At 37.5% G+C, this 72,089-nt stretch overlaps 3 protein-coding genes across 4 annotated transcripts; all 3 read left to right on the top strand.

The window, feature by feature from the left end:
- Positions 1-7,093: 7,093 nt before the first annotated feature.
- LOC149839760 (uncharacterized) lies at positions 7,094-9,773 on the top strand. Its single transcript, XM_090004219.1, has 3 exons — positions 7,094-7,172; positions 7,249-7,378; positions 9,490-9,773. The coding sequence occupies exons 1-3, from the start codon at positions 7,094-7,096 to the stop codon at positions 9,587-9,589; spliced, it is 309 nt and encodes a 102-aa protein (XP_089860345.1). The 3' UTR covers positions 9,590-9,773.
- Positions 9,774-19,108: 9,335 nt separating this feature from the next.
- On the top strand, positions 19,109-19,831 carry LOC149839759 (uncharacterized). The gene has a single exon (XM_090004921.1). The coding sequence runs from the start codon at positions 19,109-19,111 to the stop codon at positions 19,829-19,831; it is 723 nt and encodes a 240-aa protein (XP_089861047.1).
- A 7,017-nt stretch (positions 19,832-26,848) lies between these two features.
- On the top strand, positions 26,849-48,384 carry ABO1 (IKI3 family protein). Of its 2 annotated transcripts, XM_090002811.1 has the most exons (6): positions 26,849-27,017; positions 28,295-28,618; positions 28,960-29,553; positions 29,653-32,090; positions 47,658-47,750; positions 47,852-48,384. In XM_090002811.1, exons 1-6 carry the CDS (start codon positions 26,859-26,861, stop codon positions 48,165-48,167), a joined length of 3,924 nt encoding a protein of 1,307 aa, XP_089858937.1. In that variant the 5' UTR covers positions 26,849-26,858; the 3' UTR covers positions 48,168-48,384. The 2 variants fall into 2 exon arrangements, with proteins under 2 accessions (XP_089858937.1, XP_089858936.1); XM_090002810.1 differs by having other exon boundaries at positions 28,960-32,090.
- The last annotated feature ends 23,705 nt before the right edge of the window (positions 48,385-72,089 follow it).

Raw genomic sequence — 72,089 nt, 5'->3', positions numbered from 1 at the left:
AATGCAGAAAACCAATGGATAACAATTTTTGGTCTCAAGTACAACAAAGATAGCATAAAAAATAAACTGAAGACTTGGAAAGCCAAATACAAGATTATGCATCAGATTATAAGCTTGAGTGGTGTGGTTATAAACCCTAAGACAAAGCAATTGAAGTTACTCTGCAGACTACGAGTATTTTGTTCTTTGTTTTGGTACTTCTTCAGTAATGGGGTCCCAATCTTTTATAGTGTGTGCTCGTAAAGTTTCACCATTGTGCAATATGATGAAAGAGCAAGTGAAACAAGATATTCCTATTAAATTTGACCATGATGACCATGTTTTCTTATCTTCTAGAACAGCAACCCAAGGTTATATACCATTTAATTTTGAGATTCTTGAGAGGAATGCGAGGGTTGAAGGACAAAAGAGAAAAAAGATAATCTGGAGATTTTATTTTAAGTCAACAATGTTGGTGAAGTTGTGTGGGAGTTAGTTAGAGAGCGGTCAACATCAAAGATGCAAAAATACATTAAAATTTTGAAAATTATGAGTCTTGACAATGATTTTTTTTGCAAGGCAGTTAGATTGTTTGAAAATAAAGGGAATGCTCATGCTTTTCTTTTTACGAAGGAAGAACACAAGTTCTTTTGGTTGTTTAACGAGTTAGATGAGTGAACCCATTGTTTGAATGAGTTAGAAGGCAATTCCTTTCATTTTTTACCTAGTCATGAGGATGAAAAAACTTATCTTTCAATTTTCTCTTTTTTTTTATATTAGCTAAGGTGAGGATGAAAAATATTATCATATATTTTGTGTGATGGAAGGCACCTTTCACTACAAGAAAATTGTTAATTAGCGACGGAAATTAGCGACAGATTAGCTAGAGATAGAATCTGTCGCTAATTCGCGATGGATTAGCGAAGAAACAAATTTTATCGCTAATCTGTCGCTACTTAGCGACGGATTAGCGACTAAATTTTTTGTCGCTACTTTTTATTACAAGAACACCATTTTAGCGATGGATTTAGAGAGGGAACTCTGTCGTCGCTAATTAGCGACAGATTAGCGACAGTATATATTTCGTCGCGGTTTTTGTATTTTGATTTAGCGACGGCTTAGCGACGGAATGTTTCTGTCGCTAAGCCGTCGCTAAATATCGCGTAAATCCCTAATCCCATCCCTCTTTCTCTTTTTCCTGTTTCGCTGTATTGCTCCCGCCCGCCGCCCTCTCCCTCCCGCCGCCCGTCGGCCCTCGCCACCGTCCGGCCGCCGCCGCCGCCGCCTCGCCGACGATCCTCGCTGCCGACCTCCCTGCTTGGCTAGCGGCTGCGCCAGGGACTCCGAGCACCGGCGACCCGCCGCCGACCTCTTCCTCCTCCCTGTTGTTCCTCTGTGGCTGCTGCCGGGAGGTGTTGTCTCCCCTTCGCCGGCGACTCGCAACCGGCGTCCTCAGCCGCCGACGACCGACGATCCTCCCTGCAGCCACCTCTTCGCCTCCGCTCTGAGTTCCGGCGACCCAGTGGCCCCCGAGCTTCGCTCCAGGTCTCCCCCTCTCTGCTGTCGACTGCGCCGGCCACCGGCGACCTCGCCAGCCGCCGCTCCCCGTGCTTTCCGGCAGGGGGGTCGACCCCCTGCCGGAAAGGCATGGGTGGTCGACCCCCTGCCGAAAACGCAGGGGGTCGACCCCCCCTGTCGTAAAGGCACGGCAGAGGGTCAACCCCCCATGCCGGAACTGCCTTTCCGGCAGGGGGTTTAACCTCCTTCCCTGCCGGAAAGGCAGGTGGTTTAACTGGCTAGGTTGAGATTTAAAATTCAAAAAAAAATTTAATTATAAAAAAAAATTTAAATCGAAATCAACTGGCTAGGTTGAGATTTAATCAACTGTGGTTAGTTAGAGTATTTCATAAATTTTTATCAATTTGTTAGTTTGTTCTAGTTAGAGTAGTTCATAAATTTTTATCAATTTGTTAGTTTGTTAATGTCTACTGGTAGTTAGTTTTACTTCAATTTGTTTTCTTGAAATCTGGTTAGTTAGAGTATTTCAATCTATTAGTCTTTTATAATTATATTTTTCTTAGATAGATTGGTATTTAATGTTCTAACAATCAGTTAGTTAGATTAGGGCTATTTGAATTCTTTATGATAGTGGTGGTTAAACGGAGTTCACATCTTTTCTAGTAAACTAATTGATTGATTTACTATTCCTTTGCTAAGTAGTTCAGATTAGAAATTGTCTATGACTTTATGTTAGTCGACTGGTTCAACATGTTATAGCTGGTTTGTTAAATTAGCATCTTCTAGTTAGATTTGGCTTAACATATATACTATTTTTCTTTTCTCTTCTTTCAATTAGTTAGAGTTGTTTTAATTTGTTTTAATTTTTTTAGTTAGTGTTTCATCTTGTTTCATGATTAGTTAGTTTGTTACTTAATTTGTTTTGTTTTTGTGCAGATTTTTCAACGGAACCAACTCGTGCTCGGCCACCTGTGGTAAGTAAATGACAAAAACAATGCAAATCGGGTAAATACCTGTGGTGAGTAAGTGATGCAAACGTATCACATGTTATTTAATTTATTGAATGCAACACTTTATTGTTCACACACTCACTTAGTTGTTGATATCTAGGACTGCTTTGTTGGAGTTCGGAGATCATGCTGAGCATGATTTTAATGTAGAAATATGGAAGTGTTCTTATTTTTGGAGTACGGAGTCCATGCTAAGCATGGTAGTAGTTAGTGAGATATTGAAGTGTGTTTGCTGCAGGTACATGTTTGCCATTTATTTGATATGAATGATTATGATGTATTGCAATGTTTGATGTAATTGTATTCATGCTTGCATGTAGTTACTTTCAATTTGATTTTGACTTCCATGTGAAATTTTATAATAAAAGCATGCTTCAAATGATTGTATCATGTCATTAATAGTTTGCACATGAAAATATTAAGTTATCAATGCATGCATCAAAATTCTTGTTATTGTTTGACATAGTATATTGCATGATAAATTTGATATTTTCTTCATCGTCGCATTCTGATTGTTTTTTTCTTAATTCGTTAGGATACTATTCGTAACATCATACGACAGAATGACTGCAAACCGTGAATGGATGTACCGTAGGATAGTGGACAATGAGTTATCGCATGAATATATGGATGGTGTCGATAGTTTTATTGAATTTGCAACGGCGAGTGTCAGTACGGTAGATCCCACAGGTCGGATTAGGTGTCCCTGCAAGATTTGTAAGAATAATCGATTTGTAGAACCTCATGGCGTTAGACATCACCTATACAGGAAGGGTTTTGTGAGTGATTATCAGAACTGGGTGTTTCATGGAGAAGAATTTAGAAACGATTTTGATGCACGGGTGAATGTGGTGCACGATAATCCATATACGAATTTGATATTTGATGCTGCAGGAACAGAACTGGGTTCTGCTATGAGTTCTAGTGATGTAAGAACTGTCGTAGATGAAGAATCACCAAACGATGCAGCTAGTAGATTTTATGATTTACTTAAAGATGCTGATGAGCCACTTTGGAACGGTTGTGAGAGTCACACTATCTTGTCTGCAGTTCTTCAACTAATGAATTTGAAGTCCGAGTATAATTTGAGTCAATCATGTTTTGACCGTTTGTGCATGATTGTGAAGAGTATGTTGCCTAAAGATGAGAAATTGCCACAAAATTTCTATCGTGCGAAAGTTATGGTCAACGCTCTAGGTATGGGTTACAAAAAGATTGATGCTTGTCCAAATCACTGCATGTTGTATTTCAAGGAGCAGGAAAACGACATATCATGCCCGTCATGTGGGCATCCTCGGTTCAAGCCAAAGACAAGAGGCAATGGTAGCACGAGATCAAAGGAAGTTTCATACAAGTCGCTCCGCTACTTTCCTATCACTCCTAGATTGCAGCGATTGTATATGTCTTCAAAGACAGCTAAACACATGAGATGGCATGCAAATAAAGTTCGACACGATGAAAACAAGATCACGCATCCTGTTGACGCTGAAGCTTGGAAGCACTTTGATCGTACTCATCAGAACTTTGCAATGGAAGTGCGAAATGTTAGACTCGGTCTATGTACAGATGGATTTAATCCATTTGGGGGTAGATCAACTCCATACTCATGCTGGCCAGTATTTGTAACTCCATACAACCTTCCACCAAGCTTGTGTATGAAACGTCCAAATCTTTTCTTGTCTCTGTTGATCCCTGGTCCGACCTCACCTGGCCAAAATCTTGATGTATATCTAAGGCCATTGATTGATGAATTAAAAGTACTGTGGGATGACGGTGTTACCACGTATGATGCCCACAAAAAACAAAATTTCAACATGAAGGCCGCTGTTCTATGGACAATCAGTGACTTCCCTGCATATGGTATGTTATCTGGTTGGAGCACACATGAGAGGTTGGCTTGTCCGTACTGCATGGAGGATTCCAAAGCTTTTAGATTGAGGCATGGAAGGAAGCCTTGCTGGTTTGATTGCCATCGTCGATTTCTACCCAGCGATCATCCGTTCCGACGTCAAAAGAATGCATTTACAGCAGGCACAACTGAAATGGAAGGTCCATCCTCAAGATTGTCTGGCATAGAGATTTTAAGAAGATTGCGATACTTTCCAGATGTATTAACAGATGCCCGCAGTCCTACACCTTTCCGTGGATTTGAGAAGGAACACAATTGGATGAAAAAATCTATTTTTTGGGAACTACCGTATTGGCCGACCCTATTGATACGACATAATTTGGATGTGATGCATGTAGAGAAAAATGTGTTTGATAATGTGTTCAATACAGTAATGAATATTAAAGGAAAAACGAAGGATAATCCGAAGGCCCGTATGGATTTAAAATTAATATGTAAAAGACCAGAATTGGAACTCAAAGAGTATAATGGCAAAGTACTGAAACCAAAGGCGAAGTACGTGCTCGGACCTGATCAAATAAAACATGTATGTCAATGGTTGAGACAACTGAGATTTCCAGATGGATATGTCTTTAACATTGCTCGCGCTGTGAAGATTGACGATGGACAGTTATATGGGTTGAAGAGCCATGATTGTCATATCTTTATGCAACGATTGATACCCCTAGCATTCCATGATATGTTAGACAAACCTATATGGGGGGTATTGTCTGAGTTGAGCAGATTTTTCAGAACATTGTGCGCATCGGAGGTCATTGTATCAGATGTAAAGAATCTCGAGGACTCTGTCATCACCACTGTTTGTCTGTTAGAAAAGATATTTACGCCAGCATTTTTCGATGTTATGGAACATTTGATCATACATTTGCCATATGAACTAAGGGTTGGTGGCCCTGTGCAATATCGATGGATGTACCCATTTGAAAGGTATATGTTTTTTTATATTTGTCTCTTTAATGACAGATATTTAAAATTTGAAATGTATATTCTTGTCAGATGCATGTTCGACCTAAAAAAAAAGGTTCGTAATAAAGCAAGAGTAGAAGGCTCTATTTGTGAGGCGTACACTTTAGAAGAGATTTCAAATTTCTCATCTATGTACTTCGAACCTCATATTTCAACACGTTACACATGCCCGCCCCGTAACGATGATGGAGAACAAGTAACTGTAGCTGACAAGCTGTCGATATTTCAACGACTTGGGCATGCATTTGGTAGTTGCCGATCAAGGCTATTGACAGATCGAGAGCAAGATGCAGCACACATCTATATTCTTTTTAATTGTTCAGCGATCGACCCATACATCGAGTAAGTATATGTATATGCAACTCAATTATAAATCCTTTTATGTTCTATATGTGGATACATGGCTCGGTAATATAAGTATTTGTGGTTTGCAGACGATTTGATCTGGAGTTGCAAAGCAAAGTTTCACATCTCACTAATGCAGAAGTACAAAAAGAACGTGAAACTAAGTTTGTGGAGTGGTTGAAACAGTTGGTAAAGAAGCTAACATAAATTTTGTACTTATAAACAACACTAAGTTACTTAATTGATCGTGATCACAATAATTGTTTATGTCTGTGCGTAGGTTCGCCATGGTGATGTTAAAGATCAAGGAATATGTGATTTAGAAAATGGTCCGACCAAAGTTGTGCAATGCTACAACGGGTATATCGTAAATGGTTATCGATTCCATACAAAAGACTACGGTATAAACAAATCAACGATAAATAGTGGCGTGTGTGTCAAGGGTAGCAGCTACGGTGAAAATGAACATGATTACTACGGTGTTATAGAGGAAATAATGGAGTTGACTTACTTAGGCATGAATAACAGGGTTACGGTATTCAAGTGTCATTGGTTTGATCCAACTGCAACAAGACTCGACAAAGCTTCAGGCATTGTGGAGGTGAATCATAAATCCAGGTTTGGAACATATGAACCATTCATATTAGCCTCGCAAGCTCAACAAGTTTATTATACTTCATATCCGAGTATAAAAAAGTCAGATAGAAATGAATGGCGGGCAGTTTGCAAAGTGAAATCCAAACTATACCCCGAGTATGATCAGTTACAAGAAGATGAGTTAGCTGAAGACAGTGATTACTATCAATCAGATGATGTCTGTGACTTCGCTTATGGTCACGATGTTGCGCATGATATGTATGTCATATCTCCATTGGCTGATGAAACATTCATAGAGGAATGTGATCCAAATGATGTACCAAGTGGATGGGCAAACAATGAAGAAGAAGAAGAAGAAGAAGAAGAAGAAGAAGAAGAAGAAGAAAGTCAAACTAGTGACGAGGAAGAATTCTCAAGCTAGTGAGCAAAATCTTATACTACAAACCTCTATTTAAATGCATTGTAATACTTGATGTGAGTTGTATTGCAATACTTGGTGTGAATGATTAAAAATTTTATTTCAATGTATTGTAATACTTGATACGAATGATTCGAATGCATTGTAATACTTGATGTGAATGATTTCAATTATCTGAATGTATTATAATTTATGCAATTAACGAATGATTTGAATTAGTGCAATACTTGATGTCAATGATTTGAATTATTTGAATGCATTGCAATGCTTGATGTGAATGACTTGAATGCATTGTAATACTTGATGTGAATTATTTGAATGTATTATATGACATATGTTATTTGTTAGAATATGGTTCGTGGAGGTTATAGTGGTCGCTCATCCAGTAGTAGCCAGGCTCAACCTTCATCTTCACGGGCTCCTGTGATAGGTATATCATATAACTAATTAGATGCTTGATTAGTTCAAATGCACATTCTGAGAACTTGGTGTGTATTTTTTTACAGATGATGTTGCGCCTGTACACGACCCACCTACACCAGTTGATCGCACAAGTCAACAGCCAACACAGGAAACAGGGTCTTCTCAGGCTGGCACAAGAAGACTCATTCGAATAGTGTATATCGATAATCGACCGTAAGTATTTTGTTTTCAATTATTGCATATCTTTTAAATATTTTATATTGATATTTACTGTGTAACAATTCATGTGCAGCACGAGGTTTGAGCCACAAGAAGTAGTATGGGAGATTAGGAATTCACTTCTTCAACATCTACCAGGACCAGTTGCTCAATGGAAAGAGTACCCAAAGGAGGTATTAGACAGATTGTGGTCCTCATTCATGGTATACAGTTGTTCCTCATAGTTAATGTGTTTCATATTTAATTTATTTAAGCAATGTCTACTAACTTTCTGAAAATATTTGTAGGCTTCGAATCGCTTTGCAACTACGGTGGAAGAAAATGATGCAAGGAAGGTGTGGCAGAAGGTGGCTGCCAATCGATTTGCAGACATGCTGCACACTATGAAGACTGCAGCAAAAAAAGCATCTGGCGTAGTAGATGATCCATTACTGTGGAAGGGCCATGGTCCTATTACTATCAGGAGAGATTACTGGGATGAAATGTGCGATATGTGGGCGGGAGATGCATTTAAAAATCGCTCTGCGAAGGCTTCACAAAATCGATCGAAGATGCCCGAAGCCCATCTACACACAGGTGGATCTAAGACATTTGGGAGCCACCTAAAGAAAATGGTAACTCATCAATATATAATATTAATTTTATAAGTATTGTTGCAAATTTGTGTACTAAATCTTTTGTCATTTAACTTCGCAGGAAGCAGAAAAAGGAGGCAGTGTACCATATAAGGATGTGTTTGTAGAAACACATAAACGGAAGACCACGGGAGTCTTCGTATCAGAGAAGGCGAGAACGACAACGGTATGTATTAATTCTATTAATAATCATTGCAATATATATGCAAGTCATCATAATGTTATCATTAATTATTAATGAATACTTTAAACATTATTTTGTAGGAGGCATATGAGCAACAAATGGTAGAGCGATATGGCGAAGACGCTACTCAGCATCCATCATTTGATCCTACAGCATGGGTGACTGCAGCAGGTGAACCCAAAAAAGGTCGCGTGTTCGAGTTTGGGAGTAATATGAACACTTCACCAGTTATTGGTTCTTCCAGTTACGGCTCACCAACTTCTTGCGCCGACATAAGCTCCAAGCAGCCGACTATTCTTTCCGGTGATGATGTACGCGAGATCATTAATGAATCACTGAATAACTACTTCCAATACACCGTCGCCCCCTTTCTCCGAAATGAGATCAAGGCCGTTGTTCAGGATAGGGGATCTTCGATTCCAGGTCCCTCTCAGGTATAATCACATATATAGTTTTTTTGACTGTCTTAAAGCACATCTGAGCATGGTAGAATCACATATAGAGTTTTTCTAGATGCCTTAGAACACATATGAACATGCTATAATCACATATTCAATTTTTTTACTGCCTTAGCACACATATGAGCATGATAGAATCACACACATATATATATATATATATATATATATATATATATATATTTAACTTTTTGTCTGTCTTAGAGCACATATGAGCATGATAGAATCACATATAAAGTTTTTTTTATTGCATTAGAACACATAAGCATGCTATAATCACATATTCAGTTTTTTTACTGCCTAAGAACACATATGAGCATATTATAATCACATATTCTGTTTTTTGACTGCCTTAGCACACATATGAACATGCTATAATAACATATAGAGTTTTTTAACTGCCTTAGAACACATATGAACATGTTATATATCATTTATGATAGAATCACATATAAAAATTTTGGCTTTGCCTGCCTTAGAGCACATATGAGCATGCTATATTCACATATTCAATTTTTTTACTGCCTTAGCACACATACGAGCATGATCGAATCACATATATAGTTTTTTGCCTGCCTTAAAGCACATCTGAGCATGGTAGAATCACATATAGAGTTTTTTTATATGCCTTAGAACACATATGAACATGCTATAATCACATATTCAATTTTTTGACTGCCTTAGCACACATATGAGCATGATAGAATCACATATAGAGTTTTTTTATTGCCTTAGATCACACATGAGCACATGATAGAATCACATATAGTGTGTAATTTATTTCATTATATTTTGTTTATCAATACTGACTGTTCTTTTCTTGTGTAGGCTGCTAGCGATAATCAGGGTAGTGGAGCTGAAGGGACAGATAAAGACAATGAACAAGAAGACGCACAAAATCTTGGCGATGATTAGAGGACTGTGTTGAAGAAGTTCTATTTTTTTTATTTTTCCTAATTGTAATTGTTGAATTGTAAATAATTAAACTTCTTAGTTTTAAGGTGGAACGATTAATTATTATAGATACTTGTTATATGAATTTTTTTGTGTGGTTTGTTTTTTATTTACAGGAAATATAAATTGTACAGGAAATATAAATTGTACAGTTCTCGGTAATTAATTTTTAAATAATTTTTTTTTTATTTTATTTTGTTTTTGCGACGGATTAGCGACGGATGATTCCGTCGCTATTCATATTAATCTAGCGACGGCTTAGCGACGGAATTAAATCCGTCGCCACGCCGTGGTCGCCGTTTAGTACCGGCGGATTGGCGACGGAATATAGCGCTCGTTATTCCGTCCCAATTAGCGACGGACTTGGCGACGAAATTATTCTGTCGCCAGTTAGCGTCGAAATATTCGCGACGTAAGCATATTGTCGCCGCGTTGTCGCTAATCCGTCGCTAACATGGTTAGCGACGGATTAGCGACGGAATGTGGTCGTCGCTAATCTACTGCTTTGTTGTGGTGTTTCTTTGTTTTGTACTTAGCTTTAAGGATGAAAAGAACATGTGTCTTAAGTTGTTCCTCTTTTTGGTATTTTGGCCTAGGGGTGGAGATGAAAAACATTTATTATATATTTTTTGACATGCTGAAGTTTTTGATGGTTCATATTATATTATGTGTATGCAAGAGTTAATGCAAAGCAATTTATACATGCTTTCTTTGCTATAAAAATGTATGTATATACTCGTTTGGTTGCAATGTTTGGTTTAATTAATACAATAAGCATTGTCATGATAACTTGATTTATTTTATATTTGATGAACAATTATGTTCTCTCTCACAGAAAAATGAGATATGAAGATAAAGACGTTTTACTAGTATCATTATTATGGATTATAATGGTATTTCTCTTTGTGAATTACTACAAAAAATATTGTATGAAAATTATTGTCCATGATTCCATTCATAAGGGAGTGGATGTTGTATGATACTTGATGTATAAAAATCATCAAAATTGCTTTGATTTATTACGCATGGAGCGTGAGACATTTCAAGAATTATGTAATATATATTATGAAAAAAGACTTTGTTACATGATCGACGATATGTAATAGTCGAAGAACAAGTTGTCATTTTCTTGTTAACATTAGGACATAATGAATGCAATTAAATTATTCAATATGTATTTTAGCATTATGGTGAAATTATTAACGAGTATTTCAATAAAAGTATTAGATGTAATTTGTGCACTTGGACCAAAGTATATTCAAATGCTAAGAAATAGACTTCCACAAAAGACAAGTGGCAACCCTCGGTTCTACCCATGTTTCAAAATAAACAAAATTTTTGTGTAATTCATAATAATTATAGGTGTAAAATAATAGTCTTATTTTGCAAGATTGCATTGGTGCTATTGACGAGACTCATATGCTTGTATGTGTAACAATAAAAGAACAAGCCCAATTTTACAATCGAAAGAACCAACTCTTACGAAATGTGATGGCTGAAGTAGGCTTTGATCTAAAGTTTCACTATGTATTGGTCAGATGGGAGGGTTCAACATTTGATTCAAGAATTTTGTATGATGCACTTGATAGAAGAGATTCAAATTTAATAAAGGTCCTTTTTTATGTTTTTGTTGATACATTGACATGCTTATTTATATGTTTTCATATGTATAGGAAAGTACTACCTTGTAGATGCATGTTATCATATTATAATTGGATTTCTAGCACAATTTAGAAAAAAATTGATACAATTTGCAAGAGTACACAAATGATGAAGACCATCCACCAAAAAAGGAGAAAAAAATCAATTAATGACATTTATCGTTAAGGAATGTTGCTGAGTACATATTTGGTTTATTGAAAGCTAGTTTTTCTATGCTTACAACACTTCAATGATACAAGTATGAAACACAAATAAATAATTTGCTTGCAATGTGAGTGCTTCACAATTTTATTTTGGAGCAAAACCCAAATGCTGACCAGTTTGAACTAGATGATGTCACAACAAAAACTTAATTCATCATCCTGATGAAAAAACTAAATTGAAGTTATCTCTCAAAGTATCGAGTGAGGAAGCAACAAAGTTTTTTGTCTACGAATTGCAAACATGATTTGGAGAGATTATCGCTGTCTTAGGAGAGATTATCACCGTCTTATGGTTATTTAATTTATAAGAAACTATGGTTGTAATGCTAAGACTATGAATGTTAAATTTCTATACTTTTGAGTTTGTATAACTATTTTATTTGAACACTATTGATGTTGAATTTCTTTGGTCGTAATGTTTGGACTATGTGTTATGATTGTAATGCTAAGATTATGGATGCTTACAATTATATTGCAAAGAATGGTCTTGTTATAAATATACTGCTTCTAAAAATGATATTGGCAGGCTTGCTAGGTTATGCAGTCCTTTTTTGAATGATAGGCTACAAATGTTCATACTTGTATATAAAATTCAAGTACATATGTTTTTTTCATATCACTTTAGGAATATCTATAACCTATAACCTGTGTGTGTGGTGGACAAACCAATCTTTTCTATTCAGTTCCATTGTGTGTGTAAGGTGGATAGATCAACTTATTAACTCTTAAATGTTGCAACATGTACGTGATGAGTTTGATGGATGTTTGCTAATATATATGTTTTTCAAATATTTACAGGTGAGAAAGTTTCCAACCTTATTTTTATTTTTTATTTTTTGATAGGCAAGACAGGGTTAGGCAGACCCCTACTAGTTATACAACCATACCAATGGGATTTGAACTTGCAATGTCCGAACACAAGGTGGCGTGCACTCACTACTCCTACGACAATCGGCGCAAGCAAAAATTTTCTCAAACTTTTCCAGCTTTTTTTTCTCATGATAGACAACAAGCAAAAAAAATTCTTTTGGAAAACTTATTATAGGCAATTTTTTTTTCCTATGAGATGTTTTCTTGCTTCTAAACATGCCCTAAGTGATATTCTTTAGTTTTATATTTGCCCATTTGTAGGGTTGGAAACTAGGCCTGCCCTCTTGGGGCTCTTTAGTGCCCGATTGGCCCAAACCAAACTTATCCTTGGTCAAGTCGAGTTAAGACCAGGCCATATCTCATTGGGCCAAGCTACAAGTAGGTTGGGTTGGACCCTTTAAGTTGGTAAGGTTGAGCCAAGCTTTGTTGGGTTACCTGTCTATACTTACCTCAACACAAATCAGTTTGCCAGTCGGAATGGGTCAAGCTCCACTCTTATTGAGATGCGACCCAAGTCCAATCCATCTCGATTTGGGTGCCCAACTATGATCTGGTATCAGGCCCAATGTCCACACCTAGTCATTAGCATATCTAACTAGAGAAGGATATCCCTTGCTGGGCTACAAACAAATATGGCTAACCTCAACCTTTAAAACTAAAATAAAATAATGGAGGAACTGACTATATTGCCCCTCAACTTCTTAATAAATTTTCATGCTCTATAAATAGGGTTGGGAAACAAGATGTGCTGCTCATTTCTTAGCTTATGTTTGGCTTGTAAAGAACTCATGCAAACTCATAAAATAAGCTCGACAAAGAATAAGGAGTAATGGGTCGGTACTAAACCCATTTGGTGCTAAACCACATCCTAAATAGTTTTTTTTCATTTTATTTGTAAATTCTGACCGTACAGATGTGATCTATGTACTTGATTTTATAGGGATCAGCTCTTGAAGCTTTTGATTCCAACACATGGGTGGGTTTTTATAAAGTTCAAAAAAATCAACCGTCAAAAATCTTTATAAATTTTTGAAGCTCCAAACATCATTGTTTTCATCAAAAACACATGATCCAGGTGTGGATTCTTATTAAATCGACCATGCCGAACACATTTATAGGGCTGGAAGCGCATAAAAAGCACTGGAGAGGCTGAAAACCCTATTTGCACATGGTTTAGCACCAATTGAGTTTAGCACAGACCCATTAACTAGTTCGAGCTTGTAAGGTAGTAAACAATATATTTTGGGCATAATTATATTATATAGTATATGTAAAATGATTGACCATTTGGTTTGTAAAATAGGTATAGTGGTAAAATCTTATTACTTTAACTCTAAAACAATGTATTTTCTTGTAATCCTATTTCTTTCAGCGCTAAAATGATATATTTTTTTCTATAAATAAACCAACTCAAACTCAGCTTGGCTCACCATAAGAATGAGCCAAGCTCAACACTTCAAGCTTGACTCATTTACCAGCCCTAACTATAAGAGGTGCATTGATTTTAGTTATAGTAGTATATTCAATATATCACAACAACTTTGAATTGGTTAGTACAGTATGCCACAAGAATGCTTCAATTACTACCACATTTTATTCCCTTATATGCTTGGAAGTTACACAAGAATAGTGTACCAAACCATGCCTCATATCATATGTGTCCATTTGACATAATTGATATGTATATAGTCACTAGAATATGAGAACTAAAAATATGGGCATTTCCAACACTTTTTTTTCAAATTCATCCATATGGATGTGCTTTGCATGGTGAATTTGCTAGGAGTCAACTATTGGATTGTGTATTTTCGATAAAAAATTATGATTTTTAAATGTTTGAATATTTATAAAAATTATGAGCCATTGATTTTAAAGCTTCAAAAAATCTCTTTTATGCATCAAAATCGGATTATTCAAGAGCGGATTCTTCTAAAACCAAACATGTAGATCACATCCATATAGCTAAATTCAAGAGAAAAAAACAAAAAATTATAAAAATCGTGGTTCACACATTAGTTTTCACATCTCCAGTTCTCATATTCTAGTGACTCTCTCTCTCTCTCTCTCTCTCTCTCTCTCTCTCTCTCTCTCTGTATATATTTATATATTTGTTTTTTACGAGAAGGAAAAGATTGACTTTTTTGGATGTGATAGAATTTGCATAACTACAATGTGTTTGTTTATTATGTCTTATTCAATATAATATCCTGGTACCCTGCTCCAACCTCCCTGTCACTTCAGCCTTAGAACAATTCCCACACACACTCTAAGGCTCTATTTGGGAGTCGCTGCCGAAAGCGAAGATGGGGATTTTAGAATTTTTTGCTCATCTCCACTGATTAGTTTGGTGTAATTGAAAGGGGAAATCAGAGCAAAGTTGGGACACTCCCTTTGTTCAATTTGGCAAAGTTCAACAACATCCTTCCGAGGATGTTGTGAATCCCAGTCCCATCTCCACCGACCCATCATGGTTCTCATCTCCATTCCTATATCCCTCTCAACTCCAGCTCCCAAACAAAGCCTATGTATCAAATTCTTCACACCCTTTAATTTAAAATCCAAAAGCTGCAAGATTTGGGTACACTATCATTTTTCAATTTTCCAAACTAGTTGGTGAAATTCAATTTTTCTCTATCCCAAACCAAAAGCATATATTTCAATCAAATGAGCTAGCTCAAATCCAACTTAGAACTCATGAGTCATGATGAGCTACTCTGGCTTCAATCAAGCTCAAAACAAGAGAGGCTTAATCTTGAGCACATGTACTATGACAAGGTAAGGGGCCCAAATAATGATGGAGGGTGATCATGTGATTCTAGTGTTGCAAATGGGTCAAATTCGGGATGGGGTTTTTGCAAATTTTGGTTGTTTTGGATTGGATTCGATTGGACTCCCCCAAAGTATTGTGTGGTTTCAAAATCCGAACGGTTTACGTCCTTGGATGATGCAGCAGCACAATTACATTGCTCATGATCCTCCCTCCACAAACACCCAAAAATATAGACCGGTTCTAATTTATACATATTTGGACCAATGTTGTCAAAATCAGCATGGGGTTTGGATCGATCTTTAAAACGATTTAGAGAATCTGTTGATTCAGACTCTGACTGAATCGAGTTGAATCAATCAAGTTGTCACCATTAGATGTAGAGGTGTCAATGGGTCGGGTTTACCCGGATCCAACCCGAACCACCACCTATAGTGTCCAGGTATGGTGATAAATAATAAGACTCAATTAAGTCATGGGTCTAGACCCGAAAGTCCGCTTAATACATGGACACAGGTATAGTTTGTGAAATTTTATACCAAACCCAGACCTAGACCCGACCCAAGTTTCGATTAAGACCCGCACTTTTTCTTATCTTATGTTCGGCTTGTAAAGAACTCGTTCAAACTCATAAAATAAGCTTGACAAACTTAATATGAACAATAAGTACTCAATTCTTGACAACTCATAAAATAAGCTTGTTAGGTAATAAACATTATATTTTGGGCATAATTATATTATATAGTATATGTAAAATGATTAACCATTTTATTACTTCTAACTCTAAAACAATGCATTTTCTTGTAATCCTATTTCTTTCAGCTCTAAAATAATGTATTTTTTCTATAAATAAGCCAACTCGAACTCACCTTGGCTTTCCATAAGAATGAGCCAAGCTTGAACACTTCAAGCTCGTTCACCAACCCTAACTATAAGAGGTGCATCGATTTTAGTTATAATAGTATATTCAATATATCACAATAGTTATAAATTGGTTAGTAAAGTATGCCACAAGAATGCTTCAATTACTACCACATTCTATTCCCTTATATGGTTGGAAGTTACACAAGAATAGTGTACCAAACCATGCCTCATGTCATGTGTGTCCATTTGATATAGTTGATATATATAGTCACTAGAATATGAGAACTAACTATATAGGCATTTTCAACATTTTTTTTGCAAATTCATCCATATGGATGTGCTTGACATGGTGAATTTGCTAGGAATCAATGATTGGATTGTGTATTTTTGATGAAAAAAATGTGAGTTTTGAATGCTTGAATATTTATGAAAATTATAAGCCATTTATTTTAAAGCCTTAAAAAATCTTGTTTATGCATCAAAATTGGATGATTCAAGAGCGGGCTTTTATAAAACCAAACATGTAGATCACATCCATACAACTAGATTCAAGAGAAACAAACAAAAAATCCATAAAAATTGTGATTGACACATTAGTTTTCATATCTCCAGTTCTCATAGTCTCTCTCTCTCTCTCTCTCTCTCTCTCTCTATATATATATATATATATATATATATATATATATATATATATATATATGTTTTTTTATAAGAAGGGAAAGACTGACTTTTTTGGATGTGATAGAATTTGCTTAACTATAATGTGCATGTTTATCGTGTCTTGTTCAATATAAAACCTTGGTACCCCCACTCCGGCCTCCCTATCACTTCAGCCTTAGAACCACTCCCACGCACACTCTAAGGCTCTATTTGGGAGTCATTGTCGAAAGCGGAGATGGAGGTTTCAGGATTTTTTTCTCATCTCTTCTGATTAGTTTGGCGTAATTGGAATATTTGGGTATACTTTCATTTTTTATTTTTCCAAACTAGTTGGTGAAATTCATTTTTTCTCTATCCCTAACCAAAAGCATATATTTCAATCAAATAAGCTAGCTCAAACCCAACTTGGAACTCATGAGTCATGATGAGCTATTGTGGCTTCAATCAAGCTAAAAAACAAAGAAGCTTGATCTTGAGCACATGTGCTAAGAAAAGGTAATAAGGTGATACTAGTGTTGCAAGTGGGTCAAATTCAATATGGGCTTTTTGCAAATTTTGATGTTTTGGATCTGATTCAATTGGCCTCTCCCAATGTATTTTGTGGTCCAAAATTCAAACCATTTACATCCTTGGATAATGCAGCAACACACTAAGAGTGTGCAATAATTTCTCATGATCCTCGTTGTGGCACCTGCGAATTTTGTTTATTTTAACTTTTAAATTCATGCAAAATTCAAGTTAAATTCAGGCAAAATTTAAGAGTTTAAGTTAAACTAAGATCCTAGTTAGGTCTATTACAAACCATAGATTTCGTAGGAGATCAGATTTAGTGATTTTGGTTATGGGTTGGTTCAAAAAATATAATTTTTAAAATTGATCGGCCTCTATTTTGGTTTTTTCAACTTAGATAAGGTTCAAAATTTTGTTGTTTAAAATTGATCGGGCTGCATTTTGGATCTAACACAACTAGATTGGATATAATTAATGACATTTTGATCAAAATAGGGATGGATTGGGTTTGATATAACTCAAGATATTTTTGGATCCAATCTCATAGGATTGGACACAGGGTTGGATGCTCCAAACAACGTCATTATTGTTTCGATAGAAATTTCAGTTAATCTATGGCTTACCTATTAGATCAACATTGACATTTCTCATTTCGAGGGCATCAAAATTGACTATCTACATGCCCAAATTGGTGTTGATTTAAGTGTTTTATCATCGACCGAAGTTAATGCCTAATTGTAGGTCAAAAATCAATATTTTTTGGTGTCAGCTAAATTTTCTTGTTGATTCATGTGCGTATGATTAAATCTAAGACCACCACGATGATCTATGTTTCAAGGGCTATCAAATCAACTACTTAAACATTGAATTCTAATAGATCTTTGGATTTATAGGCCTCCCAAAATGTTACCATGCCACTGAAGTTCAAGCCAGGGTAAAAATACTTCACATTTCTTCTCTACCTTAGTTAATTTCAAAATTTAATAAGTTAGGATATATAATTTATTTATTTATTTTATTAATAAAGAAAATTAATATATATTAACCTTTTATAATAGAGATGAGACTTCTGCCTAAGCCCATTTATAAGTAGAGGCCCTCATAAGAAGGATAAACAAGGTTAGTTCTCCCTCCCTCTCTTATTCTCATTAAAATTTTCTAATATTTCTCTCTATCATCATCTTCTTCTTCTTTAAAGCTTTTCCAGCAGCCATTGAAGTTGCTCCAAGGTGCTAAGATGAAAAATAAAGGTATTGGTAATTATGAAAATACCTTTCAGGTAGGATTCATCCTACTTGTGGCATAGATCGAATGCAAACACATAAACTATGCATCGTGAATCATATATGGAATAAGTTTAAAAAAGGTTTTAAAAGTGTTTTTAATTCAATATCATACTTTGAAACAGATTTACAAAATTGTTTTTGGTAAAGTTATAACCAGAATGATGTGCATGTGGAGGAAAAAACATTGGTATTGTTGCGAGAAGCGCATTTTCAGTAGATCAATTACTGGTCAACCCAGCTTTGCCAAATCTAGTAGGAAAAGTGTGTGAGCTATGCGCTAGCCTTGCACACTTTGTTTCTGAGTGTCCGACAACACCACTCTATCCTGAATTCGTTTAGGAGCAAGTGAATATTGCCCAAGGTTTCGTCAGATCGGCGCACAATCTTTATGCACCCACCTATAACCCGGGATGATGAAAGCATCCCAACTTTGCGTGGAGAAATCCATAAGAGCCACCCCACATATCTCCTCAGACATAGCACAAACAGGGTAACCTTTCACAAGGTTACCCGCGACCCACATTCCCTCAGGCCCCTCCCAACTTAGCTTGCCTTCTCCTCAAGAGCCCACATCGAGCCCATCTTTTCAGAAGAAGCTGCTCGAGGCATTTTCTGACATTAAGGCCAATCTTTGTTCCCACACACAGTCAATAGCAAAGATAGAGACTCAGATGGGACAATTGGGAAAGGCCTTGAGCAGGCGAAGCGAGGAAAGCCTCCCTAGTCAGTCTGTTGTCAACCTGAAGGGGAAGGAACCAATGTATCAAAACCTGTACCTCACAGAGTCCCACCAAGAGCAGGTCAACTCTATTATGACTCTTTGGAGTGGAAAGACATTTCACCCTACTCAGGAGTCGACTGGCGAGCCCAATGCCACACCTATTGACCAGTCAATCTCCTCCACTAGGACCAAGCAACGCCCATGGCTTGTGCCTTCTTCGTATATCCCTCGAGCCCCTTTTCCGCAGGACTTAGAAAAATTGATTGCTTTTGGCAAGCAAGGGGTGTGCATGCATGAGATGCTTGACATGTTCAAGCAGGTTCACATAAACATCCACTTGCTTGACGTCATCCAACAAGTGCCTTCTTATGCAAAGTTCCTCAAAGAACTTTGTACGCAGAAGAAAAAATTGAGGTCGTTGCCTAAGATGATCTTCTTGACTGAGCATGTGAGTTTCGTGTTTAGGCACCAAGCCTCACCCAAGTTCAAGGATCCTGGGGCACCGATCATCTCGTGTGTTGTAGAGAACATGACTATCGAGCGTGCATTGCTCAATCTTGGAGGAAGTGTGAATATTTTGCCGGGTTCCCTGTATGACACTTTTGAGATTGGAGATCTGAAGCCCACGACGACTGCCTTGCAGTTGGCTGACAGGTCTACCAAGCGTTTGTGAGAATTCTTGAAAAATGTGTTAGTTAAAGTCGAGGGCTTCTACTTCGCTGTCAATTTTCTTGTTCTGGACATCGAGGGCACTAATGTCACTCACCAGATCTCCATTATTCTGGGTAGACCATTCTTGGTTGCTGCCCACGCTCGTATCGATTGTCATAATAGAGAGATGGAGGTTTCTTTCGGCAACAAGCGTGTGCAATTATATATCTTTGATGTTGCCATGAGTGACAGGAAATGACGAATGCTTCCACATGATAGATATCACAGGAAAGCAATCCAATCCGCAGTTGGATGTGTGTTGTTCGGTTTATGACTCTCTATCTTTTGAGAATAGCCTCCATATGGAGACTAATCTTGTTCTTTCTGTTAGTTTAGAGAGTCATCATAGGATCCAGAGGGGTAGAGTTGGAAGAAACATAGTACGCAGTGTCACAAATGACACTCTTTTCTTGAGAGCCCCTGATTGAGCATAACTTCACGTTCATTGATCTCCTGGACGATGAAGGGTCACCAGAGATCCGTCTGGCTGAAGATGTAAAACCTAGCTCTTTACGGGAGACAAACCATATTTGTGATTTACCAGTAGTAGCTTTAATAGTTTTTCTGTTTTTAGGTAGTTTTTCTTCATGAGCGTGAATGTCAGATTATGTATGCATTGCATTTTTGGTATATTTTTATGAGTTGTATAATATTGAGATAGGTAGAATCTATGCAGATTCATTCATATGCTGTATCAGGTAAGGTTTCATAGTGCAGATTAGGTGACTTCTACTACTTTTCTCCTAGTTATTTTTGTTCTCATATGCATTCACTCAGTTTCATGCAAGCATGGGAGAGTGCCACTGAGGACAGTGGCATTCAAGCATGGGGGAAGGTATAGTTGCACACCCAATTTTTTTTTGTCTTTGTACTTGCACTTTTGATGACAACTTATAAAAATTAAGCTTTTAAGGAATGAGTTTGACCTTATATGAATGCTTTATAAAATATAATGTTTTTAGAGAATTTTTAAGCCCCACAAAAAAATTTCTGACATTGTTCTAGAAAACCATGGTTATTTATGTGGATTTCAAAGAAATAATTATAGATGCATGTTAGAGTTTATTTTGGATCATAAGTATGAATATGCACAGTTTTATTTTAAAAAAACTAAGAAAATAAACAATATTGCATTCATGAGCTCAAAAAGTGAAGAGCGCATACGTTTAGTTGTTTGGTATCTTCGTATTCCCTAATAGCTGTGCTTAGACACAAGTTAAAGTGTTTGATTTCCATGTTGAAAATGATAATGAAGGAAATTACTTCTTTGTCTAAGTTGATATCTGTGACCTATTTTGTTCGAGCAAGTAGTGCTTGAGGGGTGTTTACACCTGGTGCCCTAAAGTCATCTGGCTCGAGAGTCACTGGCCTGAAAGCCCGTTATATACACTTTATAGAGAGCCTAATAAATGTTGACATTGCACATGATAGAGAAGCAGACTATACGTAAAACTATAAAAATTGAAGGTCTAGTGACTTGAGCGATTAAGTCTGAGGGGTACTTAGTATTTGGTGCCCTAAGGTCGTCTCGCATGGGAGTCACTGACCCAAAGCTCGTTACACGAGTCACGAAAACTGAAAATTTGATATATTGCTCAATAAAAGAAAAAAAATGTGAAAAAAATTAAAAATCAAGAAAAAAAAAGAAAAGAACCTAAAAGAGAAAAGTTCACTGCTTAGAATCAAATAGTGAGAAAACCTGTGCAGAAAACATACGAGGAGGATAAGTAAATAATGACATGTATATATTTGATTTTCTGAGAATAAAGCATATATGATTATGATATTTAGAAAAGTGAAAAAAATAGTTTCTCTATGGTGGTCTGTAAAAGATTCTAATCATGTTTTGATAATGTAATGGTACGAAATATTGGTGAAAGCGAAATCCTTAGCTGCCTAATGGTTTTTGAAGTTTATTATTTTATGCATACATGACAGAGATGTTTGTGGGTAGCATCACTGCAAACCCTCACGAGACCTTACTCATCCACTGGGATAACCCAGGGGTTTAAAGGACTTGTTGCATATGCTAAATGCAATCATGATTCCTAGGAAAGTGAGTTAGGTTTTTGTCATGATTAGTTTGTTATTTTTGCTTTTTGCTTCAGTTTGCTCAAGGACTAGCAAACGATAAGCATGAAAAATTTTCATCATGCATAATATTTACATTTTATTCATACTATTTTATGCATGATCTAGAGAAAAATTATATTAAAAACTTATTTTTATCGTTAGTTTTGAGAAACCACATCGAAATAAAAAATACAAGAAAATCGTCAATTTCAAAGCTTGCCCTGCATTTTTTAGTGTTTGATCTAATTTAGGAATTTTTAATTTGTAGTTTAATTAGATTAGGAGAGTAGTTACTAATTTTAATTAGTTTAAAAAAACCACTTTTGAAAAACACAATTTTGAGAAAGACTTGTTTTAAAATTTCTGATTTTTTTTGGACTTCCATAGAAAATATGTTTTAACCTAATTTTTATTATAAATAGAACTTTTTCAGCCACGGAAGTTGTTTTTACCTCTTGAAAAAAATGCAGCCTCTTCTCCCCTCTCTCTTCTCTTCTCTTCTTCCTCCTCCTCAATCCCAATCGGTTCTCCCCCGTTCTCTTCTTTTCTCTTTCGAATTCATCTTACTTGTAATGTATCTCTGTCGCAGGTTCTTCTTGCCTTACTCGATGGAGGCACGTGCTGATCGAAGGTAAAAACCATCTTCTTCTCAACCTCTCTATCGGATGCGGATCATATGGTTTGTATCTTCTCCCCCATCTTCGTAGATTTTTAGGTTCATCGCATGCATATTTTTTACATTCTGCGTGAGCATTGCATAAAACATATTTTTTCTTTGCTGTCATTGCATCCAAGTAGATTATTTCTTTTCAGCCTTTGCATCGTAGTTAGATATGTTCAATTTCATGATGTTTGTTTTCCGAATAGTTTTAATTTTGATATCATAGTCGTTTAATATTTTTTTTGTTAAGTACGCATGACGTCAAACTGCAATGTCGTTTTAATTTTTTAGTCGGTTTAGATCACTGGACATTTAATTTTTTGACTCAATCATTTTTAAGCTCTGCATTTTATTCTTTATTCATCCACTGCAAATCACGGTTCAAGTTATTATAAAAATCACTGCGTACATCACAACGACAGTATTGAATGTTGAGAAAAAAATTTGTGAAGCCACACGGTCAAATCACGCAGTGCGTGTGTATTTATGCAATTTGCATCCCTACACAAAATTTATTTAGCGTATGACGTTAGTTAAGCCGTTTGAGCCTTATTTGTCTCTTTCTGTTATCATTTAGCATCATGTTTTATTGATTTTGTTTGTTGTTTGATGTTATGTTCATTTAGTTTGTTTTATTTACTTATTAGTCTTTGTATTGCTGATTAGGTTAACGTCCTTTCTTTAGATCTTTTCCATCAATTAGCATTATTACGTATTAGTTAGCAATTGCGTGTTTTAATTGTGTTTGATTTAGTTATTTTTGTTTCATCATGATTATTAGTATGTTGCTTATTATATTAACTGTTTTGAACGCAGGAGTTAGTTTATGTGTTCAGATATTTATTTCATTAGACGTTGAGTACATAGTTTGCTTCTATTATTTCATTTGAGTACTGAATAACGTAGGTTAATTATTATGTTAGTTTCAATTTTAGTTATTGATTCTGAAAAAATGGTACAACACAGTCTCTGTTAGATTAATTTAGTTGTTTTCCTTTTAGTTGTTACATTAATTAGATTCTTAAATGTTAGTTTTGCTATTTTGTCATTTAGTGTTAGTTTGCTATTAGTTAGTTCATAGTTAGTTACATGATACAAGTTTATTCTATGTTAGTTTAATTCTTATTTTTGTGATTTTTCATTGAAACTAACATTGAATTTCTGTGAGTTTTTGTGTTTCATTTTGTGTTTTGTGATTTTTGCAGGGAAGCATCGTACTTGCGGTGAGCTACATTCTGAGCCCCTGAAGTGCCCTCCGAGGTCCCTTCAGGCCGTCAAAGAGCCCTCAGAAAGCCATTTATCAAATCGTACAAAAGTGAACAAAGAGGCAAAGAAGGGACACAAAAGATAAAGAGACTCGAAGCACTGAAGACCTTTTCTCTTCTTTTTAGATTAGGGTTTATTTTATTTTATTCATTTAATTGGGTTTCTAATAAGACCATTATTTTATTGTTTAAAGTCCTCCGCAAAGGGCTGCACTCTCTCCTTATTTACTCAATTAATTAATTTATTTTTTTTGCAATAAAGCGTAGTTTAATTGTGTACTTGAATACAAAGTATTTCTCATTCCCTGAGATTGACCCAGACTCCACCACTCGTGCAAGCCAGTTTTTATTATTTGATGCACGGTTTATATAAATATTTTTATTAAAAAATTATTTTAAAATGCTTTATTGAAAAAGTTGCTTCAGAGCATAGTTGTTCTGACCTGTCAGTACGACTGTTCTAACCAAATGTTTGGAAAGCTCTAAAACCCTAATCAAGACTAATCAAAATAAATTATAAAAAATCTGGGTGAAAGATAACATGTATAACAAGATTCTATAAAAAGGATTTTGTCAAAATATTTTTCTATAAGTCTTAAAAAAATTCTCAAATCAGAATAAATTTTTGTAGTTTACAGGATCTGTCAGATATTTTTCCTGAATAGGGTTTAGTTCCAGAATTTTCTTGATTTTATTATAATGAATTTTGCAGTTTTGTTTCTTGGACTGTGTTATTAAAATAATGGGGCAATTCCACTAAAATGTAGAGAGTTAAATTCAGTTCATGTGTTTTTAGCAGATTTTTCAAAATCGAGTTAACAGGGATCCGAACTGCATAATATGACAAGTGTTGATGCTAGGTTGTATTTTATTTTATTATGGCATGTTTATTGATGCTTAAATGAGATATTAGACTGATATGCATGTTAACTGGATGCATTTCATTATTGATTGTATTGGACATGCCTAAATTTCAATGATTAGCCTACTTTGATTATGTAAATATATATTGATTATATTATTATATTTATTTTATGGTAGAGACTAATCAAAAGTATGCATTGAGTGCCATAAATATTGTTGCATATGAACCTTGAATGTGGTTGCATGTTTGCATTGGTACTATTAACAAGAGAGTTAATTAAGAAATCAAAATAAAATTAATTCTCTTGTAGCTTATTAAGAGAGTAAACTTGGTCATGATGGTTCTGTGGAATATTGGCTTAGCATGGAAGGTTGCTTTTGTTCTTCATCCACAGGACCCGTAACCGAGAGAACTACCATGATTTGTCTGTAGTGTGGTAGGTAAGATTCATGAGAAAAATCTGATATATCGGGTTGCAGGATTTGAAAACTCTCTTTATAAAATTATATTCCCTCTCTGGAGTAGTCACAGTTTGGGCGTAATGCAGGTTAATAAGATACAATTGCTTGGAAACACAAACTTGGGTCGTACCTCCATATGGGAGAATTTATGTTGTACCCACAAACAAATAATAGCAAGTGAAACAAGATTGTGAATTGCATATATATAGAACATGACATGCATCATTTAGTCAATAAAACAATAAGTGAAGATAAGAAGTTATTCGTGTATGAAAGACTCATAACACTAGAATAGTAAGTTCATGCATATTGTATATTTTCATGCATTTGGTAAATGTTCATGCATGTGCATAATTTACTATATTGATGCAAAACTTAGCATAAATGTATGTGCATATAACTGACCTGTTATTTTAATTGTTAGCATGATTTTTATTTTATGGATTGCTAAGATGTGTGTTACATGATTAATATATGAGGTCTTGTTTGAATGTATTATGATATCATGCATTTGTTGCAAGTATGTTATATCCAACCAGACTTTCACGAGTTTGAGTTATTTTTCCAGGAATAGTTTTGAAAATAATAATTATTGTTATCAAAATACTCTGATATGTATTTTAAATTATTGAAACTGAATTAATGTTCACATTTTAATTCAATTATAATGATTGATTGTACTGTAACTCAACCAGAAAGTTTAACAAAAAAAAAGGTTTTTTCGATGTTTTAAAAAAAAAAATTCTCTAAATTTTTTAGGGTTAAAATTTTGGGGTGTTACACTCCCTTCACAAACACACCCAAAAAGATAAATTGGTTCTAATTTATACATATTTAGACCAATGTTGTCAGAATCAACATGGGGTTTGGATCGATCTTCAAAACAATTTAGAGAATCTACTGATTCAGACTCTGATTGAATCGAGCTGAATCAATCAAGTTTTTGCCATCAGATGTAGGGGTGTCAATGGGTCAAGGGTGTAAATGGGTCGGGTTTACCCGAACTACCCTCTATAGGGTCCGGGTATGGTGATAAATAATAAGACCCAATTAAGACTCGGGTCTGGACCCGAAGGTCTGCTTAATACATGTACTCAAGTATAGTTTGTGAAATTTTATACCAGACCTCGACCCGACCTGAGTTCTATCCGCAAATTTTTAATATAAAAATGATAAAGAATATGGTTTTATCAGGTATGGTTAGGTCTGGTTCATGTAGTTCTTATCGGGTCCGGGTATGGTCATTCTTATAGTGGACTCGATTAGTCATGGGTCTGAACCTGATATCATACCCAAAAATTGGGTCCAAGTTTGGTATTACCTGGGTCTGAACCAAACCCAACCCGTTGACACAACTAATCCGATGACATGTGTCATTGCAACAATAATAATAAAAATATTAAAAAATCTTAAAAAAATTAAAAATAAGTAATCCAAATCGGCCCACTTTAGAATCAATTTTGGGTCGATTAGATCCGATATGTTTATGCCAACATTGATGTGGACCCTTTATCCATACCCGAAAATCAATATTGGATCACCGATACTGTTCGGACCCTCCGACCCCCACATGACCGGTCTTTCAGATACGCCCTTTCGAGCGCGTCGTCCTCTCTCTCTCTCTCTCTCCCTCTCTTTGCCCCCGGGCGCCCTCCCGCCCAGAGATGAAGAACCTGAAGCTCTACGCCGAGTACGGTGCGAAGATCGAGCTGCCGTCCGATGGAGAACGCCTCACTCTCTCGGCCGTCGATTCGGAGCTCAACCGACTGTTCTTCGCTACCTCCGCGAACTCCATCTACGTCCTCAATTTCTCTCCCTCTCAGGTAAGAATCTTCTCCAACACGCCATCCGTTCTTCCCTTTCCCTTTTTACCTTCTTCGCTTCCGTCGTCTGGCCGTGCCGTATCCGTTGCGGGAACTCCCTGCTTGGAATCAATCGTGTTGATCCTCCACGTTTTTTAGGTACTGCAAAGTGTGCAATTTTTATGGTTTTATTTTCCAGCACATAGTTCTGGATTCATGAGTTCCTCATTCGTTGTTCTTTCCGTTCGGCATTGTGATGCGCTTTCCGATAATGTTCGTAAATTCAAATAAATTTCACGGATAATTTGCATCTATCAATTCGCGGTATGCGCTAGTTTTATTTTTAGGGTTCTCGCGTAATTATTTGAAGTACAAGGCGTGAGGATGATGTTAGAAGCACGCTATGCAATTGCTGTTGTTATTATTATCATTAATTTGAAATTAGAGGAGTTACTTGCTCATGATTTAGGTCAGTCATAGGCGCAAGTCGATCTTTCGAGTAACCTGAGTTTGGAAGAATCGATTCATTGTCTGTCACCGTGGGAAAATTCTCATATGTACCGCTTACGTGATTCTAGAAATACTGGATTGTTTGAATGAGCTTCCGTTCTGAACGCAATGTCCATGATTTGATTCATTTGGTGGTTTGGCTCGATAATGAGCTTTGAGCTTGTATTGAACCAAAACTGGCCGAGCTTCGGCAAGGTAAGCTCGGCTTGCTTGGCTCGTTTGCTAGACTTTGAAAGTTCAAGCTGGCCTGCATAGTAGAAAAAGATCCATGGTGGATTGTCTATCTTGAAAGATCTAAGTAACATGAGTACTTCAAAATGCTCAACATACCCGTATCGAAGCTGGTACTTCTGGGTGCTGGTGCTGGGTGTTTTCACACCTAGACAATGTAATATTACAAAATACATTGTATGTTTCGGTACGTTTTCTTTATATTTTAGTGGAACTTTCTATTTCTAGTGTATATATTATATGTGCGTATGTGAGAAACATACACAATTTAGCCGCACTCTTGTGACCCTCTTCTTGGAAAAACTGTGATGTACCAAGCTGCTCCCGTGTCATACCATGTACCAACACCCACACCTATGTGACAGTGAAAGGTCTATTTAGATGTTTCTAGCAATTGCCTAGATTTATGGAGTCCAAAGGCAGTCATGCAAGTTTATCTACTTTTTTCTTTATTGTGTATTTAGTATTTCATGGTTTATATGTAGGAAAGCTATCTCATGTTGTACATGAATTATTTTCATTTCCTTTTATTAATGCACTGACGTTCATATTAGCAGGAAAGTTCGTGGAACCAATTTTGGGTGGCTGATGTGCCCCTCACTCCAATCTTGGAGCCAGATGACTGCATTACGGCTTTGGATTATCTCATGGAGAAGGAAGCACTGATAATGGGAACTTTGGATGGTTTTATATTACTACACCCCGTGGATGGCGATGCAACTGAAGTTGTGGGCAGAGTGGAGGGGGGTGTCAAGAGCATTTCTGCGAGTCCAGATGGTGGCCTTCTTGCTGTGGCAACACGTCTAGGACAATTAATAATTATGAGTCAAGATTGGGATGTTTTATACGAAATCATGCTCGAACCTCCTGCATCAGAACATGTTAGATACTTCCTCATTACATATTTTGTAATACGGATTCCACCAGTTATGCTGTGATTTACTTGTGAACTCTCTTATGAATTTTCTATTGGTTGTGCCTTCTTTTTGTCGCATTGTTCTAAAGGATCACAATTAGGGAGGCCACACATAGGATCTAGAAGTAGCACCTTCAATACACATGCTGCCACGTGTGCAAAGTCAATGGTATTTTGATAAAAAGGTGAAGCAGATTTTGTAAAAACTGCAGTCACACCTTTGGAAGTGGCAGCATATTGTTGGGAGCTTGATTTTTAAATTGAATCTGTTTCCACGTATAATGCTTTGTGTGTCTTTGTGTGCAGGGAATGGATGTAAAGTGTAAATATTCCCATGTAACTGAAGTTCAAGTTTCCTGGCGAGGTGATGGCAAATATTTTGCTACATTAGTTTCTGCAGGGGATTCTTTGTCCTTGAGCCGAATCAGAATTTGGGATCGGGAAACTGGGGCATCACTTTCTTCTTCTGAGTACAAGATCTTTATGGAAGGATCTCTGGATTGGATGCCCAGTGGTGCAAAATTGGTGGCTGCATATAATAGATCAGCTGATCTGAAGTGCCCTTTGATTGTCTGTTTTGAGAGGAATGGGTTGGAGCGAAGCTCATTTAGCACTGATGATGGAGTCAGAACAACAGTTGATATGCTGAAGTGGAGCTGTAGCTCAGAACTTCTTGCTACTTTATCTAGATGTGAAGGACTTGACAGTATAAAAATATGGTCTTTCAGTAATAACCACTGGTACTTAAAACATGAAATGAGACATTCAAAGACAGACCATGTAAAGTTCTGCTGGGACCCGGTGAAGCCTTTACACTTGATTTCCTGGACGCAGGGTGGTAAGTTCAGGAGTATGAATTTTGTGTGGGTGACAGCTGTGACTGAGAACTCAACAGCATTGGTGATTGATAATTTCAATATATTTGTGTCTCCACTTTCTTTGTCACTTCTCCCCCCTCCTCTTTCTCTCTTTAATCTGAAGTTTCAAAGTGCTGTTCAGGATATTGCTGTTTTGTCTAAGAACTCAATGAACCGCCTGGCAGCAGCTTCATCAGATGGCCATTTAAGTATTGTAGAACTTCCAGTATTGGATAGTTGGGAAAATCTAGAAGGTAAAGAATTCACCATTGAGTCTTGTCTTTCTGATACCAGCTTTGGTTCCATTGGACATCTTACATGGCTTGACCGTCATGTTTGTCTTGCAATTGGGCTTTGTGAATCTGGTGAGGGCCATGCTTTTCTTGAACGATCTCCCAGAAATAATGAGGTTTTTTATGAAGAGGACATGAGAAAAGCTTATTGTTATTTTTTGGTGGAAATTGAGTTTATTTGCTCAGAGGATTGTGTGACAGATACAGTGACTTCTTCAGGTTGGCATGCTAAGGTTTCCAAGAGGATACACTTACAAAGGCCAGTCCTTAGTATAGTTCAAAATCCTGTTGAAGAAGGGTCTGCCTTCATTCAATTTGCTGGAGGATCTGTGGTAGAATATACTTTGAAGTCTGGCATGAGAATGTCATCTCCAGATATGAGACAGAAGAACCTAAATTTCTGTGCTGGTTTTCCTACATCATGCCCTTGGATGAATGCTGTTCCTATTTATGATAATGGCATGCTGAAGCCTTTGCTTTTTGGGATGGATGAAAATGGTAGGTTGCATACTTGTAATAGGGTAATCTGTAATGATTGCAGTAGTTTCTCATTTTATTCTAGCAGCACTGGTTTGACACAGCAAGTTTTTACGCATATCATTCTTACTACTAAGCAGGATTTTCTGCATATTATTAGTTTTGAGGATGTACTACATAGAAAGCATGAAGTTGATATTGAAAAATATGCTGGAGATGGTGGAAAAATCAGCAGCAGGGAAAGTAGAGATGCTTTGAAGGTTTGGGAAAGAGGTGCAAGATTGATCGGTGTAATTCATGGAGACGAAGCAGCTGTAATTCTACAGACGCTACGTGGTAGCCTAGAGTGTATTTATCCACGAAAATTGGTTCTCATGTCAATTGTCAATGCATTGGTTCAAGGCCGTTTCAAAGATGCTATGCTTATGGTTAGACGGAACAGGATAGACTACAATATTATTGTTGACTACTGTGGTTGGCCAGCTTTTGTCCAAGTTGCTCCCGAGTTTGTTAAGCAAATAAAAAATCTTAGCCATATCACAGATTTTGTGTGTTCCATAAAAAATGAAAATGTCATGGAGACAATGTACAAGAACTTTGTCAGTCTACCTTCGATTGGGAAGGAAGGCACTAGCATGCATGTGGGGAGATTCAAATGTTCTGAAATAAAAAACAAGGTTTCTTCTGTCTTGCTCTTAATCCGGACGGCCCTTGAAGAACATGTTCCTGAAAGCCCTGCAAGAGAGCTCTGTATATTGACTACACTAGCTCGTAGTGAGCCTCCTGCTTTGGAAGAGGCATTGGAAAGGATAAAAAGGATCCGAGAATCGGAACTATCAGGAACCATCAACAGGAAGGACCCTATGCAGGGCAAATTGTGTCCTTCTGCAGAAGAAGCTCTGAAGCATCTTTTGTGGCTATCAGATTCTGAGGCTGTTTATGAAAGTGCATTGGGATTGTATGATCTCAATCTTGCGGCCATTGTTGCCCTGAACTCTCAGAAGGACCCAAAAGAGTTTCTTCCCTTTCTACAGAAACTAGAGCTGATGCCGCCTGCTGTTATGCGGTACACAATAGATCTTAGGCTGCAGAGGTTTGAAAGTGCTCTTATAAGTATGGTAGCAGTAGGTGAAGATTGTTTTGAGGATTCTTTGTGCCTCATGAAGAAAAATCCTCAACTTTTTCCTTTGGGTCTTCAATTGTTTAGTGATTCTGTCAAGAGGAACCAAGTATTTGAAGCCTGGGGTGATCATCTTGTTGGAGAAGAGTGCTTTGGTGATGCAGCTTCTGCGTACCTGTGCTGTTCTTTGGAGAAAGCTTTGAAGGCCTATCGTTCGTGCAACGATTGGAAAGGTGTGCTTACAGTTGCTGGACTTCTGAACTTTAGCAAAGAGAAGGTTCTGCAATTGGCACATGAGCTCTGTGAGGAACTCCAAGCTCTTGGTAAGCCTGCAGAAGCAGCTAGAATTGCTCTCGAGTATTGCCATGATGTTCATGGTGGGATCACGCATTTCATAACTGCACGCGAATGGGAAGAGGCTCTAAGAATTGGGGTTTTACATGGAAGAGAGGATTTCATATCTGAGGTTAAGAATGCAGCTGCAGAATGTGCAAGCACATTAATATCTGAATATGAAGAAGGAGTGGAGAAAGTGGGGAAGTACTTGGCTCGCTACTTGGCTGTTCGCCAGAGGAGACTGGTTCTTGCTGCCAAACTACAATCAGAGGAAAGATTGGCAAATGATGATGATGATGACAATGCTTCGGAGACCAGCAGTACCTTCAGCGGAATGAGTGCTTACTCTATGGGGTATGACTTTCATATCATGGTTCATTTAGTCTATCTTGCATTCCTTGGTCATTATAGTAATTTATGCTTAACATATCTAGTTGTACAATTTTGAAGCCTTGACTGCTTAGTTGTCGAAAGCGGCGCCGACCCACCACCTGGGCTTATGGGTTTGGGAAGTGGGGCTCTTTTTTCCTGACTAGGCGCCGCCTAGGTTGAGGGCACACATATTTCATTTTTTTTAATTTTGTTGGGCTGAAAAGGGATCAGATATTCGATCCAGATTTGAATCCATGTTTTTAACAGATTCGAATTCAGATTCGACTCACGTCCGACCCGTTTTCACCCCTATTAGGGAAAATATAAAGGTGGATCTCTCTCTCTCTCTCTCGCGTGCGTGCGGGCGGGGGGGGGTCATGGCTGCGAGAAGAACTCTTCCCCCTTTTTGCTCTCTCTCTCTCTGGTCGTGGCTATGAAAAGAAGTCCAGGTATGCTTTTTCTTTTCTTCCTTTTTTTTCTCTTCTTCGTTTCTTCAGTTCTTCCTCCTGCTATTCTTTTCTTTTTACTCTTCTTTTCTTCTTATTCTTCTTTTCCTCATTTTTCCACCATCTTCTTCTTCCTCTTCTTTTCTTTTTCCTTTCCTTTTTTTTTCTTGGTTTTGTTTTCTCCTTTTCTTTTTCTTCCTCCACTAACCTCACGCCCTCTACCCTCTTCCTTTTCATTTTCTTTCATTTTCCCTTCTTCCCTTTTTTTTCTTGTTTTTTCTTCTCTTCTTTTTCTTCCTCCTCTGACCTCACACCCTCCACCCTCTTCTTTTCCTTCCTTTCTCCTCGTTCCTTTTTTCCATTTTTTCCTTCTTTCCTTTTCTTTTTTTCTTTGTTCTTCTCATTTTCTTCGTCTTCTTCTTCCTCTCACCCCTCCACTCGGTTTATATATATATATATAGTCTGTGTTTTCACAGACATATATTATATAATATATAATCTGTGTTTTTCACAAATATATATTATATAATTTATATACAATCTGTTTTTCAGTTATATATATATATATTCAAATTGTTTCAGTTTATGTTCAATGTTATGCAATTATGTTATGCTGAAGTACACACTTATACTTCATTCATAGTCACACTCATATGTGTGTTACTTAAATTTGACAATTTATTGTGATATTTCTACTTTTTTCAACATTTTTTTCTTTTGGTCTCGCCTAGGCTGACTAATCTCGCCTAGGCCCCGACTAGGTCTTTTAGGGGTCTTTCGCCTAGGCTCTGCCTACCACTTTTGACAACTAAGCTTGACTGGCTCTATAAGTGTAAATAGCCCTTCTTTGTGAAGAATCCTTGCAAACAATCAAGTTTTCAAATAACTTGATACTTCAAATACTCAATACACAAAATAAATGCACAGTGTTTATAAGCTTTACACCACAAAAGAAGTGCAATAAATGCACAGTGTTTATAAGCTTTACACCAAAGTGCAATAAATTCACAGTGTTTACAAGCTTAAGGAGACAACTCCTTACTCTAATAATTCATACAATGGGCTCACGTAACCTTATTTATAAGCAAACTTAAGAGACGTTGGGCTATTCCCAACAGCTCTTATTAGAGACGTTGGGAATCAACCCAACGTCTATATTTTTAAAACTGATGGCTGACTGTGTACAAAAACATTATATAAAAAAACAAAAATAAGAAATGAAAAAAACTACAAAAATAAAAAAATAAAAAGAAGGAATTACAATCATATTCAAAAACATGAATATGCGTAAAATGTAGAAATGACTAAAATACCCCTACAGCCAATACAATAAAGAAATATATATTTTATATATACAAGTAGATGAATACATATACATATATGAAATATATATATGTATATGTATCTTCTTATATATATATATAATATATATAGAAAATACATTGTCTTATAAATTATAATTTAACACCCCCCCTCAAACTTAGGGCAAGATGACCGAAAGTTTGCCAAGGAGGAAATTCAACCGCGGAGCACACAAAGCTTTGGTGAAGAAATCTGCCAACTGATATTCTGAAGTTACATATGGAAGATCTATAACTCCTTTCAGATACGCTTCCCGAACATAGTGACAGTCCATCTCAATGTGTTTAGTCCGCTCATGAAAAGTATGATTTTTGGCAATGTATATTGCACTCTTGTTATCACAGCATAGCTTGGTGGGCCCTGCTATTGAGATCCCCATGTCTTCTAATAGCTGATGAATCCATACAATTTCCATGGTAATAGTCGCCATGACACGATATTCAACTTCTGCTGAGGATAGAGACACTTTTTGCTGCTTCTTACATCTCCATGAAATCAGCGAGTCTCCTAAAAACACACAAAAACCAGTGGTGGAGTGACGGTTATTTGGGTCACCTCTCCAGTCAGAGTCAGTATAAGCAATTAATTTTAATTCAGAAGAAGAGGATAAGAATACTCCCTTATTTAGTGTGCCTTTTATGTATCTTACGACTTGCAAGATGGCACTCATGTGAACTGATGTAGGCGTATGCTGAAACTGACTTGCAGTATGGACTGCATGAGATATATCTGGTCTGGTAATACTCAGATACATCAATGATCCTACAAGCTGTCTGTACGGTGTAGGATCCGAAAGGGGAACCCCATCATCAATTTTCATTTTTGCCCCTACTACTGCAGGAGTTTCACAAAGCTTCTCATCTGTAATACCTGACCTGTCAATGATCTCAGAAGCAAACTTAGTTTGAGATAAGAAATATCCTCTAAGGGAGTATGCTACTTCAATCCCCAAAAAATAAGTTAGAAAACCCAAATCAGACATTTCAAATTTATCTTTCAAGATAGATTTTATACTCTTAACCCCGTTAGAATCACTCCCGGTGATGAGCATGTCATCAACATATAATAATAAAATCATAATCCCTGCATTGAATTTTCTAACAAATAGAGCAGTGTCAGTAAAGCAAGAGAAAAATCCATTTTCAATCATTACAGAGTTAAACCTATCATACCAAGCCTTGGGAGTTTGTTTTAGACTATAAAGTGCTTTTTGAAGACGAAACACTTTTCCCTTAGGAGTCTCCATTCCAGGTAGAACATCCATATAAACTTCTTCGTTTAAATCGTCATTTAAAAAAGCATTTTTAACATCCATTTGATAGATGTTTCACTTGTTGATAGAAGCAACATTTATAAGACATCAGACAGTGACCATACGAGCTACAGGAACAAAAGTTTTTTCGTAGTCAATACCATACTCTTGACTATATCCTTTTGCAACCAAACGAGCTTTATATCTTTCAAGGGATCCATCACTTTTAGTCTTTACTTTGAAAACCCATCTGCACCTTATTGTTTTCTTACCTTTAGGAAGATTTTGAAACTCCCAAGTTTTGGCTTTTCTCAGAGCCTCAAGTTCATTGTCCATTGCACTAATCCATTCAGGGCACTTTCGTGCTTCTTCAAAATTTCTAGGTTCTATATAAGAGTGAATGGCACTAAGGTAGACCCTATATTTAGGTGAAAAAAAGTCATAGGAAATGAACCTAGAAGGAGTCTTTCTACTTCTTTCGGTTCTACGAGGGATCACTTCGCTCTAAGAAGTACTTGGACTAGCATCATCATATCTTTCAAGATCACTTCTAAAGTTGTTTCGATCTCTATGAGTATAGGTGATAGGGTCTCTAGGTAATCTTTCATCAATATGTTGATGTGATGAAGGAAGCAAGGGGATGTTTTCCTTAGTTTCAAATTCATTTGAGTTACTTTGATCTGACTCATCATCACTAGTATCATCGTCTTTATTTAGTAAATCAAATAGAAAAAAATAATCCACGTTTTCATTATGAGATTCACAACGTTCGAATCCACTAAGATTTTCCAAAAAACTCACATTTTTGGAAACATACAGTTTATCACTTTTGACATCATAACAACGAAAACCCTTTTGGGTTTCAGAATAGCCAAGAAAGGCACAAGGAATGGCCTTAGGAGAAAGTTTTTCATTCTTATCAGTAAGAACAAAACATTTACACCCAAAGACCCTTGACCTGCTATAATCAAGTTCCTTTTCGTATAATTTTTCAAAGGGAGAAACTTTGCTTAAATTTTTCGATGGAAGTCTGTTTATGAGATAGACAGAGGTAAGGGTTGCCTCAGCCCAGAGATTCTTTGGAATGTTTTGTGAAATGAGTAAAGTCCTAGTTGTTTCAATGATGTGCCTATGCTTTCGTTCGGCTAGCCCATTTTGTTGGAGGGGGTTTCGGACAAGATTTTTGGTGAAGAATACCAAAATTTTCAAGATAACTTTTGAATTCATTTGAGAGGTATTCTCCTTCAGAGTCGGACCTAAGGATTTTTAGGCATCCATTGAATTGATTTGAAATCATCATATGAAAACTTTTAAAAGTTGAAAAAACTTCATGTTTATGTTTAAGAAAATAAATCCAACAAAACCTAGTGTAGTCATCCACAAAAATCACATAGTAAGAAAATCCTCCCTTTGACATCACAGGAGCCGGACCCCATACATCGGAATAGACAATTTCAAATGGTTTTGTCGTAAACATGGATCTTTGAGGAAAAGGCAAACATTTCATTTTCCCAAGAATACATTCATTACATAGAAAATCGCTTTTACAAAGATGTTTAATAAAAGGCAGATAGGAGATTTTAACAATATTGGGATGACCCAATCTCTTATGTCATACATGAATATCTTTGTTTTGAACAACATTACAAAATTGACTCTTGGGAACTTGAAGAAAATCAACGTAGTAGAGGTCTCCTCTTCTAGAGCCTTCTCCAATCAATCTCCCAGACTGGCGATCCTGTATCCAACATTTATTAGAAGAGAATTTTATATCGCAACCATGGTCCGAGAGTTGGGAGACCGAAAGAAGATTTAAATTAAGTTTTGGGATAAGACAAATTTTTGGAACAAAGAAGTCTTGTCTTTCAAAATTGCCTATTCCTTTAATCTCAAGAGGTGTTCCATCCGCGGTTGAGACAAAGGATGAAAAAGAATTTTTAGAAAAATTTGAAAGAGAGCAAGTACTAGGGGTCATGTGAAAGGATGCCCCAGAATCTAAAAGCCAAGATGTCTTACCGGGGGAAGAAGATGACATGGCGGCTCCGGAAATGCCTCCCTTGAGAAGAGGTTGCAATGCCTCTACGATTTGTTGAAGGGAAAGAGACTCACTTGATGATGAAGGTCGTTCTTCTTTTTGGGATGCCATAGCCGTTGCAATTAATTTCTTCCATTTAGGACACATAGGTTTGATATGTCCTGGTTCTTTACAAAAGTGGCAATTTAATTTGCTATAGTCTCTTTTGCCATACCGATCATTTCCTCCTTGACCTTGGTTCTTGAAATGAGGAGGTCTATAGGTCTTCACGTTATTCCCCGGTCTTGACACGACATTAACCATTTCACTATCTTCTTGAGTAGAAGAGGTAACAAGAATGCTAGGATTATTCTTGCTAATCCTCATACGGGTTTCTTCACCACTTAGCTTGGTGATTACATCTTCAAGTGAGAGAGATGTGAAAGTGGAGAGAAGAGAGGACCGAACTTGTTCAAATTCGGGTCTAAGTCCATTTAGAAAATTGAAGAACCGGTCTTCCTCAAGTTGTTTGTGCCTTAATTCGATTGCTTCTCCACTCCATTTTGGTTCAAGGATGGCAAGCTCGTCCCAAATAGAGGATAATTCGGCAAAGTACTCCCGAATGGTCATTTCATTTTGTTGGAGGGTCAAAGCCCTCTTTTGGAGAATGTACTTGTGAGATAAGTCTCTTGAAGTGTACATTTTCTCAAGATACAACCAAGCTTCGGAAGCTTTTTTAAATTTGATGATATTGGCGTTTATCTTGGTCTCAACGGATGAAAAAATCTAAGATAAGATCTTGAAGTTCTTCATTTTCCAATCATCATGCTTTTTAGAATATTCTTCAAGAGCCTTTTGTCTTTCATCCCCTTCAAGGATCTTAATATCCCCTTCTTCAATGATGGTGATTTTGGGTTCCGGTTCCGGTTCCGGTATTGATCCATGAATGTAACCCCAAAGTCTCTTTCCTTTAATATGGGCTTCCATATTACCGGCCCAAACATGATAGTTTGAGCCATTAAGCTTAAACCCAAGAGAGAAATGGGAGTCTTTTTCACCCATTAGAGAGGAAAGAAGACAAGAAATAATACGTACCTCAAGTATTTTTCGCGTCTTTCTTGATAAAAGAGGCTTCTAAAATATTGTCCGAAGAAGATGATCCACTTCGATCTCAAAAAGCTTGAAGGCACGCTTTTCGAGGTATTCAAATGGAGGAGAATCACAATTCTTCTTCTTCAACGGGGCTCTGATACCATGTGAAGAATCCTTTCAAACAATCAAGTTTTCAAATAACTTGATACTTCAAATACTCAATACACAAAATAAATTCACAGTGTTTATAAGCTTTACACCACAAAAGAAGTGCAATAAATGCACAATGTTTATAAGCTTTACACCAAAGTGCAATAAATGCACAGTGTTTACAAGCTTAAGGAGACAACTCCTTACTCTAATAATTCACACAGTGGGCTCACTTAGCCTTATTTATAAGCAAACTTAAGAGACATTGGGCTATTCCCAACAGCTCTTATTAGAGACGTTGGGAATCAGCCCAACGTCTATATTTTTAAAACTGTGTACACAGTCAATGGCTGACTGTTGTACACTGTACACAGTCAGCCACTGGCTGTGTACAAAAACATTATATAAAAAAACAAAAATAAGAAATGAAAAAAACTACAAAAATAAAAAGATAAAAAGGAGGAATTACAATCATATTCAAAAACATGAATATGCGTAAAATGTAGAAATGACTAAAATACCCCTACAGCCAATACAATAAAGAAATATATATTTTATATATACAAGTAGATGAATACATATACATATATATATATGAAATATATATATGTATATGTATCTTCTTTTATATATATAAAATATATATAGAAAATACATTGTCTTATAAATTACAATTTAACATTCTTGTCATTGGTTTTTTTCATATTTAATCTTTGTGATATGATAGTTGTGTAATGAAATATGCGGAAAAGCAAAGAGTGCACTAAGCACTTACAACATCTACTAATGAACAAACAAAGAAGGGCTAATACCCAAACCCACAAGAGACAACACAACATAAAAATATAAATGCCTCTTATTGAAAGAGAGAGAGCTCTCAAGAGTGAGGAATACAAGAGGGGTTCACCCCTATTTATACACAGGAGAAGGAGAGGGAGAGGGCCAAGAGGCCTTAAAAGGAGAGCCACCTAGGGGGCTCCCCATGTAGTCGTTGGGAGCCCCCAACGGTCACAAATGTGACCGTTGGGGGCCCCATCGACTACATGGTGGGGCCCCTTTTGTGTGAGCAAAAAACAAAAAATAAAAAAATAGATTTTACAAAAAATAAAGAGAAAAATAAAATAAGAAAAACAAGTACCCCTATCGGGTACTTGTGAAATGACAAAAATACCCCTATCGGGTATTTTATATATATATATATATATATATATGAATTACATATATTTTAACACCCTCCCTCAAGCTTTACGGGGATATAACCGAAAGCTTGTTAAGGAGAAACAAAAACCGAGGAGCCGCAAGAGCCTTAGTGAAGAAGTCCGCCAACTGGTACTCTGATGTGACGTAAGGTAGTGCTATAGTTCCTCTTAGGTATTCATCCCGAACGTAATGGCAATCCATCTCAATATGTTTGGTACGCTCATGGAAGGTGTGATTGCTTGCAATATAGATTGCGCTTTTGTTGTCACAACACATCTTCGAAGGAGTAGAGATGACAATGCCCATATCACTGAGGAGGCTTCTTAGCCACACAAGTTCCATGGTTGTAGTGGCCATAGCACGATATTCTGCTTCCGCCGAGGACAATGATACTTTGTGTTGCTTCTTGCATCTCCACGAAATCATAGAGTCACCTAAGAAAACACAAAAACCGGTAGTTGAGACTCGGTCATTGGGATTTCCTCCCCAATCTGCATCAGTATAAGCAATTAAGTCAAGTGACGAGGCAGAAGAAAGAAAAACTCCCTTAGTTATGGTATTTTTGATATATCTGACGATCCTTAAGACTGCACTCATGTGCACAGTTGTAGGTGCATGTTGAAACTGACTGACAGAGTGGACGGCATGAGCTATGTCTGGCCGTGTGATGGATAGGTAGGTTAGAGACCCAACAAGTTGCCGGTAGGGAGTAGGATCCTTGAGAGGTGTTCCATCTTCCAACCTTAATTTTGCATTGATGACTTCTGGGGTTTCTGTCTTCTTATCATCGGAGATACCCGATTTGGAACAGATGTCAGCAGCAAGTTTCATCTGAGAGAGAATGTACCCTCGAGGAGAGTACGCCACTTCAATTCCTAAAAAATATCTTAAGAAACCAAGGTCAGACGTATCAAAATTTTCTTTCAAAACCTTTTTAATATCCTTAATGCCTTGCTCATCACTTCCTGTGATGATCATATCATCAACATAAAGTAGTAAAATAACTACTGAAGACCCTGCACTTTTCACAAATAAAGCAGTGTCAGTATAACATGAACGAAAATTTAAACTTGTCATTACATTACTAAATCTATCATGCCAAGCCTTTGGAGCTTGTTTTAAACCATATAATGCCTTTTTAAGTTTAAGAATTTTATTTTTACCAATACATACTCCTGGTGGGGGATCCATGTAAACTTTTTCATTTAATTCGCCATTTAGAAATGCATTCTTAACATCGAGTTGATAGATAGGCCATTTCTTCACAGACGCAATAGCAATAAGAGTCCTAACACTAGTCATTCTAGCAACAGGTGCGAAGGTTTCTTCATAATCTATACCATATTCCTGAGCATATCCTTTAGCTACTAATCGTGCTTTATAACATTCTAATGAACCATCACTCTTGGTTTTAATTTTGAAGACCCATCTACATCCTATTGATTTCTTTCCAATGGGTAACGAAGTTATTTCCCAAGTTTTAGCTTTTTCAAGGGCACTAAGCTCTAAGTTCATGGCTTCAACCCATTGGGGAATATTTTTGGCCTCATTATAGTGTGAAGGTTCATGAAAGGAATGCAACGCAATTAGACATGCTCTATATCTAGGAGTTAGGGACTCATAGGAAACAAACCTATTTGGAGGATTGGAGATCCGACTGGATCTCCTTAAAGATGTTTCTTCAATGTCGGATCCTTGAGAGTATTTTTCTAAGGCACTTATCTGAGTTTGTTGACCACGCCTAACATATGTTTGGATTGGTCTATTATTCTCATCTATAGCATTATCAAGATGAATTTCCTCTAGGTCATTCAAAGACTCATTAGAGATTTCCTCTTCTTGAGGAGTCTCATCTTCTTGAGATAGAAGATCAAATAAAAAAGTATATTCACTTTCGTCAATATCTTTAGTTTTCACAAAACCATTTTCATTTTTCAAAAATGTTACATCTTTGGATACATAGAGTTTGTTATTTTTCAAGTCAAAACATCTAAAACCCTTTTGATTTTCTCCATAACCCAAGAAAACACATTCAATAGCTTTAGGAGATAATTTGTCCCGTTTATGAGTAAGGACAAAACATTTACATCCAAAAACTCTTAATCTATTGAAGTCTGGTGTTCTTTCAAATAGTTTTTCGTATGGAGATGTATTTTGTAAGGAAGAAGATATCATTCTATTTATTAAATAAGTTGAGGTTAAGGCCGCTTCGGCCCAAAAATTCTTTGGAATTTCTTTGGAAATAAGGAGTGTCCTAGTGGTTTCCATGATATGTCTATGCTTTCTTTCGGCCAAGCCGTTTTGTTGGGGAGTCCTAGGACACGATCTTTGATGACAAATTCCATTTACTTCTAAATAGTTTTGAAATTCATTTGATAAATATTCTCCACCCGAATCGGATCTAAGAGTAGAGATATTACTTGAAAATTGATTTTTAACTATCATATGAAATTTTTTGAAAAAATCAAAGACTTCAGATTTTAAATTGAGAAAGTAGATCCATACATACCTAGTGTAGTCATCGATGAAAGTGACATAATAGGAGTACCCTCCTTTAGACATGACGGGGGAAGGACCCCAAACATCCGAATGGACTAACTCAAAAGGTCTTTTGGACACAAAAGTTCGGTTTGGAAAATGAGTAGATTTCATTTTGCCAAAAATACAATTCTTACAAACAAAATGTTTCTCATTACAAAATTTCTTTCCAAATGGAAAGGAGTACATTTTTGAGAAACTTGGATGTCCAAGTCTTTGATGCCAAATATCAATATTTTTATCTTGGACATGGTTACAAAAAGAGTTAATGGGGAGTTTCAAGTTGCTCATGTAATAGAGATCTCCCCTTCTATGGCCTTGCTCAATCAGCTTCCCGGACCGGAGATCCTGTATAGAGCAATCCTTAGTTGAGAAGGAGATTTTACATCCATGATCGCATATTTGAGCAACAGAGAGGAGATTTAAATTAAGTTGAGGTACAACTCTCACGTTTGGCACAAAGAAGTCTTTTGAAAAGTTTAAGGTTCCAAAACTTTTTACTTGTAAAGATGTACCATCGGTAGTTGAAACATAGGAGTTTTTATAATTATTACATAAATCGGAAAGCTCATTTTCAAGGGGGGTCATATGAAAGGAAGCTCCAAAGTCAAGGATCCAAGACGACATACCTGTAGGAGAGGAGGAAGCTACGGCGGCACCCGAAGTTGATGGAATCTTGAGTAGAGTTTGTAGTGCCTCCGATAGTTGAGCAAGAGAAAAAGAGTCCGTTCCTTTGATTGCTTCCTCTTTCTTTTGAGTAGCTTCTTCAACGGAAGCAACTTTATTTTTTGGTGCTTCATTCAACTTAGGGCAATTAGGTCTTATATGATCCGGTTCTTGACAATGATGGCAAATGACTTTTCTATAGTTGCCATTATAGTTATTTTGCCTTCCAAAATGTGGAGGTTTGTAGGTTTTCATATGGTTGCCGGGTTTTGATACGGCCAAGACATCATTTCCTCCTTTAATCATGCCAAGACGGGTTTCTTCTTGGCATATTTCGGCTATGGCATCTTCCAAGGGAAGAGGCTTTGATCTATGTAGGAGGGAGGATCTAACTTGTTCATATTCGGGCCTAAGCCCATGTAAAAATTGGAAAAAGTGTTCTTTTTCCATTTGTTCTCTCCTTAATTCCACATCTATACTAGAAACCTATTTTGGTTCTAGTAAGGATAGCTCATCCCATAGAGGGCCAAGAGTGCTAAAGTAGTCCCTAACACTCATTTCTCCTTGCTTGATAGTCCGGATTTTTTCTTGAAGAAAGAATTGACGAGCAAGGTCTTTTTGTGTAAACATACCTTTCATGAAGAACCATGCTTCATTTGCCATCCGAAATTTGACAATGTTGGCGCAAATCTTGAGCTCCACATTGTTCATGAACCAAGCAAGAATCTTGGCATGCTTACTTTCCCAATCTTCTATTTTAGATTGGTGATCTTCAATGGCCTTCATGCGGGCATCTCCTTCAAGAGTTTTTTCTTGATCGCCTTCCATCTTAGTTAGTTGGAGTTGTGGTTCCGGAATGGTGCCCATAACGTATCCCCAAAGCTTTTTCCCTTTGAGGTTGTTTTCCATGGCGGCGGCTCACATCATGTAGTTGGAGCCATTGAGCTTGAAGGAGAGATCAATCTTTTGTTCTCCTTCCATAATAACCACTCACAAGAGGATACCAAGGAGAGAGAGAGAAACAAAAAAAACAAATATAGCTACACCAGTAGCTATATTAAGAAGAAGAGCATACACAAGGCTTTGATACCATGTAATGAAATATGCGGAAAAGCAAAGAGTGCACTAAGCACTTACAACATCTACTAATGAACAAACAAAGAAGGGCTAATACCTAAACCCACAAGAGACAACACAACATAAAAATATAAATGCCTCTTATTGAAAGAGAGAGAGCTCTCAAGAGTGAGGAATACAAGAGGGGTTCACCCCTATTTATACACAAGAGAAGGAGAGGGAGAGGGCCAAGAGGCCTTAAAAGGAGAGCCACCTAGGGGGCTCCCCATGTAGTCGTTGGGAGCCCCCAACGGTCACAAATGTGTCCGTTGGGGGCCCCATCGACTACATGGTGGGGCCCCTTTTGTGTGAGCAAAAAACAAAAAATAAAAAAATAGATTTTACAAAAAAAAAGAGAAAAATAAAATAAGAAAAACAAGTACCCCTATCGGGTACTTGTGAAATGACAAAAATACCCCTATCGGGTATTATATATATATATATATATATATATATATATATATATATATATATATATATATATATATATATATATGAATTACATATATTTTAACAAGTTGAAGCTAAAAGACTCCCATGATATTTCTGATCTTCTAAGAAGGTTGTCACAATATTGTCTTTTTCTTTTCCGCATTTATGCAAGAAGGATATCATGTCATTTTAGATATAGTTCCTACCTTTTCACTCGATGGATGTGGAAAATTCAATATAGAACCAGTGTATTGCTGAACATTAATTGGATCTTAGCTGTCCTTTCTAAGGACATGTTACTGCTTATGGGAAGCATCACACTGGTGCTTTTGAGGACCCAATGCACCTTGTCATTGATATACATCAGCTCTAACTGTAATGGAATCAAAGAGCACAAAAATACAAAGGCCACTATAGGAAAGTACACAAGCCTCTAAGGGCAAATAAAAAAAGGATCACAATACCACAAGGGCCACCAAGCGCAAAGCACATAGACCACTAAGGGCACACGCAAGATCCTACACTATAAAAAATATTAATTTTATTAATAGTGAATGCTTAAGAGAATCATAGAACAAGAGGGGAGAAAACCCCATATATATACACAGAGGGAGGAGAAGGGAGAGCTCAACTAGCTTTTGGGCTAGTCCAACAGGCTCATATTCTTCAATGGTTGAATTTGCTAGGAATCAACCATTGGATCATGTATTTTCAATGAAAAAAATATGATTTTTGAATGCTTGAATATTTATGAAGAATATGAGCCATTGATTTTAAAGCCTTAAAAAAATCTCATTTATGCATCAAAATTGGATGATTCAAGAGCGTGTTCTTATAAAACCAATCATGTAAATCACATTCGCACGGTTAGATTCAAGAGAAAAGAATAAAAAAATCATGAAAATTGTGGTTCACACATTAGTTCTCATATTTTCAGTTCTCATATTCTAGTGATTCTGTACATGTAAATGTGTGTGTGTGTGTATATATGGGTAAATATTGGCTACTAATGAAGGTAAGGAACTAATGAGTAGGAATCGCTATTTCCTTCAAAATATTCCATGTTTTTGTAGATCAAATGTTACGGATGTGATCTACATGGTTTGTTTAGTAGGAAACTTGTTTTGAATCATGTGATTATGACAAGTAACTAGGTTTTTAAAGGTGTCCAAAAAGCAATGGCCCACAATGTGACAAAATTTCATAACTCAAAATATCACATTTTTACATCAGAAATGCACGATCCAAGGCTTGATCCTTAGCAAACAAACCATTATGAAGACATCTATGTGGTTAGATTGAGTTGATGCATCTTGCACCTATTATTTCTAGCTCATTAGTTCCTTACCTTCATTAGTAGCAAATATTTTTCCTATATATATATATATATATACTCTGAAAGGCACAATATTGTCAATGATTATTCCAAGAAAAAATTATGACATGCTCTTAGATATGACTATTGAATGCCACTGGAGATCAGTGAACATGTCAAACTTATGGACTGCTATTCTTATTGGTTTGCTTAGAGAAGAGAAAATCAATTCGGTGTGCTTTATCCCCTCATGAAATACAGTTGTATGCATTGAGTAACCGATTATCAGTCATGATCTGAAAAGCCTCGAATGTCATATTTTTATGTTCTTCTTGCATAAAAATGCCTAGTTTTGCACTTTATTGTTTAACGACACGATTTTTGCCAAGAATTACATCAAAAGCTGATGTCAGCTTGCAAAACTGCTTGTTACTATCTTTATCTTGATAAACTGCCTGAGACTGAAGAAAGAGAGAAGGTAAAACTTTGGACTGGGGCTTCTAGCTTGAACTGGTCTAAATCTGCACAGATAACAGTTGACATGTGAACTAGTAGAATTGAGATAAATAATAGTCTTTTCAACAGAAGTACCACTAAGAAAGAAGATGACAATATGAAGGATAAAATTTCAATTGTAAGGTGTCATTTTCAAAATTTTCATTTCAAATTGGTATGAACTGTTGTTTAAACTTGCTATAGTTCCTTTAGTGGTTGGCAATCTACGCACATGCAGTAAGTATACACTGCTGTTACCTCTTCCTGAATAAGTGAATATATGTAGTAATTCCAAAATATAGCCTTAGGTGCACATTTCAGATAGTAGTATCACATTATGCAAGATTTTGTGCAGAAATACAATGATCACATTGTCGTCATGCAGATATTTCCAATAGTCATGTGCTTGTTTTAAGAATTGATAACTTGACGGATCAAAGGGTCTTCATGCTAGCAGCACATAATTCAAGTTTTTTGCACTATCAAACTCTGATGGTAGGATGGTGCTTAGTGGTGATGGGAGACAGAGAATTAATGTTTGATGTAGGAGAGGGAGCTTGAGAAACGGTCGACACATCCAAGAAAATTCGTAAAATCACCCAACCTTAATGTGGAGGTTGGTGACTACAGAACAAATCGGGCTCTTAAGGGCCCTTAATTGGAATTTCAATGTAAACCCCTTAATGAGAATCTGTTGGAGGGTAAGTCTGGTGCCAGTGTTGATGGCAATACCAGATCTAATAGCATGCATTTGAGTTCTTGGAATTAAAATTCTTGCAGTTGGATTTTTGTGGGGTCAATATATCTGGCACTGGATTTGCACTGGTTCTCCTGTCGCTTCTGCCGGCGATGCACTTCTGGCCTTTAAGTGGCTGGTTCATGCTTGTAACACTGTTACTGTGAAGAAATTAGAATGTTCAACACAAGCCTATGCTATGGATACATTAACATGGGAAAGCATAATGGGATAGTGCTGGTTCTCATCAATTCTACCCAATAATTTTGTAACAGGATGTAAGATGGATATTGGAGACATTTTCCCCAAATTGTTATGAAGTCTTATACAATATGCCTGTTAAAATTGAGCAATTACATTTGTCTTCATTGGGGATATATTGTGTTCATATATTTTTAAAATGGCTAAGCTGCTATTTTGATCACTTGTTTTTTCATCTGAACTGATTTTTCGCTTCTAATTTCTCTCCACCTGTATATGCAAGTTTCATTTATGCCATTCCTTTATTTGTTACATCATATAAATTCTCTAAGCAGGGTAGTTGGCTGATGGATCTTGCCTGATATTGGTGGGACAATCCCGTTTAAACTTTAAAAAGAAAATAGTGTTCTATGAACATGTCCTGATTTTAGCCATCAAGTGTTCTCTATTTTGAGATTTTATTTCTGAATATGTACCTTACAGAAGTTTCTTGAACAAGACTTGTTAAGTTGACTGACTGCTTTTTCTGAACAGGAGGGGAAAGGGTTCAGCTGCATCCATCAGCTCTAGCACAACCAGCAGGACGAAAGGGCGTCAAAGAAACCGAGGGAAAATCCGTGCTGGCAGGTACAATTTTCTCAACTTTCACTGTTTGTAACTTTGTATTATGATAACCTATGGACGATGTCCTAAATCTCTGCTTCTGCATTCCCGTCTTAACTTGGCAGTCCGGGTGAAGAATTTGCTCTAGTCGACCATTTGAAAGGCATGGCACTAACAAGTGTGGCAATGCATGAGTTGAAATCACTTGTAGGTGCTCTTCTGATGCTTGGTAAGGAAGAAACTGCCAGAAAGCTACAGCGTGTGGGGAATAACTTCCAGTTGTCACAAAGGGCAGCCGTAAAACTGGCAGAAGATTGCTTATCCAGTGAAAGCATGGATGTGAGCACTCTATCATTGGATGGCTACATAGAGAAGATAAAGAAGGAGCTTCCACGTTCCCATGATCCCTCATGGCAGTCAATAATACTTCTTCCTCCTTAACATGTAAAGTCGTTGTCGTGACTTTATTCTAGCTTGTTTTCTTCTGCATTGTTCTTATGTTTTACAAGTTAAGCAGAAACCATTATTTTATGTACTTATTTGTGGTCATTTAACATCAGTCATTTTACTCAAACATCATTTTACAAGGTTACAAGGTTGGCCTAGTAGTGATAACCCTATAAGGTTATCAAACAGGATGAAAAGGAAGTTACTGCCAGAATTTGAAAAATTCATCTAACATACATATCCTAACTGGAGAATACTTTTAACTTGTCATCCAGACATGACCAACCGTGCACTTTGACCAAAGTTTGATGCTGGATCAATCCCCATTGTTTTGGCATGTTGATATGCTCAGGGTAGGGTAATACCTCAGTTGGAAATCATGCACCCAATCAAGTTCTACTTCTTGTTAAGGGTAAGTTTATCTTATCCATTTTCTGATGTGAAATTTTCTATTTCTATTTACTTTCCTGGATGTTCCCATCATCATCAGATGAATATTGAAGGATCCAGATTATTCTAAAGGATGATGTCATGCTGCTCTCTTATTGCAATGGCCAAGCTTTATTGGTTGTGCGATTTGGGCATCGTATGATTTTCCCCTAGTAGTGTAATCATGTATTTGCATGTTTATCATTTATATAACGTTCGTTTGTTCAGAAGCTTTTGTTTTGAAGTAGAGTTTCCATACTAACCAGGTCAAATTTCAACATCTTATGGCCACATCAGGATTGATTATCGAGGGAAATCCCTGCAGTGTTAGCTTCTGGAGACAAAAATCTGACTTCTCGACTTTATGCATTGTATTCTTATTCATGTGTTCATCCTGGTGACTGGGGAAAAGGACAATGAGAGAAACCGTGGAACATGAGAATCGCCTGTGTTTCCCATGGTAAATACATGTTAGAACCACCAAAAAATAACTGCAATTTGGGTTTAGCCTGGGGCTGTGCTCTCTGGTGCTTGAGTTATTTTCAAGTGCTTGTATCTACTTGAATTTGCATAATCAGACAAGGCAATGGCTGGCTCTATTGCGTAGCAACTCAACCAAGTTGGTCAAAGCTGGCAGGTGATGCAGTAAATATCAGTGGATAAACATTGATCAGGGCCAAGATATACTTTCTGGATGTTTGTCTGACTTGGGACATATCCCCCTGTTACCGATTACTTGTGAATATGAGGGACAAGACCACCATTGTTTTTATTTGTTTTTTGTTGCATTGTCTCGTATTCACTGTCGACTGTGTTTGCGTAGATCCAAAATCTTGCTTATCATTGTTCTCATTGGTGGCATCTGCATATCCTGCTAGACCTTTGCAGGTTTGGTGGTCTTGTAATCATGGTGATATATTTAACGTGTTTTGTTGTTAGCGAAGGCTATCCGGACTGCCAAGCTTTTTACTTTTGTTGTTTGATGTTGTTACCTCTTTTGCTTTCTTTAAGTGCATGTAATGATCTTTGACCTAAAAACCTTCGGGTACAAAGTGATTTTGGGGTCTCTTTGTACTCGATAACTTGTTAATAGAAGTCTTTGCTTTCTTATATACTCTCTTGCTTCTTTGCTTTCTTTATATGATTGTGTGCATGCATGCTTGTGCTATTGTACATGTGCGCTCGATGAACGACGTTTAATTCGATTTTGTTGTGCCCTTGAAAGGTCGTTCTGGTGTTGGGGTATACCGAGGCACATCACGGGGGCCTTTTTTTTAGCCCGTGATAAGTTGGTACTTGTTGAAGCTTGGGACAAGGATTCAACATTTTTCGTCGAGTATGCCTTTGAAGAATCCGAAGGAAATTTCTTCAGGTAGTCAGGTTCTTCTTTAAGATGATTTCATAGTTGATGACCGTGTGACAACTCTTGTGCGTGATGTTGCCGAGTTGACAGAGATTGTGACCAACTTAAAATGTTGGTTAATGATACTAATACTACTTTTGAGGTGCTTGATCAAGAGATCAATATTGCAATAGAGGGAGCAAAAGATTTTGTGAAAGATCTTACCACTAAATATGAAGGTTTTTTTGGGAGTCTTAATACCAAGTTCGATGATCGGCTTGGAATGTTTAACATCTTGACTGTTGAGTTAGATGTTCGATAGAAGAATGATCCATTGGAGCGACAATGGAGGAATGCCCCAACTAGTGGAGCAACGACACATGTGGATAGGTTGTGCATTAAGTTGCCTAAGCTTGCAAAACACAAAGGCATTCAAAATTCGAAAGATCTCGAGAACTTTATTTACTTGATTGACTAATACAAGGTTGATGTATGATGGAAGGTGCACATTTCTTACCCACCGTAATGATGTACCTTACGGATGATGCTATGCTTTGGTGGAGACGTCGAAAAGCCGATGTTGAGTGAGAGTGTTCTGTTGTAAATTCGTGGGCGAATCTCAAGAATGAACTGCACTTCTTTTTGCCCAAGAATGAGAGTAAATTTTTTTACAACAAGATGTTGGCCCTGAAGCAGATTTGGTCAATTCATAAGTATGTCAAAGCATTCACCTCACTGATGCTAGACATTGAAAATATTAGTGACACAAACCAGTTGTTTCACTTTATGCATGAACTGTAGGGGTAGACAACTATGAAACTCAATCGATAAGTCCCTCAAACTCTTGTTGCTACACTTATTGCTGCTGAGAAGTTCACTGAGATTGATAGGCACAATACGACATCCCAGGGAAGACAATTTGAGAATGATCCTAACAATAATAGGAAGGATAATCAAAGGAATGATCAGGGGAACAATGCTTGTAATGAGAACCATCAGAGTGATACCCAGTAGAATCGTGACCAGCAGGAGAGACAACACAATAACTAGCAGAGAAATAACAACTATTGAGGGCAAAATTATCATCGTTAGGATTGTTATATCTACCACGGTTATCACTACGAAAATCATTGTCTGAACAAAATTTGTGGTCTAGAGAACAAAAATAATCGCGAGCCTCGAGTTGTGAATGACATCCAAGATGAAGCTGGGTGTGTCGCCGTAGAACAACCGACTGTTGGAGCAATGCAAAAGAACACAATAAAGGTAATACCTGCTATCGGACCACCTGTGAGCAAAGAAATGATGTACTTGGAAGTCCTTTTGAATGTGTGACTCACCAAGGCATTGGTTAGGTATAGGAATTGGATCTACAATGAGAAAAGAAAGAGAGATAGATGAAGGTGGTTAACTCCGAAGCCAAGCCTATTTATAGGGTTGTTTGCGATGCACTGGTGAGAATCCTGAGCTGGTATGGAAGGACCATATTTTTTGTAATGCCAATGGATGATTTCAAGGTTATGCTGATGCCTAAAAATAAAGTTTCTTTGAAGCAACAAGGTTGTGCCAATGCCTTATATGAATGTTGTCAGTTTTGAGGTGGAGAAGCTTGTGAGCGTTTAGTGTTAATGCTCTAATTGAAGAAGGGTCTCAAGAGAGGGGATAAGACCTTCCTCATAATGATCTGCGAGATTGATGAAGGAAGTGTTGCTGACGTCCCAATGACCTTAGTATCAGTGCTAAAAGAGTTTGGTGATGTTATGCCCTCTGAGTTGTCGAAGAAGCTACCTCCACGAAGAGAGGTAGATCATGAAATTGAGTTGGTGCCGGGTGCACAACTACCTGCTATGGCACCGTATCGCATGACGACTGTCGAGTTAGCAGAATTGTAGAAGCAGTTAGATGATATGTTGGATGACAAAATCATTCAACCATCCAAAACACCCTTTGGAGCGCTTATGTTATTCCAAACAAAGCACTACGGGTCGAAGCGCTTGTGTGTGGATTACTGAGCATTGAACAAGTTGACTATGAAGAATAAGTATCTGCTTTCTTTGATCACAGACTTGTTTGATTAGTTGCATAAAGCTCATGTTTTCTCGAAGTTGGATCTGTAATCGAGCTATTGGCAAGTCAAAATTGCCAAAAGGGATGAAGCCAAGACCACTTGTGTGACATAGTATAGGGTGTTCAAATTTCTTGTTATGCTATTCGGCTTGACGAACATGTTGGCAACCTTCTCTACATTGATGAATAATATATTTTACATGCACCTTGACAAGCTTGTCTTGGTCTACCTAGAAATGTACAACAATTCTATGGAGGAGTATGTTCAACATCTTCAGATTGTGTTCCAGACTCAAAAGGATATTGAGTTGTACATAAAGTAAGAGAAGTGCCTATTCGATCAGAAGAAAGTGTATTTTTTTAGCCACATTGTGGGAGGAGGCATGCTGAGAACGAATCACCAGAAGATCAAGGCAATTCAATAGTGGGAGCCACTTGCCAAAGTCTCAAAGTTGCGTTATTTCTTGGTGCTTGCCAATTATTATCAGTGATTCTTTCAGAGATATTCGTTGATCGTTGCCCCACTCACTGATATGATGAAAAAGCATAAGCCATGGGTGTGGTTTGATTCTTGTCAAGAAGCTTTTGAGAACCTATGTTAAAGTTGCCTGACTGCCATAAGTCAATCAAAATGCAGACCAACACGTTTGACTTTGCAATTGGAAGGGTGTTACTATAAGAAGGACATTTCATTGCCTTTGAGTGTCACAAGCTGAAGGATGTTGAGTGATGCTATATTGTGCACGAGCTAGAAATGTTATCTATTGTGCATTGCCTTCGCATGTGGAGACACTGTCTCCTGGGGTTGCAGTTCGTTGTGTGCATTGACAACGTGACGACAAGTTATTTTCAAACTCAAAAGAAGTTGAGTCTGAAGCAAGCTCGTTGGCAGGAATTCTTTATAGAATTTTACATGGTCTTTGAGTATAAGCCTGACAGAACCAATGTCGTTGCAAATACCCTAAATTGAAAGGTGAAACTCGCAGTGCTGCATGAAGGAGAAGGCAACGCCAACCAACCGCCGAGTGATCTTCTCGAGCATGATCAAGAAGAATTGAAGAATGATTCGATGAACCAACAAATTATAATGTTGGCAAAATAAGAAAAAACTCGAAGATTATAGTTTGAAAATGATTTGCTCTGCACCACTACGGATCATTTGTATATCCCTTAGTGGGGTACTCTGCGAAGGCGCTTGATGCAGGAGTACCATGACATATGATGGGCTGGCCACCCAAGGCAGCAAAGGATGTTGGCGTTGTTGGAGCTTGTGTATTATTGGCCGCATATGCGGGATGATGTAGATGTGTATATGCGGACCTGCTTGATTTGCTAACAGGAGAAGCTATAAACTAGAGACTGAGAGGATTGTTGGAGTCATTGCTTGTGCCAAGACGTCTGTGAGAGTGCATCACCACAGACTTTATTGTTAGTTTATCAAAGGCATAAGGTTGCAATTCAATTCTTGTGGTTGCGGATAGGTTCTCAAAATATGCTATCTTCGTGCTTGCCCCTACCACCTGCTCAGCTACTGACACTGCAAAGTTGTTCGTGCAGAATGTGGTGAAGTATTGGAGAATCTCATAAAACATTGTCAGTGATCGACATGCTCGCTTTACTGGAAAGTTTTGGCATAAGATTGTTGGAAACAAATTTGCATTTAAGCACCAGCTTTCATCCTCATACTGATGGATAGACGGAGCGAATCAATGACATACTGGAGAAGTATCTTTGGCACTTTGTGAGTGCTAACCAAAGAGATTCTTTGGACTTGCTTGATGTCGCTTAATTCTGATACAACCTCCAGAAGAGTGAGTTGTCTAGCCATAGTCCGTTGGAAGTTGCAACGGGGCAGCAACCGCAAACTCCTCAATCTCTTGCTGCACGTTGACATGGAAAAGCATCATATACATACCATTTTATTACAAACTGACAGAAATAGGTAGAGTTAGCAAAGGTATATTTGAATAAGGCATGAGCGAAGCACATGAAAAAATTGACGGATGAGAAGCGTCGACCTACAGAGTTCAGCATTGGAGATAAGGTGTTGGTGAAACTCTACCCCAAGCACACTGCTATCTTTTAGGGCCACCATTGTGGCCTCATTCACAAATATGATGGCTCCTTCGCCATCACGAAATGCATTGGAAACTTGGCGTATAAGTTGGATTTACCAGCATACTTTCATATGCATCCAGTCTTCTACGTGTCCAACCTAAAGTCATTTCATGAAGATGAAGGAGATCCACAGCGAAGCACATCTCAGTGTGCTTCGCCCGTAGTGCAAACCTTTAATAACCAGCATCCTAGGCATAGAACAAGAAATCATCCTCAACCACTCCAACAATTATCTTGGCAAGGTGAAGAAATACCTAGTGCAGTGAAAAAGTATACAAGAGAGTGAAGCTACTTTAGAGAAAGCAGTCAACATGTGGAAGCACCATCAACTTGTGAAGGAGTACCACTCACGATTGTCGTTACGGACGGTGCCAACTTAGGCGTGGTAGAGTGTTTCAGACTGCCAAGCTTTTTACTTTTGTTGCTTGATGTAGTTATCTCTTTTGCTTTTTTTAAGTGATGTAATGACCTTTAGCCTAAGAACCCTTGGGTACAAGGTGATTTTGAGGTCTCTCTGAACTCGTTAACTTGTTAATGAAAGTTGTTGCTTTTTTGCCTTCTTCTATACTCTCTTGTCTCTCCCATTCTCTTTAAGTGATTGTGTGCACCTGTGCTCGTGCTATTGCGTATGTGCGCTCGATGAACGGCGTTTAACTCGGTTTCCGTTGTATGCTTGAAAGGTCATTTTGGTGTTGGGGTACACCGAGGCACCTCATGGGGGCCTTCGTTTTTAGCCCGTGACAAGTCGTTTACTTGTGTAATTGTTGAAAAATAACTCTAGTTACTCAATGCCGACAATTTATCCAACCATTTTGTGGCAAATCTCTCTCTCTTTCTCTCTCTCTCTATATATATATATATATATATATATATATGTATATATATCACACATTGGTGGTAAGATGTCCCCATGGCACCAAAAGCCTAAGACCTTGTGCTTTGCATAACACACATACAAGGAAAGAGACCTCTATAACCAATGATGATTAGACAACATTCCTTATCTAACAAGAGAGTTTTTCATCGATTGGATTCTATATATTGGACTTGAGTAAGCAACATGTTTTAGATTATCAATTTTTGATAAATGCATTGTTTAAAGTGCTAAAGATCGATGACCCACAATTCTTTGTATTGTAAAATTTTAAATGTGTTGTGAGCGAGTGATTTTTCATGTTTTGAAGAACATGTTTAGATGTAAAATCTTCTTGTAAAGCATATTTTTTATTAAATAAATTATAAAAGAACAAATATATAAGATCCTATTGATAAAACACTCAAACATTGAAGAAAGAGAACCGTTTGTTCATCAATGGGTGTAGATTTTGGATTCTTTTGGTTGGAGGATCTCTCTTAATATATATATGCTACAATCATTTGTAGGTATAAATGTTATGATTGTTTGATTCCAACACATGGGTGGGTTTTTATAAAGTTCAAAAACTCATCGGTCCAAAATCTTTGTAAAATTTTTAGGCTCGAAACATCATTTTTTTCATCTAAAACACATAATCCAGGTATGGATTCTTAGTAAATCGACCATGCCCAACACATTTATAGGGCTGAAACCGCATAAAAAGCACACGAGAATCCCAGAATTCAAATTTTCTTTATATATATATATATATTCAGACTTCTTTTTCCGCATCCTAAATATTACTTTTGGATGCATTTGACCTTTGACCGTCTGGTCTCTAACAAAGCTAGACATGCATAAATGTTACAAGATCTCGTCTTAAGCTTTTATGATGGCTTTCGTAAGTCATTATCTTGTTGCCCTAGATGCAGTGGTGGAGCTAGGAACCTAAACTAGGGTGGGCACAAACACATGGTAAGAAACCAAGTCAAAACCCTAAATCCTAATAAACATCATTCATAAATAAGCTAATTGAAAAAAAAACCCTAAAATTCTAAACAAAACCAAGCTTGCATTCATGGAATCTTGTTTAATGTTGATTGAAAAAAAAGATTGATAAAAATACCTACTTAAATATTCATGTCATTTGAAAAACCAAAATAACACAAAAATACAACCAATAACCAAAATCAAGCATTATTAATGAAATCATGTTTAATGATAATTGAAAAGAGAAAAGAACACAAAAAACTCAAAAACCATAATTAAACATTTACATCATTTAAAAATATCCAAATAAACACCCTAATTCCTAAAAAATTCATAGATTTATGCTCATTGAAAAAAATCTAATATTCCAACCAAAATAAAGTATTCATTTAATGGCTAATGCTTATTAAAAAAATAGAAAAAATTTTAAAACCTAAATTAAATATTTATGCTATTTAAAAATAAACTAAATAAAAAACCTAAACCCTAACAAACATCATGCATTATGCTGATTCAAAACTGGCCCAGGTTCTATAGGGAAAATGTTAGATGCACTCCTAGCTGCATTAGTAGCACCAACAACGGCAATTCCAATATTTGCCTTCTTCAGAGCTGGAGCAACATTCTCTTCATCTCCACTCATTCCACATTTATGCTTCCTTTCTTGCAGTTTCCTCACGATTTCATACTTGTGCTCTATCAGGTTCTTAAATCGGTATCATGTCACAAGAGGCACATTTCACAGGAACCCTTAAAGAAAGTCCTTTTTTCTATTTTCAAGATAATTTTTATCACAACCATCACAAGGAAACCATAACCCTAACAAATTAACTCAAGTTGTTGATTCTGCAACTGCGATAAGAACTGATCTATGTAGAATGAGAAAAGGAAAACCCTAAAAGAACCAAAATTAGGCATCAACAATCAGAAATTTTGAAAATCAAAAGGGGAAAAAGGGGTTTCATTGAGAATGGACAGCGAGAAAATAATGGACTTTCGTCATAATCGTAACCTGAGAGAGAGAGAGAAGAGTTGGGAAAACAGTGTAAAAGAGGTCAGGTAGTCTGGTCAGAGTGGGCACTACTCGCCATGAACCTCCCATATCGGGGAATTTTTCAGGTCAGGGTGGGCACGTGCCTGCCTACCCTGGGCACTATGTGGCTCCGCCACTGATTCTGGGGTGGGCGACCACCCACCCATGCCCACCCCTGGCTACGCCACTTCCTAGATGCCGTCCATATGAACAGATGAATGGTATCTGGGGTGGTTGTGCACATGTAGAAGGCTACGAAGGTTACCACCAACCAATAATCATGCTCGTGTCCACTTCTTCTAAATGACTCAAGTGGTCACAATAAAGCCTTTTTGGTTCATCAACAAGTTGGGTTCCCACACAGCAAGAATCGTGAAGATCCACATGGGCCCTCTTTTCACAGATGGAGGAGGTTTAATTAGGGTATTGGTTGGATCAATGTTGTCAGTATTGGTATCGGCCCTCAATCGTTTGGGTCACTGATTCAGCTGCCCGATACCGATACTCAAGTAAATCGTATTTGTATCGGTTAGAAAATAATAAAAAATATTATGTGTCAATCATATAGTGACACGTGTTAAAACATTAAAATAATATTAAAACAATAATAAAAAATAAATTTTAGGTTGTTTGGATTTATTTTAAAAATATCTGATTCAGGGTGAAGTGTATTGATTTTCTGCCGAAATGCTCCGATACTGATAACATTGGGTTGGATCTTTTTGTGTGGGGTTTTAAGTTAATTGGATCTACTTTAGGTAGAACTAGAGATGGCAGTGGACCGGGGCGGGGGACAAGGTCTCCACCCCCGCCCCGTTTCAAAATCTGAACCTTCATCCCCGCCTCCATCCCCGCACGAGGATGGATTTTAACCTCCACTCCCACCTCCATCCCCGTTTCATGTCCTCCATCCCCGATCCAAACGGGAGTGAGGCGGGGCGGGGCCCTGTTTACCCTCGGTCTATAGTCATTCCTTAAAGGATTGGGGACAGAGCGGATGGGGAAAGGTAGGGATTGAAACGGGGTGGGGGAAAGCGTAAGTCCATCCACGCACCAGGATAGATTTTAACCTCCATCCCCGTTTCATGCCCTTCATCCCCGGTCCAAACAGGGCGAGGTGGGACGGGCCCGGTATCCCTCGGTCCACTGCCATCCCTAGGTAGAACACAGGTTTTCTTTTTTTTGTTTTTTGAGGAGGAACCTTCTTAGAGACAGGAGTCACTTAATGAGAACACCACCCTATGAAATAAAACCCCAGGTTTCGACATGCCCTACGAGGACTGACAATTGAAAGAGGGGTAAATTCCATGAGCTTTTTCAGATCTAACTTTATATTTACATTTTACCCAGCCAACAAATATTTAGAATCATGCCTTACCAGTGTTCCACATCACATATTGCCAAGATTTTCAAAAAATCACAGTAAAATTATATGGGATTTTTACAGGCTTTAAAAATCTCCATATTATCCTAAGTTTTTCCAAACTTTTGTTCGTTTCCAGTGTCATGATCTCATGCAAAATTTACCTTTAGCTATATCACTAGTTTTCTAGTCCTTTTAGTTTTTACATGTTTGTTACTTTTGTGATATATCATATAAAAGGATAAAAATGGGATGATAAAAAAAATTTACCCCTTATAATTTTTCTCAAAATGACATGATAATTTGAAGGAGATTTAAAATTGTTCGGCCCTTGGATTTATAGTATAAAACTGTTTGTACCCCCTCTCCAAGGGTTGTTTAAACTATCTTTGTTAATGTTTATTTTAAATAAACTCTTATATTTTTAAAGGCCCATCCTTCTGTAATTTTTTCTCTACCCTACCACAGGACATATCCTTCTCTCTAGGGATGGCAGTGCACTGGGGTGAGGACTAGGTCTCCACTCCTGCCCCCATCTCAAAATTTCGCCCTCCATCCCTGCACGAATTTTGATTTTTAACCTCCATCCTCATTTCATGTCCTTCGTCTCCGGTTCAAACAGGGCGGGGCCGGTTTCTTCTCGGTCCACTGCCATCTCTAAAGGCATTTTAGTTATTTTTATTAATGGGGGAGGGGTGGAGGAAAGCATAAGTCCATCTGCCTCCATCCCTGCACGGATTTTGATTTTAACCTTCATCTCCTTTTCATGTCCTCCATCCCTAGTCCAAACGGGGCAAGGCGGCTGCCATCTCTACTTCTCTCCCACATTTTTCACGCTCCTTTTCTTCTACATTTGTGCCAAAAGTTGTTTAATCAGAATTTTGTTTTTTACTTTTTAACTATGAAAAACAATTTTAAATTAACTTTTTTTTATTCTCTTTTTTCCCTCTCACTAGATGGATGGCTTAAACAAGATGTTTGGTAAATCTTTTCTAGTTTCAATCCTCAACTACAAGTGGTATAAGAAGGACTATGTTTGTTTGTATTTTTTCAGTTGCATAACATCAACCCATACTTGCCTGCTTTAAACATATTTTTTAGTTGCACACAACATATAAAGTTGCTTGCAATAGCACCTAGATTTTTCTGATATTTTTTAGAAAAAATAATTAATTTACCGCAGGATTTTCACTCGTTGGAAAAATTCTGAGAAGGCGATTTGTTACTATGGGCCTTACCAATTTACAACTGATCTTGATCCATTTTAACCGTGTGGTCCTTCCCCAACCAACACACCCACCTTCATACTTGCACATAGGGAGGCACATGAGCCAGGTTCGAACAATGAGATTTGAACTCACGCCACATTCAGTGGAGACCAACAACCTACCCATTAAGGTAGGATCTTTCTTAATTTATTACCATATTATCAACAAAATAATACATATATAAAGTCTAATTTCTTTATATACCTAATTGAGCCAAGCTTAATCGGGCTAACCGAGCTTATTCGAGCTGGACTGACTGTTCAAGCTCAGTTCGTTTACATGTATCAAGCCTTAACCCTTGTTCAAGCTCGACCCACACACACACACACTACTATAAAGGTCTCTGACTGGGCAAGGTCCAAACACTTAGGGTCACATGGTGAAACACCTGACAGAGGATCTCAATTATGGGCTTGAGCAAGGAACTGTGGTGCAGAACGGAAGCGGACAAATCCACGTGCAAAAATTGAATGCTTTGCTGCACCATGTTTTCAGTGAATCTTAATGAGCCTCTTCATCTCAGGACATTCTACCGTTTGGAGTTATGATAACGTTTTCTAATTGTGTACTATCAGAGAATTTACTGTCAGGAGCCAAATAATTTTATCAGAAATTACAGAAAGTATTCATACCATATTGAATTTATTGTCTCAATCTACCAACCCATCTAGCTAGACTCATGATATTTTGCCTTTTGGAGCTGATAGGTTTCCAATTGAGCATTTCTTACAGTCTCATGGGCAAGAGAGAGAGAGAGAGAGATTTTAACAGTCGTTTAATAATTTCTAAATTTGGTTGGTCCAACAAACTATAGGCTCTAGATTGAGAGATTTTAATAGTCATTTAATAACCACCAAATTTTGTTGGCCCAACAAACTATAAGCTCTAGATAGTTAAAGTATGACTTTTCCTTCTTCTTTTTTGTAGTGATAGAGAACCCTCGTGGACAACTGGATCACTTAATGGGCCGGGTGGGGTCATGGACACCCAAGTTTTGACTGAGTCCACAAGTTAAAGGCACCCACACACCTAGTAGGAGTTGAACCTGGGATGAAGGGATAGCTATGTATGAGTTGCCAACACTTTTTTTTTTTTAAATAATGGAGTAAAACCACTTTAGTCATTCACAAGTTCATTGGTGTTGAAAAACCTCAGGTCCCGTTACCCACAAGAAGTAGACCCTCATTTGAAGGAGCCAGAACCCAAGGCAGATCAGGTGCAATCACATTGCACATCAAAGTGTTGCCGCTGCACCTGACTGCCCTCCATTTCTAGGTACATCATGTTAGTTGTGGGGCCCAACTGTAATACTCGATAATTTTTTGGGCATTTTGCTAAAAACATAAATATCGAATGAAATGGATGTTTTTGATGACTTATTTTGTAATTTTAGATTACATGGTTAAGATCGCATTAAAATTTTGAAACGAACGCAAGTGATTTTGTCAAAAACTGAGCTTGCACGCTCGCATAACATGCCTGACAATCCCAAAGGCAAAATCATAAATTTTAAAATTTATTTTATAAGTTTTGAATACATTGTTGCATTCGTATCGAAATTTTAAGAAAAATGATCTTGATTTCGTTGAAATAGAAGTTGTAATGCTCTCGAAACACACCCAGCAAGATTAAAGGGTAAAATTATCATTTTATAATTATCATAGGGATATTTATGACCCAAAGGTCATTCTTGTCCATCTCTTGGTTGATTAGGCCAGTCAATTATAAATTTCTAAAAGAAAACATATATATGCTTAAAGTTTGAACTAAATTACCACTTAATTAAGGCAACTTAGCTGCTGGACCAGCCAAAACTGGCTGGGCCAATAGTTCAAGGGTTGAATCACAAGGATCCAACCCAAGACCCACCTTTCATACCACAAGGGGGCTCCCATCGAGTCAGGTCGAACATATAATCTGCTTCGCTTCAGAGAGGGTGGTGTGTGTTTTCCCCCGAAGATGGTCGTTAGCTACATTGCATGTTCGGGGGGTCTCAATGAGCACATGGGGCTCGTATCCCCATGTTTGTCAGCATCAATTAGCGTCGGAGTTCGGTGCGATTGCAAAAACTTAAGTACCCTTTCTTGCTATTCTTGCCATGAAACGATGGTTCAAGAAAATGAAAAAAATGTCTTTCATTCAAAAAAAGAGAAATGACGGCTCAAAAAAAAAGGATAAAAATATCCTCCATTCAAAAAGTCGAGGATGATATTAACTCTTCAAAGTCCAAACAACGAAACAAACCTGAAACGCTCTATCTTTCTTTTTCGTTTGAACTTTTTGTCATCATCTTCTTCTTCTTCCTTCTTCGTGAAACACTGTATTAAGGGAGGCAAAGAGTCGGCGATCCGATGGTGATCGTCGTTCTCTTTCTGCTAGCAGTGGCCGAAATGATGTCCTCGTTCAGTGGGCAACTGACTACGACAGCCCCTTCGTCGCCTTCGAGGGACACCTACAACGAAATCTTCCTCCAGTACACCTACAACAAAGTCTTTCAAAGTATAATCCATCTACCCCTACGTCGACAATACTTCTGATCAGGGCTATGCCTTCCAGGGCACCCTGACGTTGCTCAACACGGGCGTTTGCACCCTCAAGTCTTGGCGGGCATTCGTCGGGTTCTGGAACTGTGAGGTCCTCATCTCGACCTCTGGTGCCGTGCTCTTCGACAGGACCCACCTCCCTGCCAAATCAACGGCAAATCGTTATGCGATTTTCGTAAATCGCTATATTGAGTAGCGATTTACAAAAATCTCATAGCAAAAATAAATGGCAAATCGCTATGTGATTTTCGTAAATCGCTAAATCGAGTAGCGAAAAAATAGAAAATTGCTAAATTGAGTAACAATTTACGAAAATCGCGTAGCAAAAAAAAAAATAAAAAATCGCGGGAAAGGGTGTTACGAAAACCTCGAGCAAGAAACAACCGAAGGAAACATATGAGTGCCACGATCAAACAAAACACTTTATTGCTCTTTTTCAACAGTTACAAAAGGGAAAGAAAAGAAAGAATTTATACAAGGCCCAAAAAAAAATTTGTTCTTGGGTTCGCTGCCCCCCAGAGACCCCTGCCTGCCGACTGGGCAGTGGGACCCGCATCAGGGGGAGCTCCTGGACCCCCCTCCTATAAGAGCAAAAACTTTGAATCAGGCTCCATAACTCATCAAGTTGAACCATGCTACAGTCAGTGTGTAGGTCAGTCGGTGTTTGATGGAGCAGTGTAGGATCGTCTGCTAGATGTGCACAGAGGCAGAAATAGAAGAGAGAGAGAGAGTAGATGTTCATGGCCTTCTTCAGGGGGGATTCCTTTCTCGGATAATCCTGCAGTACAGTGATTGGGTCTTAAATAACCATTTTTGGGGTACTTAAGTCTTTGCAACCGCTCTTTTTCTAGAATCGTCGTTTTATGGCACCAATGGAGGAAAGGGTACTTAAGTATTTGCAACCGCACCAGACTCTTACGCTAACTGATGTTGACAAACATGGGGATACGAGCTGCACATGCTTACATACGTGGCACTCATTGGGACCCCCGAACACGAGATGTAGCTAATGGTCGTCTTCGGGGGGGGGGGGGACATATAACTTGCTTCGCTTCACAAGTGTTGGGTGGTTGTAGCTCATTCCACCATTCAGCCACTTCTCCCTTCTCGCCACTATTTCTGGTGGTAGCTCCAACCACCTCAGATCTTGCTCTCGGCCTAGCCACCTCAGTGTGGATGTACCTTAGCAAGATCGAGGTCTGCTCAGTTTTAGACCAATCCTCACATTAACTCCTTTAACCCAGCAACCAATAAACATTAGACCTCTGTCCCTTGGCCAAGCTCAGTCTCTTCACCGGTTTGCACCCTCACCCAATCTGCACTCCACCAAGCCCTGTCAGCTCCATTGAACCCTACTCAGTTTGCATCTTATCCCTACGGTACCGAACCCCATCCACCTCCCACCTACCTGATTTGCATTTCCACCCGACTTCAAACCCGCTGCACCCACACTACCAAACTCACCTGACTCGTCTGTTGTTCAGCTACGCCCTTACACCAATTGGCTAGACCAAGCTGAGTATAATTTTACTAAGCTCAGCGTGATCACCAACCCGACTTTCACTCATTGACCTGGTTCTCTCTAAACGGTATCTTTAAGCAACTCAGTTTGGTTGCTATCTCAACTAAATTCTGTCACTTTTTGCCAACGCGGTCTGAATCATCTTCACCTCGACATCACACATTGAAAGTTTATTGTAGGAAAATTGTCTCGAGATTTTTGATTTTTTTTTGCTTCTTATCGCCGCACTCTACAAAGTAAGTTATATCATCAAATGCATGTAAATTCTGAATAGTTAAATATATCTTTGATACGTACATGCTCGCTTATGATTGAATCATATATATATATATATATATATATATATATATATATATATATATATATATATATATATATATATATATATATATATATCCATGGTTTTTGAATAAAATAATAATTTTGCTTACATGTTTTCAAATAAATTAATAGTTTTTTATACACCTCTCTAAATAAAATAATAGTTTTTGCATACACCTTTTTGAATAAAATAATAGTTTTTGCACACCCTTTCCAAATAAAATAATAGTTTTCGCATACACCCTTTCAAAATAAAATAGCATATGCGAATTAGATTTTGAATAAAACAATAGTTTGGTATGCATCATAGAATAAAATATTTTGAAGATATACACATTATACTTTGGATAAAATAATATTTTTTGCATACTCGCTTCTTTAAAGATAAAATGTTTGAAGTATGCACATAACAATGTGCATATCTACTTAGCTTAATAATAGATTTCTGAGTTCAGAAAACCCTATTGATAATATAATATTCTGCATTGAATTAAAAAACATGGTTGCAGCCCAAAAGAAGCTAAGGTTCTGAGCAACCTTTTTAGTGTCACAAGTACACAGTAGTGTGTAGGGCATGCTTCCGTTCTAGAATTGGCTTGTGTATATGCTTGAAATAAATTAATTTTCAAAGTGTAAAACAAAGCACTATCTAATAAATAAAATATGTCTACATACAAAATTTAAGAGATCGATCTGTCACATTGGTGAAATGCTCATATATACAGATCAAATATTGAGTAGGTTGGGTACACATACAAGACTCTGGTTATTACCTTAAAAATGAGTACTTGGGTTACTGAACCCCATTCTAGCCTATATCGTGTAAGGCACATAAAATAATTTTTGTAATAAAGATAACCCTTCTAACCTATTTTGTTCTGATCTCTACCTTAAAGAAGGTAGATGGTACAACTTTGAGTGATTTTGTTCTCATTTTTTGAAGTGAGGCATCCCAGTGGTCTCCACTCGCTCATAAGTCTTTAGAGGTCGAAACTATCCACATGTCCTAAGTGATAGATCCTCAACTACTACAATAGTCCATGATGCATCATACTTTCTATTATGTCTTAGTGGCGATTCTTCCAATCACAAACCGCCCACTTTGGGTTCGCTACAATAAAGTACTCGGGTTTAAAACATTTGAGAATAATATACCCATAGAATGCTTTGGCTGTCAGTGATTGTCTTCTCTCACGTACTAGGGTAGATGGTTAATTATAGAAAAAGACCTTTTTGAATCACAGTTTGAAGTGAAAATATGTCTTAATTATACAAACAATTATATTATGTATTTTGTCTTACTTTTCAATAAAAATGTTTTATCTAAATTGTTTGAATATGTTTAATATTCTTAATTATCGAAATTGGTATAGATTTACCAGGCTATCAGAAGTCGGACCCTTTAATGGGTTTTGTTTAGATACAGGTCAATCAATGCAGTAGACCAAGAGCAGCGTTGAGGACTAGCATTATTTGAAGGATCCAGGATCCAGCTTGAGACTTTTTAGTTAATAATATTTTGTGTTCCTAAGTTTTGAACCTTCTATACATTTTGTTAAGAATAATGTAAATAATATTCTGGTTGTACTGTGATAAAAGCTTTGTGTTACTTCAATCATATGGCTCGCTCAAAATTATTAAAATCAGACACAACATTAAAATCGTTTTCGTCATCAATATTTAAAAAAATATTTAATTTTCGATAAAAAATTTGGATTATAAATTCTGGGTCGTCTCGTAGCCCCAACAATAAGATGTAGGGCGGTCATGTGCAGCAGCACACTTTTGGTGTGCAATGTAATTACACCTGATTCAAACTTGTGAGATCCCTTTATCTCGGTGACATTCACGAGTGGACCTACTAAATGAGCTAAACCGTAATTGGCTTTCGCCATTACTTGTGCGTACACCTGTATGCGCTTATCAGGCACGTAATAAAATGAGGGAATAGATGATAAATCCCATGACAATCATTGCAAGATAGATTCTAGCGTTGGCATGGGGACAAAATCTCTAACTTGGCTGTGGGAAAGACAAGCTAAAGATTTTCCAGCATGATGAGATTATGCTTTGATTCAACGGGTATTCCAAAATTACTGACTTGGCTGTGGGAAAGACAAGCTAAAGATTTTCCAGCATGATGAGATTATCCTTTGATTCAACGGGTATTCCAAAATCACTAACTTGGCTGTGGGAAAGACAAGCTAAAGATTTTCCAGCATGATGAGATTATCCTTTGATTCAAAGGGTATTCCAATCCTTGGCAAGCTACCTATTGTTGCACAGTTCAAGGTGTTAAAAACAGAGAAGCTGCAGGGAGGCAGAAAAGAAAGTGGCTAGGATGAATATGTAAGAAAAGAAAAGAAAGAATTGAATATAACCCAAAGAAACCACACTCGACACCAAGACCTAGTCGCGCTGGCTCAGCCTGCCATACCTATGATCGTCATGCCGACAGTGTAATACTCTGAGGCTAGGACCCCTGTCGCCGAAGCCTATGCTACGCATTGGCTTGCGCAGAGAGGCGACGTCCCATGAGAATCAAACCTTGACTGTCTGTCATGTCATGCAGCCAAGACCCCACCCCACTACGCCAACCCGCCTTGCGGGCATCTGAAGCTTGTTATTTGCTTTGGTAAATGGAAATTACCTTATGTACAACTCGTGTGTTGTTTTTATCTTGTCCTATAAATGTGAATTACTTAGTTACATTATATGAGTTGTTTTATTCCTCTCTCATACAAGCTTAAGACAAAACATAAATAAATAGTTGATTTGATATATATGAGTTCATTGAACCAAGGAGAACAGGAAGCACAGTAAAAGCATATTGAAGGATGCAGCAAACATGACAGATGAGAGAAGTATCAGTCAGATTTTAACTCTAGAGGTAAATGAGGAGAAAAAGACCTTACAAGTGGTGCTGGGAAATGACATGAGCCGCTTGTGGTTTTAGGCTTAGCTCTTAAGCAGCTCGTTTAGACTCATACAATAGGCTCGGCAAGTCGAACATGAAGAGCAGGTGTTTAGTCCAGCTCAATTCATATATGCTCATTAACTAAACCAGATATAGTTAGGGGTTTCAATGGGTCGGATTTGGTTCGGACCCAGGTGGTACCAGACTTGAACCCAGTTTTTGGGTATGGTATCGGGTCCGGACCTGGGTATAATCGGGTCCACTATAAGAAAATTCATACCCAAACCCGATAAGAACTATATGAACCAGACCCGGACCATACCCAGTAAAACCATATTTTTTATCTTTACATTGAAAATTTGCAGGTCTTAATCAGAACTCGAGTCTGGTATAAATTTTCACAAACTATACTCGGGTCTATGTATTAATCGAACCTTCGGGTCCAGACTCGGATCTTAATCGGGTCTTACTATTTATCAATGGGTCGGGGTAAACCAGGTCCGTTGACACCCTTAAATATGGTTTGTCATATAATGTAGTGTAAAATAAATAGTTGAAGTGTTTTGCTAATTATAAGCAAAAGGTTTAGAGTTAAAATTTCTTGTAGCCATAAAACAATGTACTTTTATAAAAGAGCCAGCTTGAGCTCTCCCCAATAGGTGTAAAGTTCGAAATCTATTACTTTCAATTTTAAAATAATGCATTTTTTTTAACAAACCACCTTGAACTCGGTTGGGTTTGTCACGAGCTTGAGCTTGGCTCGTTAAATTATTGCGAAAATAAGCCGAGCTTGAACACCTCATGTTTGATTCATACCCACATATATGTATATATATATATATATATATATATATATATATATATATATATATATATATATATATATATATATATATATATATATATGTATGGGACAATGCCTGTTGATATCTTCATGTTGTACTAGATTGAATAACGGGCCATGGCAACTTTATTCACGTAAACTAAGTCATATCTTGATCTTACCATGGTAAAACCATATACATATTTCATGGCTTTGCTTTTAAGGGCCTTCATGTCGCCATGGTAAAACATTTTACACATTCATGGTTTTGCTATCAAGGGTACATCCAGCAATTAAGCATGTTGTAAAATAGGGTACGAGAGAGAGAGAGAGAGAATCCTCTAAGATCGCATTTTCCATAGTTGTTTTGATCAAATCTGAACCTAAAGATGGATTTCGCATGGTAAATTGATAGGAATAGACTTTTGGATTGTGTGTGTGTGTGTTTTTTAAATGATGTGAAACTGGCATTGAGAACCGGGTCGTATAATGGGCCCACCCCTGCTCTGGGTGGGCTCACCTGCACCCAAATTATGAAGCCCACAGGTTAACGGCACCTGCACACCCAATGAGAGTACAACTTGGGACGAAGGAGACAACACATTTTGGATTGTGTTATTCGGACAAAAAAATATGATCTTTTAAATCATAAATTTTACAGCCATTGATTTTTGAATTCCCGTACACATGTTGGATTTTCAAGATTAAAATGGGCCATGTAGATCACAACCATGGGGTCAGATTTGATCAAAACAAGCGTGTATGCATATATCTAGAGATATCTCATTTTTAGCCTCGTTTCCCCCTTGCTATCACTACAGGAAATCTGCGTTTTACTGGTGCACCTGGGTGATAGCACCAGTAAAAATTGGGGTTTACTGCCGCAGATTTTTTATTTTTTCAAAGACTTCATTTTCACTGGCGCAGGAAACCTCAGCCCCAGTGAAAATATTCTTTTCCGGCGCAACTCTAAACTGCGCCAGAAAAAGTATATGTTTTACTAGCATGGCTACTGCCAGTAAATGTGACTTTTTATTGGTGCATATCCCATCTGTGCTAATAAAATTAATTTTGACATTACCATTTTGTGGGAGGGCTTTCCTTTTCGTTTCCTTCAAAAAAAAAACATCACTCTCCGACCCTTTTTTCGTCTCTCAGCCCTCTCCCTCTTCTTGCTGTCTTCTGCCTCTTCTCACCATCTCCCTCCTCAACAAGTCTATCTCCCTCTCGACTTTCAAAGCCCCCTCAAAGCCATGCTGCAACCTTCATCAGTAGGCTTTTAGTAGGAGGTAAAACATGCCCTTGCTTTCCTTCTTTTGTGATTCCTTACCGTAGCTGAAGGTGTTTCTGCTGACGTATGCTTCAAAATTAAAATCGGAATGCTAATTCAACACATATCGATAGATACCATAGTCGATGCGATGTGTGGGTACTCGACATTCTTCTCAGCCTATCGACGCCTACGATGAGCCCAGGCCTTCAAGTCGATGTTGAGCAGGACCTTGAACTCAAATGAAAATTATGAAGACACAGGCAATAGGCTTCAACTGCTCTCATCATGGAGCCAAACCCAAGGATAAGGGGATGGTTTCAGAATGTGAACCCCTTCACATTCTTGTAACTCTTACCCTACTAAATCTCACTAACAACCCACTAACCCCTTATTAGTGTCAAATCGGGTCACACTATGGGTTAGACTCAAACCCCAATATCCAACATTCTTCCACTTGACCCATTGACACTAAAAAGGTACTAAATTGAGGTTTATACCATTATCTCGACTTAATTCTTCACGTGTGTTCACATGCTATCTTGTATCACAAGAATGAATCATATAAGTCATAAAAATGATCACCTTTTTTATGAAATGTCATATTTTCATTTACTACAATACAATTCATTTTTAGTGCTTTAGCATATTAAGATTACCTTTATGAATATGTGGGATCATAACCCAATGTTGTCGTATGCTCCAAAATTAAAACCAAAATGCTAATTCAATACATACCGGTAGATGCCATGGTCGATGTGACGTGCAGGTGTTCGACGTTCTCCTCAACCTATCGACTCCCACGATGAACCCATGCCTTCAAGTCGATGGTGAGCAGGACCCTGAACCCAAATAAAAATTATGAGAACACGAGCAATAGGCTTCAACTGCTCTCATCCTGCAACCAAGCACCATATTTATAGTGAAGGATAAGGAAGGATACAATCTTGTATCCCCTACCTTACTAAATCCCACTAATTGTTCACTAACCCCTCATTAGTGTCAAACCGGGTTACACTGTGGGTTGGACCCAAACCCAAAGCCCTAGCATATTTGAAGGGGTTGTCCCAACTGAAGGAGGTTGTGCGTGAGGATCATCTTTTCTTCCTTCCCTTCTGTTTTTTTTTTCTTCCTCTTCTTTTTCTCTTCTTCTCGTTCCCTTCATCTTCATCTTATTTTTTTGTCTTATGTTTTATGTTAATTTTCACTGCTTTCACCCTTTGCTTATTTTTTCTTTTTTTAGGTCTAAAATCCGTAGATACAATCTCCTCTTCTTTTTTGTCTTATTATATTTTAGGTTAACTTTTAAGGTTTTCTCTTCTTCTTCTTTTTTTTTTGGTCTAAAAATTGTCGATGCATTTTATAATTCTATGACTTTGATTACTGGCTGCGTGAGTGCCGATGCTATATGCAAAACAGATTAGTTAGGCTAGTGTGTGTCTCTAGAGAGCCTCATCTGGAACAAAATACTCCACCATAATTCTTGTGCTTCTAATGCAGTGACTGATCTTCTGGAGGCACCAAGTATCTTTAGGTTACTTAAATCCTTGGAATGATTTGTTAATTAGTGTAGTAGGCAGCATGTCTTTTCTAATGCAGTGAGAAGACTGTTTTTCTTAATTGGTTGCATACTTTGAGTCATAAGCAATCTTATTTTTCTTAATGTTGCAAGCTAGCATGCTATTGTCATTGCCGTGTCCTTAATGGAAGAAGCATATCATAGTGTTCAACATGAGCAGACAACATTGCAGATCCTTAGGGCCAAATTATGGCGACTTGCTTACTCGGGTACTTGTTTGTGGGTAACTCGGAATCAGCTGTCAGTTCTCTTAAATATATAAATTGTTTGTTGAATACTGCAGAACAGGGGCGTTGCTAGGATTCATGCGAGGGGTGTAGCAAAAAAACAAACTTTTTGGTATGATAGTCTAGGGTTGGGGGCAGCGCCCCCGAAAAAAAAAATTGAGATAAAATAAAAAATGGCTAAAATTATTGATAAAAATATATTTCATATGGACAAATCAAACTATTTGCTGCAGTCTGGGCTGGGCTACAAAAATGGATAAAAATCTATTTCATATGGAATCAGGGCTGGGCTAGGACTGGGGCTTTTAAATTTTATTTTATTTTTTTTTAACTGGGCCGGGAGGCAGGACTGGGCTACAGCCCAGTTCTGCCCCCACCCCCAGCTCCGCCTATGTTGCAGGATGTTGTTGTTTGGCTTCAGTATTTTGAATCTAAAGCTTTTGAACAGCAAGAAGCTGCCAAATGAAACTCGGAAGCCTGATGCATCCATTGCCAGTAAAGGCCACCTGAGGCAGTTAAATAGCATAGTAATAGATTGGATAAGTAGCAAACAGTTTTTTGGATTTGGTTAAACTGGATAAAAAAATTGAATGTATTAAATTTTTTCTGGTTGCAACTTTTTTCAGGCTAGGTTTGGTTAGGGTGGATAAAGATAGCGCATATGCCCTAAGGCGTACGCCTCGTATGGCGGATGCCTCAAGCTGAGGTGCACGCTATTTTTTATTTTTTTTACTATTTTCCACTTTTACCGGGACACTAAAAAATGCGCCAGTAAAAGTATTTTACAGCCGCTAATTTAGCGCCAGTAAAGGACTTTAAAGGCTGAAGTAGATTTTCACTGGCGAATGTAAATTGCGCCAGTAAACGGTTTAGGCAAGGCTTTTACCGACCAATCTACTGAAGAAACTATTGCGCCAGTAAATGTCGAATTTCTTGTAGTGTATATATTGAAAACGATCCACCTTTTGTCCGAGGGCAGAGCAGGTCTCGTTGTATATAAATGGCCATTGGTTAAATTCCATCCCCACCCCAATCTCACTTGGGAACTGTGAGAGTGGGGCCCACACATATCTCTATCAAGTGAGATGTGTGGTGGCAATTGAATATAACAGATGAATTGGTCATATGCAATACGACCTGATCTGCCCCCCACTTTTGCAAATATACTTTTCTATTTTTCTTCAATTGCTGAAAAGCTGGTAGCTCTAACCTTGATTGTGTTGTCTGCAACCAGAAAAAAAGCTTCTT

This window comes from Nuphar pumila, chromosome 4, assembly GCF_984573655.1.
Source record: "Nuphar pumila chromosome 4, dmNupPumi1.hap1.1, whole genome shotgun sequence".
Classification (NCBI taxonomy): Eukaryota; Viridiplantae; Streptophyta; class Magnoliopsida; order Nymphaeales; family Nymphaeaceae; genus Nuphar; species Nuphar pumila.
This window is presented reverse-complemented; position numbering and strand designations above follow the sequence as displayed.

Bases quoted from the DNA above. Each gene is read 5' to 3' on its own strand.
- LOC149839760 (XM_090004219.1), top strand. From the start codon at position 7,094: ATGGTTCGTGGAGGTTATAGTGGTCGCTCATCCAGTAGTAGCCAGGCT. The intron at 7,173-7,248 runs GTATATCATATA...ATTTTTTTACAG, and splicing joins TTCACGGGCTCCTGTGATAG to ATGATGTTGCGCCTGTACAC. The intron at 7,379-9,489 runs GTAAGTATTTTG...TTTCTTGTGTAG, and splicing joins GTGTATATCGATAATCGACC to GCTGCTAGCGATAATCAGGG.
- LOC149839759 (XM_090004921.1), top strand. From the start codon at position 19,109: ATGGGACAATTGGGAAAGGCCTTGAGCAGGCGAAGCGAGGAAAGCCTC.
- ABO1 (XM_090002810.1), top strand. From the start codon at position 26,859: ATGAAGAACCTGAAGCTCTACGCCGAGTACGGTGCGAAGATCGAGCTG. The intron at 28,619-28,959 runs GTTAGATACTTC...CTTTGTGTGCAG, and splicing joins AACCTCCTGCATCAGAACAT to GGAATGGATGTAAAGTGTAA. The intron at 47,751-47,851 runs GTACAATTTTCT...TTAACTTGGCAG, and splicing joins GGGAAAATCCGTGCTGGCAG to TCCGGGTGAAGAATTTGCTC.